The sequence below is a fragment of the Cherax quadricarinatus genome, chromosome 7 (assembly GCF_038502225.1).
Source record: "Cherax quadricarinatus isolate ZL_2023a chromosome 7, ASM3850222v1, whole genome shotgun sequence".
Classification (NCBI taxonomy): Eukaryota; Metazoa; Arthropoda; class Malacostraca; order Decapoda; family Parastacidae; genus Cherax; species Cherax quadricarinatus.
In genome coordinates, this window is record NC_091298.1 from 69,084,143 (window position 1) to 69,155,930 (window position 71,788).

At 42.8% G+C, this 71,788-nt stretch overlaps 2 protein-coding genes across 4 annotated transcripts in view; both read right to left on the reverse strand.

The window, feature by feature from the left end:
• Positions 1-1,091: 1,091 nt before the first annotated feature.
• Positions 1,092-30,065, reverse strand: LOC128686968 (hemocyte protein-glutamine gamma-glutamyltransferase). 2 transcript variants are annotated; one of them, XM_053774285.2, is made up of 17 exons: positions 29,985-30,065; positions 27,615-27,755; positions 22,586-22,792; positions 21,572-21,702; positions 20,839-20,980; positions 20,097-20,161; positions 17,357-17,518; positions 16,820-16,994; positions 15,872-15,986; positions 14,825-14,979; positions 14,302-14,470; positions 13,755-13,901; positions 13,231-13,354; positions 11,918-12,041; positions 2,051-2,211; positions 1,738-1,874; positions 1,092-1,384 (listed from the first exon to the last, which is right to left on the reverse strand). In XM_053774285.2, exons 2-17 carry the CDS (start codon positions 27,751-27,753, stop codon positions 1,234-1,236), a joined length of 2,304 nt encoding a protein of 767 aa, XP_053630260.2. In that variant the 5' UTR covers positions 27,754-27,755; positions 29,985-30,065; the 3' UTR covers positions 1,092-1,233. The 2 variants fall into 2 exon arrangements, with proteins under 2 accessions (XP_053630260.2, XP_053630261.2); XM_053774286.2 differs by having other exon boundaries at positions 27,615-27,763; positions 29,985-30,054.
• Positions 30,066-53,937: 23,872 nt separating this feature from the next.
• Positions 53,938-71,788, reverse strand: part of LOC138852380 (somatostatin receptor type 5-like) — a 121,732-nt gene continuing 103,881 nt past the window's right edge. The window contains exons 3-10 of one of the 2 annotated variants that reach the window (XM_070082693.1): positions 71,326-71,447; positions 70,513-70,636; positions 67,787-67,995; positions 67,058-67,100; positions 65,052-65,215; positions 57,322-57,462; positions 55,365-55,466; positions 53,938-54,099 (exon numbers count right to left, since the gene is read on the reverse strand). In XM_070082693.1, the coding sequence (XP_069938794.1) occupies positions 55,409-55,466; positions 57,322-57,462; positions 65,052-65,215; positions 67,058-67,100; positions 67,787-67,995; positions 70,513-70,636; positions 71,326-71,447 (861 nt within the window). In that variant the 3' untranslated portion in view covers positions 53,938-54,099; positions 55,365-55,408. Of the gene's footprint in view, positions 54,100-55,364; positions 55,467-57,321; positions 57,463-65,051; positions 65,216-67,057; positions 67,137-67,786; positions 67,996-70,512; positions 70,637-71,325; positions 71,448-71,788 lie in introns of both variants that reach the window. The other variant, XM_070082692.1, reaches the window with a different exon arrangement.

Consider the following 71,788-nt stretch of genomic DNA (forward strand, 5'->3'; position numbering starts at 1 on the left):
TTGCAGAATTAAAAATTATTACCTGGAGTTTACCTGTTATTATTTATGAATCGGCCACTTAAATATGTATAACTGTATCTATATAAACTTACATATACACATATGTGTTAAATGAAAAACAGTCATCTTATATATACTTTATTTCTCATTCTCTGGATTGCTCTGACTGTACTTGTGTAATTGTACAGTCACATGTAACAGGTATACATGTTAACATACATATGATGGTAAGCATAGTGTAGAAGATATGTAATGTCACTGTACAATGTTATATATTTGCATATGTGTTCTTTTAATATTATATTTTATCGGTAATGCTACCAATTATTACTAATATAACTGTTGCATGATCACAACACCTGGTCCAGGATACAATGAGTGTTGTATGATCTTAACACCTGGTCCAGGATACAATGAGTGTTGTATGATCACAACACCTGGTCCAGGATACAATGAGTGTTGTATGATCTTAACACCTGATCCAGGATACAATGATTAACGATTAAGTGGTATTTTAGCAGTAACAAACTGTGGCTAACTGGGGATCGAACCTGTAATTCAAAGTCCAAAACTCACGAGGTTCTAACCACTACACCAACAATCCTACAATACAATCCTATGGTAGGACTGTTGTAGTGGTTAAAATGTCGTGAGTCTTGAATTGCTTGCCAGGAAGCTGGCTAAAACAACATGGGTTCGACCCCCGGCTAGCCGCATTTTGTTATTGATATAACTATTACATAAAGGCACATCAAAGGTGCCTTTATACAATAGTTATTGGTGAGGGAATAAAGATATCTATAGATAGTCTTTTTTGTAGAGGTGTGGTGCTCTGATGAGTTAAAAACTAAAGCTATGTTAAAAATACTAAACTAACTGTTCTATTTGATAATACTGTCAAAATAAGACACAGACTGTCCCACAATATTCTGTTGCAGAATGCAATGTCTTAACATAGTAACTGGTTACTAATATGGCTCATTAACTCTCAGTAGGGACCACTTCGACCAGAGACGATTCGGTTAGGTTAAATAGCTCTTTAGAGCTGAAGGTGGCCATGACCCACTAACTCTCAGTAGGGGCCACTTTGACCACTGACGAGCCAGTTAGATTAAATAGTTCTTCAGAATTGAAGGTGGCCATGGCCCACTAACTCTCAGTACGGGCCACTTCGACCAGAGACGAGCCAGTCAGGTTAAACAGCTCTCTGAAGTTGAAGGTGGTCATGGCCCACTAACTCTCAGTAGGGGCCACTTCGACCAGAGATGAGCCAGTCAGGTTAAAAAGCTCTCTGGAGTTGAAGGTGGCCACCAGGGTACAGCTGGCTTCCTTCGTTGGGTACACCTTAAGTTCGTACACCATCTCTCCCTTGGCACTAACATCTCTGGAAAGAAACACTGAGTCGTCAGCTTGACCAACATCACTGATAAAAAAACTTAAGTCACTCTCCATTTAAGGTTACTCTTCCAGGGAGGTGCCTAGTACTAGTGACTGCTTGTCTATAAAAGAAAGTGAAATATTGATACATAATACATACAAAGAGATATACACCGAGAGGTGTATTTCTCTCGGTGTATACATGCTAAAGTTGAATTTAACCCTTATTTTAGGGATTACAGTATTCTTATCTAGTGATGGAGAGGTTACTGTGCAGCCCTAATGACCCTAGTGTAGTCGACAGGCTTTAAACCCAACTAACCAACCAATAATAATATAGATTAGATATAAATTACGTACTTGACAGGAATGGTCTTGGGTCGTGTGAGTCCCGGACCGTCCACCACCAGGACACATTTGGTTAGAGTCACTGGTAGTGGATTGGTGAAGGAAAACCTGGTTTCCAATGGTTTACCAGCAATGCAAGGCGACAGCAGCTGACAACATATAAAATAATGTAGTAATTGTACGGTCAGTGCCAGTCTGACGTATCAGTTAAAACATCTGGGAAATTGCATTAATGAAAGTTATTTTTGACTTTAATGTAGCACCTCAAAAAATAAGAGGAATGAGAAGATAAAAATTTACAAGAACTTGCTTATTGTTCACTCACCTCCACCTTGAGACGAGGCTTTAGCACCTCAAACCTGTCTTCTCCAATCCAAGCAAATGAGGTCTCTTCTACGCTGCATATAGCCACCAGTTTGACCAGGGCATGTTCTACCAGTTTGTGATAGTACTGCTTGTAGGTCACCGGCAGCGACAGAGTCTTGGCTGGGGGTTAGGACATAAGTTACACATGGCGAAGGCGAGAAACAAGCTGTTAGTACTAATGATGATAGTATAAAGCTATATGAGATGGAATTAAGGGACATTGGCAGACACATCTCAAGAAACCTCACTCGTTCTTCTGTCAGGTCACTACTTCTTACACCTCACTTCCTCCCCTGTACTGTCATTCTTGAATCTTGTATGTTAGAAGTGATCCATGTGTCATGATCGACACGTTTTCTAGCAAGTATGCCCTAATGTACCCTCAGGTGTGTTTAAACAGGAAATATATGACGAAGCAAAGAGACAGATGAGGACCTGAAGTAACAATACATGCAGAAAGCAGATACCAGAAGAAGCAGTGTCAGCAGAGGAGACAGTAAGTAAAACGTATTAAAAAATGTCATAGATAACATAGTTAAAGCTAAGGAATGATGGTGTGAGATAACAGAGGTTTTAAATGGGTACATTAAAGATGGGGTGAGGATATTACAGTCAGAAATAGACTGAAGTGTGACGTTAGTACACTTCTTAGCAAGACAGCAAGTGGATGATTGATGAAGTGTTTTTATATTTTGGGAGCACCCTACTTCGGTGGGAGTAATAATAATGAGACAACGGTCCAGGTAATAATAATGATGATAATGATGATGATGATAATAATAATGATATGTAATCTGAGTAAATTTGATTTAGTCAACACTAATGATTATCTATGCTATGCAATATTGGTCACTGCTGTTGTTGTTAAGTTTAATGTTTAAATGACATATATTTCAACAAAATATTTCCTGCTTCCACACACACACGCACACACACACACACACACACACACACACACACACACACACACACACACACACACACACACACACACACACACACACACACACACACACACACAAGAAACGATCAAGAGGTATGTGAGGAGCTCAACACGAGATTTAAGGAAGTATTTACAGTAGAGACAGGAAGGACTCTGGGGGGGCAGACCAGATGGGGACACCAGCAAGGAATACACCAACAAGTGTTGGACGACATACATACAGATGAGGAGGAGGTGAAGAAACTGGTAAGGGACATCGATACCTCAAAGGCAATGGGACCGGACAACATCTCCCCGTGGGTCCTTAGAGAGGGAGCAGATATGTTATGCGTGCCACTTACCACAATCTTCAACACGTCCCTGGAAACTGGGCAACTACCTGAGGTATGGAAGACGGCAAATGTAGTTCCCATTTTTAAAAAAGGAGACAGAAAAGAGGCACTAAACTATAGACCTGTGTCATTGACGTGTATAGTATGCAAAATTATGGAGAAGATTATCAGGAGGAGAGTGGTGGAGCACCTGGAACTGAACAAGAGTATAAATGCCAACCAGCACGGATTCACGGAAGGCAAATCCTGTGTCACAAACCTTCTGGAGTTTTATGATAAAATAACAGAAGTAAGACACGAGAGAGAGGGGTGGGTTGATTGCATCTTCTTGGACTGCAAGAAGGCCTTTGACACAGTTCCTCACAAGAGATTAGTGCAGAAGCTAGAGCATCAGGCGCATATAACAGGAAGGGCACTGCAATGGATCAGAGAATACCTGACAGGGAGGAAACAACGAGTCATGGTACGTAATGATGTATCACAGTGGGCACCTGTGACGAGCGGGGTCCCACAGGGGTCGGTCCTAGGACCAGTGCTATTTTTGGTATATGTGAACGACATGATGGAAGGGTTAGACTCAGAAGTGTCCCTGTTTGCAGATGATGTGAAGTTAATGAGGAGAATTAAATCTGATGAGGACCAGGCAAGACTTCAAAGAGACCTGGACAGACTGGACACCTGGTCCAGCAAATGGCTTCTCGAATTTAATCCTGCCAAATGCAAAGTCATGAAGATAGGGGAAGGGCACAGAAGACCACAGACAGAGTATAGGCTAGGTGGCCAAAGACTGCAAACCTCACTCAAGGAGAAAGATCTTGGGGTGAGTATAACACCGAGCATGTCTCCGGAAGCACACATCAATCAGATAACTGCTGCAGCATATGGGCGCCTGGCAAACCTGAGAACAGCATTCCGATACCTTAGTAAGGAATCGTTCAAGACACTGTACACCGTGTATGTCAGGCCCATACTGGGGTATGCAGCACCTGTTTGGAACCCGCACTTGATAAAGCACGTCAAGAAACTAGAGAAAGTACAAAGGTTTGCGACAAGGTTAGTTCCAGAGCTAAGGGGAATGTCCTATGAAGAAAGATTAAGGGAAATCGGCCTGACGACACTGGAGGACAGGAGGGTCAGGGGAGACATGATAACGACATATAAAATACTGCGTGGAATAGACAAGGTGGACAAAGACAGGATGTTCCAGGGAGGGGACACAGAAACAAGAGGCCACAATTGGAAGTTGAAGACACAAATGAGTCAGAGAGATATTAGGAAGTATTTCTTCAGTCATAGAGTTGTAAGGCAGTGGAATAGCCTAGAAAATGACGTAGTGGAGGCAGGAACCATACACAGTTTTAAGACGAGGTTTGATGAAGCTCATGGAGCGGGGAGAGAGAGGGCCCAGTAGCAACCGGTGAAGAGGCGGGGCCAGGAGCTAAGACTCGACCCCTGCAACCACAAATAGGTGAGTACAAATAGGTGAGCACACACACACACACACACACACACACACACACACACACACACACACACACACACACACGTGAAGCAGTATCGCTAAATAGTGCTCCCAGGATTTAGCGTTCTAGTGGCTGTCCTAAGATATTATTAGCGGTCATCGTACGTGAGTGAATCAGTGAACATACCTACAAGAGTGTAATAGCTATCAAGAGTGCGAATAATGTGATAGGATCAAGAATTTTTCAATTTAAATTTGAATGAAATTTGAGTGAGGGAGGGTAGCACTCAGCTGATCAGGCTACTGGCCCCAGTGTTGACACAAAATATCCAAACAGTTAATTGGGTTAACGGTGTGATCTGAAATATTAACAAATACATATGTTGGTTGATTATAGCAGCAGTGTAGTGATAAGGTCATAAAAGAGTGATTAAGTAAATACTGAAAGTAAGAAAAATTAGTCAATCCCCAGCTGTTGGTGTTGTGAATGTAGCTAACATCATCAGACTTGTTATGACCATAATACTGTACTAAAGAAAAAAGAGGGAATACCAAGTCTTAAAAGAAAAAGAAAATAAAAACTTGAATGCATGATAAAGTTCCTGAAGGAGTTACAAAATTGAAGGAGTTGATAGACGACCAGCAGGAACCTCCATTGTTGTGCAGACGACGTCACTTGCCTATTTGTGGTTAATTTTGGTTAGTGTCTAAAGTCTCAAGTGTCTCGCCCTGCTGGTTGTATGCTATACCATCTCTCTCTCCCTATTTCAGTATCAGGAGATAGATAGTGGTTAGTAAATTATCTAAATATCGCCAGGTAAACTCCAGAAGTTGTGTAGCCTAGTGAACCCCCCCCCCGTTTTTCTGAGGGACAAGCTAGTAAACAAGTACGCACATACAAACACACGTGTGCACCCATAATTATTGTTATAATAAACATTAGTATATAATAATAAGGAATTGAGTGAGAAAAAATAATCCTATAATCTTCAAAAAGTAAAGTAGCGTAGTGTGCGGAGATCTGGGCCGGGAGAGTACCGGTGAACCAACAACAATAACAAATAGTGTTAACGTAACCCCCCCCCTCTTTTTCAAAGAACAAGCTAGTAAACACACACACACACAAACACAAGTGTACGCAATTAATATTATATAGTATATATTAGTGCATATAATAAGGAATTGATTGTGAAAATTTTTTTATAATCTTCAAAAGAGTAGCGTAGCCTAGTGTGCGACGCACACCCACACACTCACACTCACACCCACACACACCCACACACACCCACACACACCCACACACACCCACACACACCCACACACACCCACACACACCCACACACCCACACACACCCACACACACCCACACACACCCACACACCCACACACACCTACACACACCCACCCACACACCCAACCACACACCCAACCACACACCCAACCACACACCCACCCAACCACACACCCACCCACCCACACACCCACCCACCCACACACCCACCCACCCACACCCACCCACCCACACACCCACCCACACACCCACACACCCACCCACACACCCACCCACACACCCACCCACACACCCCCACACACACCCACACCCACACACACCCACACCCACACACCCACCCACACCCACCCACACACCCACCCACACACCCCCACACACACCCACACACACCCACACACACACAAACACACCCACCCACACACCCACACACACCCACACACACCCACACACACCCACCCACCCACACACCCACCCACACCCCCCCCACCCCTCCCCACACACACACAACACACACAACACACACACACACACATATTGCCAGACACACATATACTCCCCCCCTCCCCCACCGACATCTCACTCCTTCACCTGATCCCTCCCCTCCCTCTTTCACCCTCCCCCTCCCCACCTCTCCCTCACCCACTTACCCACTTGCTTCACTCTCCTTCCCACTCCCCCTCCCCACTACTCTCCTATATAGCCACAGTTCCTCCTCTACCTCCCCCCCCCACACTCTGACATATACAGTACTAACCTAACATACAGAATTACATAGGTTTCCCACTCTGAGGCAATCAGGATAAAACAAAAATGGGTTGCCAGAGAGCAACAAGAAAACCCAAGGGACAGGAGGAGGAAACTGCAAAGGAAGATTGGGCAGCAGAGCTCACAAAAAGGGAACAAGAATGGGAAAAGAAACTAGAAGAACTTAGCATGAGAATGGAAGAGAGGATAGACATGGAAAGCAGGAAGTGGGAGGTGAAAGTCAAAACAGCAGAGGCCAGGATACAGAGTTTAGAAGAGGAACTGGAAAATCTGAAACAGCCTAAAGAACTAAAGAACATTATGGGATTGACAACAGAGACCGCTACCTCAGCCACAAATAAGGGGACTGTAGGGAAAGGAGGAGCAAAACTGCATGTAGAAGCTCTATCAGTGGAGACTGTAGTAAATGAAAGAGCTAAGCTATATGTGGAGGCCCTAAAAGACCACAACAGAGCCCAGGGAAAGCTGAGATGGGAAAATGACAGGCCACTGAGCCCATGTACAGTAGCTAGTGAAACTGAAGAAAGGAAAGCTGCAATGGAGGAAATCAAATTGAATGAGGGGATACACAGGGATATGCAGTGGGAGAATGAAAGGGTGAGGTCAGTCTTTGTGTATGGGCTACAGGAAGTTGAAGGGGAAACATATGAAGCAAGAAAACAAGGGGAAAAAAAAGCAATTGAAAGCATCATGAAAGTAATCGGAGAAGACGACATGACCCAGCTGGAAAATTTTCGGAGAATAGGGGGGTTTGTAAAAAAAAAGAAACCGGCCAGTGAAAGTGACCTTCAAGGCAGAATCGACTCGGAACAGGATACTGCAGGAAAAAGCACGATTAAGGGACATGCCGGGATACAGGAAGGTGTATCTCGACCGCGACAGAACACAAGACGAAAGGCGGAAACTGAGAGAGATGGTACAAAGGCGAAAGGAGGAAAGAGAGGGGATGGAGAAGACAGACAGGAGATCCCGGACACAGGAAGATCAAATACAACCTCCCTCACAGCTTCCTATAGAAGCCTCCCAACCAGGTCAACCCCAGTGCAGCCAAACACTCTAAACCACAACACCCATGCCATATCCAATGCCCCCACCCACTACATTACAAACTCCACCCCCACAGCGACCACCCATAGTTCCTTATCAGGTCTCCCACTTCCCCAACCCCAATACACCTCCCAGACCACAGTCTTAGAAAAGAAGTTGAAGGTATGGTATACAAATGCAGATGGAATAACAAATAAGTATGAGGAGTGGCACGAAAGAATCAAGGAGACATCCCCAGACATAATAGCACTCACAGAAACAAAACTCACCAGAATAATAACAGATTCAATCTTTCCATCCGGATATCAAATCTTCAGGAAAGACAGAGGGAGGAGAGGGGGAGGAGGAGTTGCACTGCTCATTAAAAGCCAGTGGGGTTTTGAGAAAATGGAAGGAATGGATGGCACGGGTGAAAGGGACTACTTAGTAGGAACAATCCAGTCTGAGGGACATAAGGTGATAATTGCAGTAATGTACAACCCACCACAGAACTGCAGGAGACCAAGAGAAGAATACGATGAAAGCAACAGAGCCATGGTCGACACACTAGCCGAGGTGGCCAGGAGAGCACACGTGGGGGGAGCAAAGTTACTAGTTATGGGTGATTTCAATCACAAGGAGATTGACTGGGAAAACCTGGAGCCCCATGGGGGTTCCGAAACATGGAGAGCCAAGATGATGGATGTAGTACTGGAAAACCTCATGCATCAACATGTTAGAGACACTACCAGAGAGAGAGGAGAAGATGACCCAGCAAGACTGGACCTTGTATTCACCTTGAGTAGTTCAGACATCGAGGATATCTTGTATGAAAGGCCCCTGGGAGCTAGTGATCATGTGGTTCTGTGCTTCGACTACATAGTTGAGCTCCAAGTGGAGAGAGTAGCAGGAATAGGATGGGAAAAACCAAACTACAAAAGGGGGAACTACTCAGGCATGAGGAACTTCCTTCAAAACATTCAGTGGGAGAGGGAACTGACAGGAAAACCAGTACAAGAAATGATGGACTATGTGGCAACAAAATGCAAGGAGGCAGAGGAGAGGTTTGTTCCCAAGGGAAACAGAAATAATGGGAAGAACAGAACGAGTCCTTGGTTCACCCAAAGGTGTAGGGAGGCAAAAACTAGGTGTACTAGAGAATGGAAAAGGTACAGAAGACAGAGAACTCAGGAAAATAAAGAGATTAGCCGAAGAGCCAGAAATGAATATGCACAGATAAGAAGGGAGGCTCAGCGACAATATGAAAATGACATAGCATCGAAAGTCAAGACTGACCCGAAGCTGTTGTACAGCCACATCAGGAGGAAAACAACAGTCAAGGACCAGGTAATCAGACTGAGGAAGGGTGATGGGGAATTCACAAGCAACGACCGAGAGGTATGTCAGGAGCTCAACACGAGATTTAAAGAAGTATTTACAGTGGAAACCAGTAGGACTCCAGGAAATCAGAACAGGGGGGTACACCAGCAAGTGCTGGATGAGGTACATATAACCAAGGAGGAAGTGAAGAAGCTGCTATGCGAACTTGACACCTCAAAGGCGGTGGGACCAGACAACATCTCTCCATGGGTCCTTAAAGAGGGAGCAGAGATATTGTGTGTGCCATTAACAAAGATCTTCAACACATCATTTGAAACTGGGCAACTCCCTGAGGTATGGAAGATGGCAAATGTAGTCCCAATTTTTAAAAAGGGAGACAGACATGAGGCACTAAACTACAGACCTGTATCACTAACGTGTATAGTATGCAAGGTCATGGAGAAGATCATCAGGAGGAGAGTGGTGGAGCACCTGGAAAGAAACAAGTGTATAATTGACAACCAGCATGGTTTCAGGGAAGGAAAATCCTGTGTCACAAATCTACTAGAGTTTTATGACAAGGTGACAGAAGTAAGACAAGAGAGAGAGGGGTGGATCGACTGCATTTTTTTGGACTGCAAAAAGGCCTTCGACACAGTTCCTCACAAGAGGTTACTGAAAAAGATAGAAGATCAGGCACACATAACAGGAAAGGCACTGCAATGGATCAGAGAATACCTGACAGGGAGGCAACAACGAGTCATGGTACGTGACGAGGTGTCAGAGTGGGCGCTTGTGACAAGCGGGGTTCCACAGGGGTCAGTCCTAGGACCTGTGCTGTTCTTGGTATATGTGAACGACATAACGGAAGGGATAGACTCAGAAGTGTCCTTGTTTGCAGATGATGTGAAGTTAATGAGAAGAATCAAATCGGATGAGGATCAGGCAGGACTACAAAGAGACCTGGACAGGCTGCAAGCCTGGTCCAGCAACTGGCTCCTTGAGTTTAACCCTGCCAAATGCAAAGTCATGAAGATTGGGGAAGGGCAAAGAAGACCGCAGACACAATATAGTTTAGATGGCCAAAGACTGCAAACCTCACTCAAGGAAAAAGATCTGGGGGTGAGTATAACACCGAGCATATCTCCTGAGGCGCACATAAATCAGATAACTGCTGCAGCATACGGGCGCCTGGCAAACCTACGGATAGCGTTCCGATACCTCAGTAAGGAGTCGTTCAAGACCCTGTATACCATTTACGTCAGGCCCATACTGGAGTATGCAGCACCAGTTTGGAATCCACACCTAGTCAAGCACGTCAAGAAATTAGAGAAAGTGCAAAGGTTTGCAACAAGACTAGTCCCAGAGCTACGGGGATTGTCCTACGAAGAAAGGTTGAGGGAAATCGGCCTGACGACACTGGAGGCCAGGAGGGTCAGGGGAGACATGATAACGACATATAAAATACTGCGCGGAATAGACAAGGTGGACAAAGACAGGATGTTCCAGAGATGGGACACAGACACAAGAGGTCACAATTGGAAGTTGAAGACTCAGATGAATCGAAGGGATGTTAGGAAGTATTTCTTCAGTCATAGAGTAGTCAAGTCATGGAATAGTCTAGAAAGTGAAGTAGTGGAGGCGGGAACCATACATAGTTTTAAGGCGAGGTATGATAAAGCTCATGTAGCAGGGAGAGAGAGGACCTAGTAGCAATCAGTGAAGAGGCGGGGCCAGGAGCTATGACTCGACCCCTGCAACCACAAATAGGTGAGTACAAATAGGTGAGTACACAGGACCAGGATAATGTATGATCAGACAATAAACTATACCCTAGTTCACCATTATATTTTTACTTTAAACTTGATGTGTGAGTCTCAGACTTACAATATGTAAGTGAAGACAAAGAATGGACATCTTAACATAAAAATTTGTAGCTTCTAATTTTTGTAGTAGTAATGGTGGAATGATAAGAATGATTTTAGACTGAGAGCAAGTGTGAAGTAATCACAGATTAAGAACATTGGAAGGTATGATGTACGAAGATAAATGTAATAAGGTAATCTTTAAGATAACTGGTACACATAAAACAAGGTATTATCCCTGAATGTTGAGAAAGATTCTATTACGTGTAACTGTTCCATTGACTCAGCACCAGACTTAGAAATAAAGCATAATAGTTACAGATGTTTAAAGGAATGAAGACAAACACAACATTGATATGCAAGGATAGCACATATAAAACCAAGGATTTGTACACAGAATTTGTTAAACATTAAAAGGACATAAAACGCATCAGGAAGGAGCAAAGTACTCACTCGTGATGAATGGTTTGAAAAACCGACAAGTTGAAGATTGAGACACTTATGCAGCATATGGGAATCTTTATTCAGGAAACGTTTCGCCACACAGTGGCTTCATCAGTCCAATACAAAGAGGAAGGCGTAAGGAGAGGAGGAGAATGAGGTAATCAGTCCCTCAACCTGGAGTCGATGTGTTCAGTCCATTCTACAAGATTGATGGACTGAACACATCGACTCCAGGTTGAGGGACTGATTACCTCATTCTCCTCCTCTCCTTACGCCTTCCTCTTTGTATTGGACTGATGAAGCCACTGTGTGGCGAAACGTTTCCTGAATAAAGATTCCCATATGCTGCATAAGTGTCTCAATCTTCAAAGTACTCACTCTCTGAAGGCTTCAGGATGAACTTGCCCTCAGCACGGGCAATGTCATGGGCCTTGGCTCCGGTATAGTACGTACTGACTGCTGTCATGACAATATTCACAGTACGATTTACCTCGCTCTTGTTCTGGAAGATAGTAATATCATATGAAGAGATCTTAGTGTCCTTGTGTTTTGGAAAATATTGTACGATTTACCTCGTACTGTCACATGCTGTAATCTTATTATTCTCGTGTTTTATAAATAAATATTGTAGAAGCGACCTACTGTATTAAACGTGACGTTCATATTACCGTACTCTGACGTTATATCTACCTATAACAAAATATTATATATCACTCGTTGGTCAAAGAAATGGGGCTAACCTTTCCTTCCTGGAGTGTAGCTTCAGGAAGGTAATCAAGTTCGACTTTCTGGAATCTAACCTCATTACCTACCATTTCCCCGGTGCTCTGACTCCTATGGTAAGTGGCAGGTATAAAGATACCTCCTAACTGTTGCACAGGTGTCTTATCAACTTGTCGGTATTGTTTACCATTATCATGTTGATAAGTGCTGTCAGTTGTCACTGAGAACATAGACAGGTGACGAGGAATGACATAGCACGCTCATGTTTCTAAAGCAATTCAGTGCTTCCAATTTAGGTTAAAATACCCAATTTGAAGCAATTATTAAGAGGGGTATAAATCTGAAACCCTTTCGCAAGAATTAAACTTAGATGTGAAATATAATATACTCCATTTTTTATATACTGAAATGCACACCTCAAGCGACATGCTCGATACAGTTCTCACCCCGAGATCTTTCTCTTTGGGTGAGGTTTGTAGCCTTTGTCCCCTGAGCCTGTATTTCGTTTGCGGTCTTCTCTGCCCATCCCGCAATCTTCATAACTTGGAATTTACTGTGGCTCAGTGTTAGACCAGAATTACAGCCTATCCACATACATTTGTCGTCTTCCCTGATCTTCACCTGTTTATATTCTATTCTCCTCGTTAGTTTCACATTGTCTGCATTGTCGTGGAGTGGGAGGGGCTGGGTTTGATTGGTATCAAGGGGTGCGGGAGTTGTTTCTTGAGTAGCTTTGGGTAGATGTCGTTTTGATAAGGACCTGCCTCGTATGGGCCAGTAGGCCTTCTGCAGTGTTCCTACATTCTTATGTTCTTATGGCCTGCGTTACTGTTTGTGAAATGTATTTTGTAGGAAACATTGGGTGTATCCATGTACTGTATATTGAAAGTACGAGTATAGTTGCGTACTGTGTGTTGTATATTGGTGTATGAGATCTCAGGTGTATACACTATGTTACGAGTCCTTACCACTGCCTTGACGGTGATGGAGAAGTCGTTGCCAATGGGGACTCTCTCAACATCGTCGATAGTGAATTCGACGTCTTCCATGGCCTCCGAAGGGAAGCGGAACGCATGACGTGCAGCACGGGACCTGCGAAGTATGGCTAGGTTAGGTAAGATTGGGCAGGATACGATTTTTAGCATTTGTTTTAGAAAATAGTAAGACACATGTGTAACAGTTGAGTATATTGTTGACTGAAACGTTTCGTCTACACGGTAGGCTCTTCGGTCACATGCAGAGGCAGCAGGCGTGGTGCGAAGTAATCAGTCCATCAGTCTTTTCAAGAATGATGGACTGATTACATCGACTCAAGGCTGAGGAACTGATTACCTCAAACTCCTCCTGTTCTTCACCATTCTCATTTGTATGGACTGATGAAGCCACTGTGTGGCCAAACGTTTCCTCATTAAAGGTACCCAAGTGTTGCACATGTGTCTAATTCATCAGTTCTGAACCTAACAAGTGTTGTCAGGGTTGAAGTGCCACTTACCGCCTGGCAGCAGCATGGAGTGTCACCCTTTCTTCGCGACTTCCTTCAGGGGCCTTGTAGTCACTAGTACATTCTTCTTTGTCTTTTTCATAAATTCGACCGTCATCTACTGGACCAATTTTTTTGGTCAGCACTTGTCGACCCACACTAGAAACAAGGATTTTCTTTTTTTGTAAACACACGCTTATAAAATGTAAAATTAGGCATATGAAGTATTTAAAAGAGAATATAATTGAAAGAGGATGCTGACTTGAAGTAATATGGACTATTGCTACTGGGTCAACCCCCTGATCTTATTTTTTCGATTTACTATAGCTCTTCCTCTCCCTCCACTGTTCTATCCCCTCGTGGGTGAGTTGTCTAGTCTAGGGAAGACTTGTCAAAAAACACAGAGTAAAACTATAATGAAGGAAATACACATGAAGTTTAAGTTGAAATAGTTTAACAGTAATGTTTTTATAACTGCAGTTAGGTTATGCATACTGGTATAAACTGAAGTGAGTCTTTTAACACTGTTGTAATGTAACTACAGTTAAGTTATCCATACTGAGATTTATCTGAGGTGAGTTTCTTGAATCCATCCTCAGCCTCCTTGTCCACCTTCCAGCGGACAACGTCAGCGTTCACCTCAGCCAGGACAAAGGGAACATCATACTTGAGCTCCATCTGGCCTCGGCGTACAGCTTCCAGGGAAGCAGGCCCACACTGGAACACTCCTGCCCAAAAATAATGTAAGTCGTGTAATAGCAGTTTCAATTATACTAAGGCAATAATTTACCTCTACTGATCAAAAATGATCTTAAGGTACTTGTTCGTTATCGGTCTCGTGGTTATATTTAACCTTAAATGGAATTTACCACCTGCTTTTGGCTGCACTATCAAGCAACCCGACTCTACAGAGAAGCTCTTTCCGACCGCGCCACTGGAATCCATTACTTTCCCTGGATTGTCTTTTAGTTCAGTGAAAATAAATCTTTTTTTTTGAGGCTACTGTAAAAATTTAAAAGAGTAGTCTGTTCAAAGTGTCTATTTAACTAACTAAAAGTTAGTTGTAATAGTTTTTCACCCACCATCACTGGTCTCCTGCGGGGTGGCATCAATAGCCTGCCATCCACCATAGCCTGGAGGCAGGTCAGGTCGAGTCATCCACACATCATTCCACACATGGAAGTTCCAGATCGAGTCATTAACCCCAGCAGCATTGATGTCATAAGCCACGTCCTTGCTGGAAGGTTATGGGAAGATAAATTTGACACACCCACTGAATGTACTGAGTACTTCTGTCTGCCTTCCTCCCTATCCCCTAACTGCTACCTGTCTGCCTTTCTCCTTCACTGCTACGTTACTGCCTCCCTGCCCCAGCAGAACCTTAGGTGACTTTCTAATACCAACACTACTGTATATCGCCAGTAAATTTCGGCTGTGTTGCCTGCTTATTCTATAGTCTCGGTAGGCTTGTAAGTTAGTTCTACTCACTGCACCATGCACGAGAGCCTAGATAAAGCAAGTAACAGCCAGTTTATCGTCGATACAAGACAAGCTACAAAACTGATTTTTATGAAAAAAATTTGAAAACAATATGAATATTTCCTTTGGTTTATGTAAATTGGATTCATTTATAATTAATAAAATTGGAGAAGAATTTAATGATACATTAAACAAGTAATAAATCTTAATTCTTGGATGGAGTATTAGGTGTGTTTTACAGCCGGGTGTTGTCACGTGTGAGTGAGGTGTAGCTGTGTTGTGGGATGTGATGGTGAGGTGCAGTCTTGGCCCTTTATATGCCTTCCTTTGATGTATTGTTTTTATAGTTCCTTTATAATGTGAGAAGTCACGAAAGCGCTTGTTATTTCACTATTCTTTCACAGTGGTTGTTTTGTAATGTATATATATATATATATATATATATATATATATATATATATATATATATATATATATATATATATATATATATATAGATAGATAGATATAGATAGATATAGAAAAAAATACGTCAGTTTTTTTCCTGCACACTGCCACAGAACACATAGTTAAGTGTCTTTTTACGAAGAATAAAAACATTAAATCATAATATTAAGGAAGGATGTACTCTACTATAGAGTACAACTTACTCTAACTCTTTGCCATCATCGCCAAAGTATTCGTCGATGGTGAGAGAGACGTTAGTGTCATGGGCTGAATTGAGGTTGGTCACTACACGTGAGGGCAGACCCAGGGCACGACACACTGCAAAATAATGCCAGACAAATTAATAAATGGCTTAGAAAACCGACAAGCAGATAAATGATATCCAAATGCTGCACGTATCTCAATTATCAATACAAGAGACGAATACAAATCACGTTACTGTGGTTCAAGCTCTTTAAAATTAAAACTTTGACAACTCTGACAGAACGACCGCATAATATTAAAGTTCCCCCTGGATCATCATCTGCTGATAACTATAATGGTTTGGGACTGACTAAAGCGTCTCCCAATTTGCCGGCAAGTCGTGGAAAACACTGAAAATGGGGCTAAAGATAATGATTTACAAATAAACAGAAAGATGGACGATAGGCTCCAACTGTGGTCCTGAAAGTGACTGTCCAAGCCTCCCGTCCATCTCTGTTTATTCACTGACAGCCGTTTATTACTATTTAATCTGGGTTCATAATGACATCAGTCTGGTGGGAGGTAAGGCCTAATGGGTGTCACACGGTAAATGTATTACTATGCTTGGATTTATTGGGTCATCCTAGCTTCATAATCTTCCCAGAGGATAGCCCCTTCAACTACAGAACACGTTAACTGTTGTGACATATTTCATACCACGTACGTAAATAGTTTAATAAGCTTATTGTTCTTGATAGTTTGCAGCTCCATACCTGTGTTAACAACACCAAGGAAGACCTACCTGTGTTAACAACACCAACGAAGACATGTGTTAACAACACCAAGGAAGACCTACCTGTGTTAACAACACCAAGGAAGGCTTACCTGTGTTAACAACACCAACGAAGACCTGCCTGTGTTAACAACACCAACGAAGACATGTGTAAACAACAACAACTAAGACCTACCTGTGTTAACAACACCAGCAAATACCCAGCACTGGCCGTACTTCACGGGGCGGTGGAAGCGAACATACTCCTCTAAGATCTTGATGGATCCAGTCCATCCACTTGGTGATGTTCCGTCATCATACTTTCCATCCCATCTACCCACTACTACACCAGCGTCGTCATTACTGTTAACCTGGAGACAATGGAGAAACGTAGTACTGCTGCACATTTCCTTTGAATCGTAAAGAATTACACCTCTAGAAATGCTGAGATGTAATGGTTCTAATAAGAATTTATTGTTGATATTGAGGACTAAGTAGCAATTGCTGAACTGTGAGGATTATTACAATTTTGAATGTATTGCTGATATTGAAGAAAACGGTAAAATAACATTAGTACTGAAGGGAATTTTTAAGTTTATCAAAATTCTACTTCAAGACCCAGCCTTAGAGTTATCTAAAAACCCACAGCTTCCAAGATCACTCTATGTACTCAGGATCTTAGTAATACCTCTGGATAAGTACTCACACCCCTCAAAGGTCACTATGTACTCACGATCTTAGTAATAGCTCTGGAGACACGGATGGGGTCACCCCTGGACTCAGGTCTCAGACCTGATCTCTCCAGCATGATAATACAAGCAGGGAGCACCACGTCGTCAAACTGACCGAATACCCAGTGTCTGCCCCTGGCAGTAGGGTAGCTACCCTGCCAGATCTGCCGAAGGCGAGAAATACACTATTAACAATTGACCAAGAATACTTATGGTATGAATCTTGGTAATGAATACCCTGTAAGTGCTGTGTAAAAAAAATAATACACGAAGGTAAACGTTTCGCTCCTGGGACCTTGATCATGGTCCCTGGGACCTTGATCACGGTCCCAGGAGCGAATCGTTTTTTCTTATCCTGGCGTCTGCTCACGTTTCCTTTGAAACCAGCGATTCTTATAGCCTAACTTACCAATAAAATAAAAGAAAAGACCTGTGGTGTTAACACCAGCAAAAGACCTACTTGTGTTAACAACACCAGCAAAAGACATGTGTTAACAATACCAGAAAAAAAGACTTAACATGTGTTAACATCAGAAAAAGGCCTACCTGTGTTAACACCAGCAAAAGATTTGCTATCTTAACTCGCGAAATCGTAATGACACGATTGCAAATAAACCATACCACGGGTGGGATAGAACCCGCGACTCTCTGATCGCGGGTTCCTTCCCCGCCCGTGGTATGGTTTATTTGCTATCTTAACAACATCAACACAGACCTGTGTTAACAACACAGGTAGATCTAATAAAACTAGCAATATTTAACATTATGTATATCTTACCTACTTACGATCACTAATAACTTAACAATATTGCCAGTAAGTTTCCCATACAACTATCACAGATAAGTTACTCTTGCCAAGCAGGCAAGTTATTATTGTTAATAAGTTATTAATGACAGTAGGGGAGTAATGGGTATTCTCACCCTTATCAATAATACCGATAACGTCCCTACTTACCATCACTAACCTAACTTGCTTACATAAATAATAACTACCAGTTAACCTGGAGTTTACCTGGAGAGAGTTCCGGGGGTCAACGCCCCCGCGGCCCGGTCTGCGACCAGGCCTCCTGGTGGATCAGAGCCTGATCAACCAGGCTGTTACTGCTGGCTGCACGCAAATCAACGTACGAGCCACAGCCCGGCTGGTCAGGAACCGACTTTAGGTGCTTGTCCAGTGCCAGCTTGAAGACTGCCAGGGGTCTGTTGGTAATCCCCTTTATGTATGCTGGGAGGCAGTTGAACAGTCTCGGGCCCCTGACACTTATTGTATGGTCTCTTAACATGCTAGTGACATCCCTGGTTTTCATTGGGGGGATGTTGTATCGTCTGCCAAGTCTTTTGCTTTCGTAGTGAGTGATTTTCGTGTGCAAGTTCGGTACTAGTCCCTCTAGGATTTCCAGGTGTATATAATCATGTATCTCTCCCGCCTGCATTCCAGGGAATACAGGTTTAGGAACCTCAAGCGCTCCCAGTAATTGAGGTGTTTTATCTCCGTTATGCGCGCCGTGAAGGTTCTCTGTACATTTTCTAGGTCAGCAATTTCACCTGCCTTGAAAGGTGCTGTTAGTGTGCAGCAATATTCCAGCCTAGATAGAACAAGTGACCTGAAGAGTGTCATCATGGGCTTGGCTTCCCTAGTTTTGAAGGTTCTCATTATCCATCCTGTCATTTTTCTAGCAGATGCGATTGATACAATGTTATGGTCCTTGAAGGTGAGATCCTCCGACATGATCACTCCCAGGTCTTTGACTTTGGTGTTACGCTCTATTTTGTGGCCAGAATTTGTTTTGTACTCTAATGAAGATTTAATTTCCTCGTGTTTACCATATCTGAGTAATTGAAATTTCTCATCGTTGAACTTCATATTGTTTTCTGCAGCCCACTGAAAGATTTGGTTGATGTCCGCCTGGAGCCTTGCAGTGTCTGCAATGGAAGACACTGTCATGCAGATTCGGGTGTCATCTGCAAAGGAAGACACGGTGCTGTGGCTGACATCCTTGTCTATGTCGGATATGAGGATGAGGAACAAGATGGGAGCGAGTACTGTGCCTTGTGGAACAGAGCTTTTCACCGTGGCTGCCTCGGACTTTACTCTGTTGACGACTACTCTCTGTGTTCTGTTAGTGAGGAAATTATAGATCCATCGACCGACTTTTCCTGTTATTCCTTTAGCACGCATTTTGTGCGCTATTACGCCATGGTCACACTTGTCGAAGGCTTTTGCAAAGTCTGTATATATTACATCTGCATTCTTTTTGTCTTCTAGTGCATTTAGGACCTTGTCGTAGTGATCCAATAGTTGAGACAGACAGGAGCGACCTGTTCTAAACCCATGTTGCCCTGGGTTCAGAACAGGTCGCTAACAGTTTATGAACATTTATGATAGCAGTTAACCTTGCTAAAGACAGACACTTATAATCTGTTAGCTTATGTCTGAAGCTCAAATCTCGTAACTGATACTACTACTTTCACTTATAATGGCAGTGGAGAGGGACTGTCTATGTTTCGACCTCTAAACTGAGGTCCTCTTCAGTAGATGAGGTCGCAATATGCAAGTCCTCCCCAGATCTTCAAGTGGGTTTCTCCAGTCCCTCTGGTTAATGTTCATTACACTGCCGACATTTCACCACTAGGTCAAAGTTAGTTATTAACATAAGCATGGAGACATTTCGCCCACAAGAGCCTTATTTTCAACCCTACTGAGCGAAACAGTTTACGTCAGTAATAATAATAGAGTATTACCTTGCCCACATCAGCCAAGACATATTCTTCTCGTTTGTCTTCTTCTTCCATAAAAGTGGCGTCATCTGTAATAATAATAATAATAATAATAATAATAATAATAATAATAATAATAATAATAACTACAATAATAACAAAAATAATAATTTATTTTTAAAAAGTACATAATTGTTAAAAGATTGAAAAACATTTAATAATAATTACATATGTAATGTAGAATAAATTAAAACAAAATAACAAGAAACTTTATGGGAAAAATTAATAGCTAGCTTATTAATGCTGAAATTTAATTGTGATAGCAAGTCTTAATGAAAAAATAATCAGTGAATATTAACGAAGTCTTGGAGGACTCGAACCGTGGTCCTTGTACACAGCAGACCCAGCACCGCAACCACTAAGCCGAGAAGGGTATTACAGAATCATTTTTACCACTAGAACCAGTGGTCATAACGCTGGATTTACACTGTTAACATATACCATGGCTCACACGTCTTTATTACCACTTAATGAGACAGTAAGTGGGTGCCCCATGTTTTTATTACGACGTAATAAGAGATAATGTTGAGCTTTATAGAGATTGTCACTCAGTCTTGTAGCTAAAGTTTCTAATAACTGGGCAAAAAGTGCTAATTTTGTCAGATTTATATGCTAAATCAAGTGGTTACCACTTAGTTTAGCTAAGTGACTACCACTTTGTTTATCCCAGCCATTTAAAAACCTAAACTAAGTGACTGCCACTTACGTTTGCTCCAAGGGTTGAAGAGGATATAGAGAAGTGTGTCGAGACGTAACAAGTGGCGACCACTTGCTGTGTCAGTCCCCCGAGGTCTGATTTCCACTGTGGTGTTCCAGACTCCCACTGGTGCGTCAGATGGTACCTGAACCTGCAATTTTAATAATGATGATGATAATAATAATAATGGTAATAATAATAATAATGATAGTGATAATGATAATAACAATAAAGCTAATAAATATGATAATAATAATGATAATAATAATCTAGTTAGTTAGTTAAATATTAGCCGGTATTCTCCCGGCCCGGGCCTTTTCCAAGTGGTGGCCCGGCCTTGGCTCCCTCTTTAGGGAGTGTCTGAGACCTAAGTCTCCCATGGGAGGAGGCACAAGTACCTCCTCATCTTTGGGACCAACTGTCCCCAGGCCTAGCCACAAGCTAGGCCTCTCTGGTCTGCCATCCCCGCCCCAAGGGGGCAAATGGGAATGACAGTCTTATGAGCTAATGGCTCGGGCTCAGGCACCTACCCTACCCTAGAAGGGTTAGGCATGGTGTCGATCATAATAATCTAAATAAAGCCTAACCAAAGATGTACAGAGTTGAAGAATAACCTGAGGACTCCTGGTTGATATGAAACCAGAAATACTATTCGCTTTAATGAGAACAAGCGTAATATCGTTTAATAAGGAAAATATGGTAGTTATGGTTCCTTATGTCTATAATAACTATGGTTTCTTACCTCTACGGTGGCCTTGTTTCCCGTCTGGTTTTCCAGACGGATGTCCCATTGTTCGTGGTTCTTGTCAAAAAGTTTTTTCCCCGAGACGAGAAGCATTGCCTGGGTGCCAGCATGTATGTTGGGAGAAGCACCTGTGTGTATGGTACAGTTTGATAAGTTTATTATGTACCCCATACCCATCCTGTGGGCGGTAGTCAAAGGATTACAGAGGTACATAATGGGTCCAGGGACTGAACCCCCAAAGTTTTGATAGATGAACAAGGTACAATGGGCAAGATTGTCTCTCAGTACCAAGAAGCGAGAGAGACTACTTTCTCTCAGTACCAAGAAGTGATCATATGAGAGAGATGTTTCTCTTAGCACCAGGAGACGAAGGGACGACTTCATCAGGTTCTACCAATACTTCCACAACGTTATTAATAAACCACAATTAAAGCACAATGTAGTATCTTGATAATGTTGTGACTACCCCCCTGCCATGGGTATGTTGTGACTACCACCCATGCCATGGGTATGTTGTGACTACCACCCATGCCATGGGTATATTGTGACTACCACCCATGCCATGGGTATGTTGTGACTACCACCCATGCCATGGGTATGTTGTGACTACCACCCATGCCATGGGTATGTTGTGACTACCACCCATGCCATGGGTATGTTGTGACTACCACCCATGCCATGGGTATGTTGTGACTACCACCCATGCCATGGGTATGTTGTGTATATTAAGTTATTTAACCAGCTTCTGTTAGTTTAATAAGTTTATTGTCAAGAACAATGTCGTTAGGAACACTGTCGTCAGGAACACTGTCGTCAGGAATATTGCTGTCAGGAACATTGTCGTCAGGAACACTGTCGTCAGGAACACTGTCGTCAGGAACACTGTCGTCAGGAACACTGCCGTCAGGAATATTGCTGTCAGGAACATTGTCGTCAGGAACACTGTCGTCAGGAACACTGTCGTCAGGAACACTGTCGTCAGGAAAAAGTTCATTGCAATTAAAGACTTACCAAAAGAGAAGTAGAAAGTAAGTTGATGTTGCTTCTTAAGGTCGATATCTTTGGTGAACTCGACGATGAGAGAGAAAGCTCCCGACCTACGGATAATGGGGGTTCCTTCCCTGATGTCCACCAACTTGTACTTTTCACAGTGGTGGTTGGCAGCGTTGAGCTTAGGTTGGAAGTCCACTGACACCACCTTTAGTGGTGTGCTCACGTCTGTAGGGTGAACGAGAGTGGATTAGGTTAGGTCAGGTTTGTCAGGAAACAGGAGAAGTGTTTCCTGACGCGCGGTCTTAATGTGATCCACAGTTGGAGATTTTGGTCATCTGACCGAGGCCTTCTGCTGGCTTACCGGTCCACCCCTTTTAAAAATTAAGATTAAATAACGAGAGTGGAGGAGGGATTAGTATATAACCCTAGGAACCTGATTCGATGCTGGGGAGGGTTAAAACACACACACACACACACACACACACACACAAACCGAGACAGAACACAGGACGAAAGGAAGACAATGAAAGAGAGAGTTCAAAAACGAAAGGAGAAATGGGAGGAAATGAAAAAGGAGAGCAGAATAACCCAGGATCAAATGGAAGGACAAGCGCACCCCCCAGAAACACCTGCAGAAGGACTCCAGCCACGACACCCCCAAGGCAACTGAACAATCCAAACCAACCATCACACACCGATCCCTCTGTTTCCACCCCCCGCACCACAGTTACAGTATTAGAACAGAAGTTGAAGGTTTGGTACACAAATGCAGATGGATTAACGAATAAACATGAGGAATGGCAAGAAAGAATCAATGAGAAGTCCCCAGGCATCATAGCAGTTACAGAAACAAAACTCATGGAGACAATAACAGATGCAATCTTCCCACCAGGATACCAGATCATGAGGAAAGATAGAAGGGGCAAGGGGGGAGGTGGGGTTGCTCTGCTCGTAAAAAACAGATGGAAATTCGAGAAAATGGAAGGAATAGATGAGACGGGAGAAAGAGACTACATAGCAGGTACACTTCAGTCTGGGGAACACAAAGTGGTCATTGCAGTGATGTATAATCCACCACAGAACTGCAGGAGGCCAAGAGAGGAATATGAAGAGAGCAACAGAGCAATGGTGGACACACTTGCTGAGGTGGCAAGAAGAGCTCACTCCAGCAGAGCAAAGTTGCTGGTTATAGGGGATTTCAACCACAGGGAGATTGACTGGGAAAACCTGGAGCCACATGGGGGTCCCGAAACATGGAGAGCCAGGATGTTGGACGTGGTGCTGGAAAACCTCATGCACCAACATGTTAAGGACATTACCAGAGTGAGAGGGGAGGATGAACCAGCAAGATTGGACCTTGTGTTCACCCTGGGCAGCTCAGACATTGAGGACATCAAGTATGAGAGTCACCTAGGAGCTAGCGACCACGTGGTTCTGTGCTTTGAATACATAGTAGAGCTGCAAGTGGAGAGAATAACAGGAGTTGAATGGGAAAAGCCTGACTATAAAAGAGGGGACTACATAGGGTTGAAGAACTTCCTGCGGGAGGTCCAGTGGGACAGAGAACTGGCAGGAAAGCCAGTAAATGAAATGATGGAATATGTAGCAACAAAATGCAAGGAGGCAGTGGAAAGGTTCATTCCCAAGGGCAACAGTAACAACGGGAAGACCAGAACAAGCCCCTGGTTTACCCGACGGTGTAAGGAGGCAAAAACAAAGTGCAATAGAGAATGGAAAAAGTACAGAAGGCAGAGAACACACGAAAATAGGGAGATCAGTCGCAGAGCCAGGAATGAGTACGCACAGGTAAGGAGGGAGGCCCAGCGACAGTATGAAAATGACATAGCATCGAGAATCAAGACTGACCCGAAACTGTTGTATAGCCACATCAGGAGGAAGACAACAGTCAAAGACCAGGTGATCAGATTAAGGACAGAAGGTGGAGAACTCACAAGAAATGATCAGGAGGTATGTGAGGAGCTGAACAGGAGTTTTAAGGAAGTTTTTACAGTAGAGACAGGAAGGGCTGTGGGAAGACAGCACAGAAGGGAACATCAAGAGGGAATATACCAACAAGTGTTGGATGACATACGAACAACTGAGGAGGAGGTGAAGAAGCTCTTAAGTGACCTTGACACCTCAAAGGCGATGGGACCGGACAACATCTCCCCATGGGTCCTTAGAGAAGGAGCAGAGATGCTGTGTGTGCCTCTAACCACAATCTTCAACACATCCCTTGAAACTGGGCAACTACCTGAGAAATGGAAGACAGCTAATGTAGTCCCCATATTTAAGAAAGGAAACAGAAACGAGGCACTAAACTACAGACCTGTGTCTCTGACATGTATTGTGTGCAAAGTCATGGAGAAGATTATCAGGAGGAGAGTGGTCAAACACCTGGAAAGGAACAAGATTATAAATGAAAACCAGCATGGGTTCATGGAAGGCAAATCTTGTATCACAAACCTCCTGGAGTTTTATGACAAGGTAACAGAAGTAAGACACGAGAGAGAGGGTTGGGTAGATTGCGTTTTCCTAGACTGCAGGAAGGCCTTTGACACAGTTCCCCACAAGAGATTAGTGCAGAAGCTGGAGGATCAGGCACACGTAAAAGGAAGAGCACTGCAATGGATAAGGGAATAGCTGACAGGGAGGCAGCAACGATTCATGGTACGTGAAGAGGTATCACAGTGGGCGCCTGTTACGAGCGGGGTCCCACAGGGGTCAGTTCTAGGACCAGTGCTATTTTTGATATATGTGAACGACATGATGGAAGGAATAGACTCTGAAGTGTCCCTGTTCGCAGATGACGTGAAGTTGATGAGAAGAATTAAATCGGACGAGGACGAGGCAGGACTGCAAAGAGACCTGGAGAGGCTGGACATGTGGTCCAGTAACTGGCTTCTCGAATTCAATCCAGCCAAATGCAAAGTCATGAAGATTGGGGAGGGGCAAAGAAGACCGCAGACAGAGTATAGGCTAGGTGGACAAAGACTACAGACCTCACTCAGGGAGAAAGACCTTGGGGTGACCATAACACCGAGCACATCACCGGAGGCACACATCAACCAAATAACCGCTGCAGCATACGGGCGCCTGGCAAACCTGAGAATAGCGTTCCGATACCTTAATAAGGAATCGTTCAAGACACTGTACACTGTGTATGTTAGGCCCATACTGGAGTATGCAGCACCAGTCTGGAACCCACACCTGGTCAAGCACGTCAAGAAGTTAGAGAAAGTACAAAGGTTTGCAACAAGGCTAGTCCCAGAGCTCAAGGGAATGTCGTACGAGGAAAGGTTAAGGGAAATCGGACTGACGACACTGGAGGACAGAAGGGTCAGGGGAGACATGATAACGACATACAAGATACTGCGGGGAATAGACAAGGTGGACAGAGATAGGATGTTCCAGAGAGGGGACACAGGGACAAGGGGTCACAACTGGAAGCTGAAGACTCAGACGAGTCACAGGGACGTTAGGAAGTATTTCTTCAGTCATAGAGTTGTCAGCAAGTGGAATAGCCTAGCAAGTGAAGTAGTGGAGGCAGGAACCATACATAGTTTTAAGAAGAGGTATGACAAAGCTCAGGAAGCAGAGAGAGAGAGGATCCAGTAGCGATCAGTGAAGAGGCGGGGCCAGGAGCTGAGTCTCGACCCCTGCAACCACAATTAGGTGAGTACAATTAGGTGAGTACACACACACACAAAGTGCAAAGGTTTGCGACAAGGTTAGTTCCAGAGCTAAGGGGAATGTCCTATGAAGAAAGGTTAAGGGAAATCGGCCTGACGACACTAGAGGACAGGAGGGTCAGGGGAGACATGATAACGACATATAAAATACTGCGCGGAATAGACAAGGTGGACAAAGACAGGATGTTCCAGGGAGGGGACACAGAAACAAGAGGTCACAATTGGAAGCTGAAGACACAGATGAGTCAGAGAGATATTAGGAAGTATTTCTTCAGTCATAGAGTTGTCAGGAAGTGGAATAGCCTAGAAAGTGATGTAGTGGAGGCAGGAACCATACATAGTTTTAAGACGAGGTTTGATAAAGCTCATGGAACAGGGAGAGAGAGGACCCAGTAGCAACCGGTGAAGAGGCGGGGCCAGGAGCTAAGACTAGACCCCTGCAACCACAAATAGGTGAGTACAAATAGGTGAGTACACACACACACACACACACATTACATAAACGTGTAAAATACATTCACAAGTGAAATTCCCTTAGAACACAGGTGTGTGGCATGCGTTTCCTGTCTTGATTAAGATTCCGGATGCTGCAAGAGTGCCAGGCCTTTTGTGGTCCTCCCTCCCTTCACTGGCGAGCCCTGACCTATGGATCGACCCCTAGCATGCACAGCTAGGCTCGCACAATCTGAATCACGGCATTCCCTTAGTTACGTTTACTACCTTGCTTACAACTGAAGGAGCCGGGTTCGATCCAGGTCGTGATGTATTGGAAGGGGGGGGGTTCAAGTCTCCTAGAGTTGCTGGTACTGTTCATCTAGCAGTAAGTAGGTACCTGACTGTCATCTCGACTGTGAGTCATCGTGACTGTCATCATGACTGTCTTCTTGACTGTCATCGTGACTGTCAGTCATCGTGACTATGAGTCATCGTGACTATCAGTCATCGTGACTGTCAGAATTATCTTTTCTGGAGTAGATATTAAGCCAAGATAACCCCAGTGGCTTGGTTATCCCTGGATTCCTTCCATTAGATATAACTGTCTAATTCCTAAGTATTCGACGACCCAGTCATCTATTTAACAGTTTTCAAACGGTTATCTAAGAAGCAGTCAGCTGACAGCCATCTGAGAATGAATAAGCTGACAGTCATCTAAGAACCAGTCAGCTGACAGTCATTTAAGAACCAGTCAGCTGACAGTCATCCAAGAATCAATAAGCTGACAATCATCTAAGAACCAGTCAGCTGACAGTCATCCAAGAATCAATAAGCTGATAGTCATCTAAGAACCAGTCGGCTGACAGTCATTCAAGAAACAGTCGAAACCACGTACAGATAACGCACAAGGTTTCACTTACCTACTGACAGGTTGACAGCGTGAGCAATCTCAATTTCTGACTCCAGGTGGCGCTCGTCTCTGCGGTTCTCTTCGTGGTCTCTGCGAAACCTGTCAGCCAGGTTGTCGAAGAAGTTCTCAACACGCACGAAGAACGCCATGTCTGGAAACCTCAACAGGTTTTTAAAGTCGAAACCTTGGTACACATTTACATTTGAAGCCTCAACATATTTACAGGTGGAACCTCAACATATTTACAGGTGGAACCTCAACATATTTACAGGTGGAACCTCAACATATTTACAGGTGGAACCTCAACATATTTACAGGTGGAACCTCAACATATTTACAGGTGGAACCTCAACATATTCACAGGTGAAACTTCAATGCATGTGGAAAATACTGTACATTTTCCGGAAATACGGTAATTTATAGGTAAATAGATGCCCTATATTGTATTTTTAAAAGAAGCATGTTATCGAAAATGGGAAGCCTGCGGCTGGGCAGGGGAGACTCGCCATTGCTGTTTGAACTTGTCAACTGTTAGTGAATATTGGGAAGAATTTTTCGTGCTCTAGAGGTTAAAATTGGGCTGACACCTCTCAAATAGGAGACGAAATTGTTGGATGTGCATTCCTGCATAACTTGAGTATCAGTCGACAGGACAGGACAACTCCAGGAACCTCAGATAAGCTGTCTAATTTATGTTTAAATTCTGGCCAGTAAATTTTTCATAAATGTAGGCAAAAAAAAAAGGGGGGGGGGGTCCTGTACATGACACATTAATCTCCAGTCAAACTGGTGAGTGATATTAAGATATTTTCCTTCTGTTATGTATATGTGTGTATATATAATCCTTTTTTAGTTTTAATATACAGTCCACAAATTTATATATTTACCAGAATTCCTGGTGATGTATCTTTCATTTATAATTAATAGATCCAGAGCAACTTGTGGATATGACAGTGGTAGGTATCGAAGGGGGACATTTTTTGCGACCTAGGTGTCCCAAATTCCTACTTGTCTAACTCATAAATAATAATTATCTTTGTTCATTTACTGTTATGTACATAATGATACATTCAGATAAATGTAATTTTCCACAATGCATATTTAAACCAGAGTTACAGAAGTCTTAACCAAAGCCTAAACTAGATTCATACACATCTCTGGGTGTGTGTATATATGAGCATATACACATCTCTGGGTGTATATAAATCCAGGGATACATTCATGCGAATGTATGTACAAGGGGACATACACATCTGAAAGTACAAGACCAGAGACATACACACTTGTATATACACAAAGGCATACATCTGAGGATGTATATACCTGGGATATACATCAAACACTGTTTTTAATGAACATGTGCAAAAAACTAGCTTTAATCTTTCTAGAAATAAGATATGTTAACGATAAGGTAATTACACTGAAATGTTTATATCTATGTATATTAATACGCATCTAATTTTATGTTTAACTTCAGGCAGAATAGGTGATATACAATCTTAAAACCTCCTCTCTTTGTTGGATGATTAATGGAACTTATCGCTTATAAACTACACGAGGGGCTATTAAGACCGCATATAAATTCTTCGCTATCAGTCAAAAATCCTTTAATCTCCTCCCCAGAGATTTATTATTATTATTAAAGATTCGCCGGTATTCTCCCGGCCCGGACCTTTTCCAAGTGGTGGCCCGGCCTTGGCTCCCTCTTTAGGAAGTGTCTGAGACCTAGGTCTCCCATGGGAGGAGGTAAAAGTACCTCCTCATCTTTGGGACCAACTGTCCCCTCTGGTCTGCCATCCCCGCCCCAGAGGAGCTAACGGGAATGACAGTGTTTTGAGCTGTAAGCTCTGGCTCAGGCACCTACCCTACCCTAGAAGGGTTAGGCATGGTATCGATGAGATTTTCACAATTATTATTATTATTAAAGATTAGCCGGTATTCTCCCGGCCCGGGCCTTTTCCAAGTGGTGGCCCGGCCTTGGCTCCCTCTTTAGGGAGTGTCTGAGACCTAAGTCTCCCATGGGAGGAGGCACAAATACCTCCTCATCTTTGGGACCAACTGTCCCCAGGCCTAGCCACAAGCTAGGCCTCTCTGGTCTGCCATCCCCGCCCCAAGGGGGCTAATGGGAATGACAGTCTTATGAGCTAAAGGCTCGGGCTCAGGCACCTACCCTACCCTAGAAGGGTTAGGCATGGTGTCGATGAATTTTCACAATAAATTCTGTAAATACATACTAAACATAAGATATCACACAATGTATATATCCTGTATGTATGTAATCGATGGTCTTTAAACCAGTCAAACTCTGATATAATTTAAAGGGCCAATTTGCTAAATTCCAATTTTTTTTCTTATATACATATTAAATGTTAATACTTACTAGTGTGTGGGTAACACAGTCAATGTGATGCTGCAACACAAACTGTGTTATACCTGCTGACGGATGCTCATATATACCTCCCCAGGTGCACACTGGCAACAGCTCCTTTTATGGCAATTTTACCAATCATGGCATCTTAAAATAAACTAAAAATTTCCATATTACTTAAAGAAAACTCGTTTTATTTACCACGTATTGAAGAGCTTACAAGTGACTATAATACACTTATCATCAGACATTAAACACGTATACTGAATCAATAATAATATATATCTGCATACAAATGTTATCCTTCATTAATTTTCTATATTTTTTATTGATATACAAAAGTTACCCCTCATCTTTCTATATTTTTATTGATATACAAAAGTTACCCCTCATCTTTCTATATTTTTTATTGATATACAAAAGTTACCCCTCATCTTTCTATATTTTTTATTGATATACAAAAGTTACCCCTCATCTTTCTATATTTTTTATTGATATACAAAAGTTACCCCTCATCTTTCTATATTTTTATTAATATACAAAAGTTACCCCTCATCTTTCTATATTTTTATTGATATACAAAAGTTACCCCTCATCTTTCTATATTTTTTATTGATATACAAAAGTTACCCCTCATCTTTCTATATTTTTATTGATATACAAAAGTTACCCCTCATCTTTCTATATTTTTTATTGATATACAAAAGTTACCCCTCATCTTTCTATATTTTTTATTAATATACAAAAGTTACCCTTCATCTTTCTATATTTTTATTCATATATGAGAGTTACCCTTCATTCATTGTCACATTAAAAAAAACAATTGCGCTATTATTTGACTTTCTGATAACACTTAAATTATTATGATCAGATTTAATCTTAATTGGCTATTTGTAATTTTTGTTTTGCTCGAATAAGATTTCTCTGAGACTTTATTATGGGATTTATTTTTAATTTTTACTTCTTGATAAATTTAATGTCAGACTGATGGGATTTCCAAGTTAATGTATTGTGACCTGGATTATTATATTATCATTATTATTATTTCTGTTATTATTATTGCTATTATTATTATTATAATTAATATTATTATTATTATTACTGTTATTATTACTATTTCTTCTTATTATTTTGAGAGGGAAGCGCTAAAAATGTACGGCGAGAGGACAGGTGGTGTCGCAGGTGAGAGAGAAACAGGTGCAACCATAAGCAAGTGACCAAATTAAGCAGTGTGTGCGCTACACCCATCCGGTCCCCAGCCCGACCTGTGTCACCTCTATGGGACGGGTCTCTTGAGGCTGGCTAGGCGGGAGGTGCGGTGCTTTTGATCCAAGGGACCAAAATCCCATATTTCTTCCTCTCCTATTAGTTCAGATCCAAGCTGTATGGCCCTCCTCCTCCCCATACGGTTTTAACGCTCTCCCCTATGTGTAACGAGAGTTTATCTCGCGATATCCGGTTCGCTGTTATCACATCCGGTCGTTTGGTAACACGTGTGGGATAGCACAGGTGAGGGATGCTCCGGCCTAATTGGGTCATTAATACCTGGCGTACTTACGAGTGAAGCTTACATTAAGATAATTATTTTCACGAGGGAGGTTACCTGGAGGTTACCTGGAGGTTATTCCGGGGATCAACGCCCCCGCGGCCCGGTCCATGACCAGGCCTCCCGATGGATCAGGGCCTGATCAACTAGGCTGTTACTGCTGGCCGCACGCAGTCCAACGTACGAGCCACAGCCCGGCTGATCCGGCACTGACTTTAGGTATCTGTCCAGCTCTCTCTTGAAGGCAGCCAGGGGTTTATTGGCAATTCCCCTAATGCTTGATGGGAGGCTGTTGAACAGTTTTGGGCCCCGGACACTTATGGTGTTTTCTCTTAGTGTACCAATGGCGCCCCTACTTTTTATTGGCGGCATTTTGCATCGCCTGCCCAGTCTTTTACTTTCGTAGGGAGTGATTTCTGTGTGCAGATTTGGGACCATTCCTTCCAAGATTTTCCAAGTGTAGATTATGATATATCTCTCCCTCCTGCGTTCCAACGAGTACAAGTCAAGTGCTTCCAAGCGTTCCCAGTAGTTAAGGTGCTTGACAGAACTTATACGTGCAGTAAAGGTTCTCTGTACACTGTAGATCTGCGATTTCACCTGCTTTGAATGGAGAGGTAGTAAGGATGATGCTGTTCTTGGAACTTACTTAGACAAGCTGTGTGGGATGGTAAGCAAGACACACATGTGCAACACTTGTGTCTTCATTCCGAAATTTTTCGCCTAGACAGCAGGCTTTCTCTTCTTATCTACTTCATATCTAGAAGTATAAATTATAGGAGTCCTCAGGTTGTTCTTCAACTCTATATATCCTTGGTTAGGCCTCATTTAGACTATGCTGCTCAGTTCTGGTCACCGTATTACAGAATGGATATAAATGCTCTGGAAAACGTACAGAGGAGGATGACAAATTTGATCCCATGTATCAGAAATCTTCCCTATGAGGATAGACTGAGGCCCTGAATCTGCACTCTCTAGAAAGGCGTAGAATTAGGGGGGATATGATCGAGGTGTATAAATGGAAAACAGGAATAAATAAAGAGGATGTAAATAGCGTGCTGAAAATTTCCAGCCAAGACAGGACTCACAGCAATGGTTTTAAGTTGGAAAAATTCAGATTCAGGAAGGATATAGGAAAGTACTGGTTTGGTAATAGAGTTGTGGATGAGTGGAACAAACTCCCGAGTACAGTTATTCAGGCTAAAACGTTGTGTAGTTTTAAAAATAGGTTAGATAAATACATGAGTGGGTGTGGGTGAGTGTGAGTTGGACCTGACTAGCTTGTGCTGCTGGGTCTGGTGCAGTGCTCCTTCCTTGAGTGGAAGTGACCAGACTGGGTGGGTCATTGGGCTAATCCAGGGGTGGTCATTGGGCTAATCGGGGGGGGGGGATCATTGGGCTAATCCGGGGGGGGGACATGGACCTGCTCCGCATGGGTCAGTAAACCTGTTGCAGTGTTCCTTCTTTCTTATGTTCTTAATGCAGGAGAAATGTGTAGGATGCCTCACTAAGATATTCTTGTAGGATACTGCCTTGTTTGATGGGGATACATTTGGTATCTTATGAGGATACTGCCTTGTTTGATGGGGATACATTGGTATTTTATGAGGATACTGCCTTGTTTGATGGGGATACATTGGTATTTTATGAGGATACTGATTTGTTTGATGGGGATACATTGGTATCTTATGAGGATACTGCCTTGTTTGATGGGGATACATTGGTATTTTATGAAGATACTGCTTTGTTTGATGGGGATACATTGGTATTTTATGAGGATACTGCCTTGTTTGATGGGGATACATTGGCATTTTACGAGGATACTGCTTTGTTTGATGGGGATACATTGGTATCTTATGAGGATACTGCCTTGTTTGATGGGGATACATTGGTATTTTATGAGGATACTGCTTTGTTTGATGGGGATACATTGGTATCTTATGAGGATACTGCCTTGTTTGATGGGGATACATTTGATATCTTATGAGGATACTGCCTTGTTTGACGGGGATACATTTGGTATTTTATGAGGATACTGCCTTGTTTGATGGGGATACATTAGTGTCTTAAGAGGATACTGCCTTGTTTAATGGGGAAACATTGGTATCTTATAAGAATACTGCCTTGTTTAATGGGGATACATTTGGTATCTTACGAGGATACTGCCTTGTTTGATGGGGATACATTGGTTCTTACGAATATACTGCCTTGTTTGATGGGGATACATTGGTATCTTACGAGGATATTGCCTTGTTTGATGGGGGATACATTGGTATCTTACGAATATACTGCCTTGTTTGATGGGGATACATTGGTTCTTACATATATACTGCCTTGTTTGAATGGATACATTGTTATCTTACGAGGATATTACCTTGTTTGATGGGGATACATTGGTATCTTACGAATATACTGCCTTGTTTGATGGAGATACATTGATATCTTACGAATATACTGCCTTGTTTGATGGGGATACATTGGTATCTTACGAATATACTGCCTTGTTTGATGGAGATACATTGGTATCTTACGAATATACTGCCTTGTTTGATGGAGATACATTGATATCTTACGAATATACTGCCTTGTTTGATGGGGATACATTGGTATCTTACGAATATACTGCCTTGTTTGATGGAGATACATTGATATCTTACGAATATACTGCCTTGTTTGATGGGGATACATTGGTATCTTACGAAGATATTGCCTTGTTTGATGGAGATACATTGGTATCTTACGAATATACTGCCTTGTTTGATGGGGATACATTGATATCTTACGAGGATATTGCCTTGTTTGATGGAGATACATTGATATCTTACGAATATACTGCCTTGTTTGATGCGGATACATTAGTGTCTTACGAGGATATTGCCTTGTTTGATGGGGATACATTGGTATCTTACGAATATACTGCCTTGTTTGATGCGGATACATTAGTGTCTTACGAGGATATTGCCTTGTTTGATGGGGATACATTGGTATCTTACGAATATACTGCCTTGTTTGATGGGGATACATCGGTATATTACGAGGATACTTGTTTAATGGGGATACAATGCTATCTTACTAGAATTCTGTGCCAGGAAATTGGAACTACCCTTCATTTCCGTGGATCAGGAGCCCTTCACCGCCCCTTCCCTACCACTGAAGAAATGCACACAAAAGACGCCATGTATTTCAAGTTTGAAGGTTAAATATTTTATTGGAAATATCGGCAACCAGGAAAATTTTTACTCTGGGACAATTGTCAGCGTCCTGACAACATCGTCAGCGTCCTGATAATACTGTCAGTGTACTGATAATAACGTCAGTGTCCTGGTAACACTGTCAGTGTCCTGATAACGTCAGTGTCCTGATAACACTGTCAGTGTCCTGATAACGTCAGTGTCCTGATAACACTGTCAGTGTCCTGATAACACTGTCAGTGTCCTGATAACGTCAGTGTCCTGATAACACTGTCAGTGTCCTGATAACGTCAGTGTCCTGATAACACTGTCAGTGTCCTGATAACACTGTCAGTGAGCTGACAACACTGTCAGCGTCCTGACAACACTATCATCATCCTAACAACAGTGTCAGTGTTCTGACAATACTGTCAGTGTCCTAATAAGACTGTCAGCGTCCTGACAACATTGTCAGTTTCCCCAAAAGACTATCAGTGTACTGACAACACAGTTTGTTTCCTGATAACACTATGAGTGTCCTGACAACACTGTCAGTGTCCTGACAACACTGTCAATTTCCTGACAACACTATCAGCTTCGTGACAACACTGTCAGTGTCCTGACAACACTATCAGCTTCCTGACAAAACTGTCAGTGTCCTGACAACACTGTCAGCGTCCTGTAGTATCAGCAAATAATTATATAAGCAATACCGAGATACAGTTATCAGGGCTAATAAATGACTTTAATTCAATACTCTTCTGTTACCCAAGAAAACTAATAAGATTTATAATCATCCAAATTTCTCAAAAAAATCTGAAACGCCTCTGAGATCTATATTAAAAAAAATCAATAGAATTTGACAGTAAGCTGTGTAGGGTCGAGTCTGTTCAATATAATTCAATGTAAGGATAATAATAATCTACATTGGTGCTTTTATTTATATACTGAACACATAATTTCGACATATAAATAATTTATAGCATCACATATATACATCTATGATACGTTTATATATTTTTACGACCGCAAATATTACGTGGAAAAATCATCTGACTGAGACCCGCCTGAGGAAACACTTGTCCTGTTTCCTGACAAACATTGTAACCTAACATTGTATATTATGTACAGTGACAAGGTCAGTTATCCAGGGTACATTAAGGTGAGTTATATAGAGCAGTTATACAAGGTCAGTTATCCAGGGTACATTGTTAAGGTGAGTTATATGGAGCAGTTATACAAGGTCAGTTATCCAGGGTACATTGTTAAGGTGAACTATATGGAGCAGTTATACAAGGTCAGTTATCCAGGGTACATTGTTAAGGTGAGTTCATGGAGCAGTTATACAGGGTCAGTTATCCAGGGTACATTGTTAAGGTGAGCTATATAGAGCAGTTATACAAGGTCAGTTATCCAGGGTACATTGTTAAGGTGAACTATATGGAGCAGTTATACAAGGTCAGTTATCCAGGGTACATTGTTAAGGTGAACTATATGGAGCAGTTATACAAGGTCAGTTATCCAGGGTACATTGTTAAGGTGAGTTCATGGAGCAGTTATACAGGGTCAGTTATCCAGGGTACATTGTTAAGGTGAGCTATATAGAGCAGTTATACAAGGTCAGTTATCCAGGGTACATTGTTAAGGTGAACTATATGGAGCAGTTATACAAGGTCAGTTATCCAGGGTACATTGTTAAGGTGAACTATATGGAGCAGTTATACAAGGTCAGTTATCCAGGGTACATTGTTAAGGTGAACTATATGGAGCAGTTATACAAGGTCAGTTATCCAGGGTACATTGTTAAGGTGAACTATATGGAGCAGTTATACAAGGTCAGTTATCCAGGGTACATTGTTAAGATGAATTATATAAGGAACAGGTACATTAACGAGGTCAATTATACAGGACACATACTTGTACTTACCCACACCTAAGTACAAGTACACGGAAACTACATATAACATCACTTAAACCAGTGTATATATATATATATATATATATATATATATATATATATATATATATATATATATATATATATATATATATATATATATATCCAGTGGATTTATTAGCTATTAAAATCTGCTACTGGAAGGTCATTAAGGCTGTATGTGACATGTTCACTACAGTTTAAATATACTTAAATCCCTAACTTAGATATATACATAAAGATATACACATTCTGGTGTATATATACCCTCAACTACTGCATTTTTATACTGGGATATCTATAGAATACAACGTATTTTCTGTTTACGTAATATAGCGAATTTACGTTCTATCTCTTACGTAAATTATTTTAAATTATATGTATTTATATACGTTGATAACTAAAAAAAAAATGTCTCATCGATCGTATTTAGAAAAATAATAAAAAAAATTGACAAGAAAATATAAAATTTATTTACCTTATTCTTCAAAAATTCTATATTGATAGACTTGTGTATACGTTAACAGATAAGAGTATCTCTAATTTACATTCTAAACCACTCCAAAGTATCTTTATCAACAGGAAAGCTTATGAACGGTACACTCAGTTAGAGGGTATCTTTATTATATCTGTTTAAACAGCCAAGAGTATCTGTAATAAAATATTAATCTAGAGGAAGTATCTTTTCCAACAGAAATAGTGAAGTGTATCTTTTTTCAACAGTAAAGAGTATCTCCATCAACAGTAATAGTGAGAGAGCATCTTTATTAACGGTAATACAGGGAGAGAGTATCTTTATCAACAGTAATACAGTGAGAGTATCTTTATCAACAGAAATACAGTGAGATATTATCTTTATCATTATAGATACAGATAGAGACTATCTATATCAACAGTAATACAGCGAAAAGTATATCAATAGTAATATAATGAGGGAGTATCTTTATCAACAGTAATAAGTGAGACAGTATCTTCATCAACAGAATTAAATAGAGTATCTTTATCAACAGTAATACAATTAGATTATCTTTATCAACAGTAATGCAATGAGAAAGTATCTTTAACAAGTGACACAATGAGAGAGTATCTTTAACAACAGTAACACATAAGAGAGTATCTTTATCAACAGAAAATAGATAGTATCTTTATCAACAGTAATACAATGAGAGAGTATCTTCATCAACAGAAATACAGAGTATCTTCATCAACAGAAATACAGAGTATCTTCAACAGAAATACAGTATCTTTATCGACAGTAATACAATGACAGTATCTTTATCAACAGAAATACAGTGAGAGAGTATCTTTATCACAGAAATACAGTGAATAGTATATCAGTAGTAATGTAACGAGAGAGTATCTTTATCAACAGAAATACAGTGAGAGAGTATCTTTATCAACAGTAATATAATGAAAGAGTATCTTTATCCACAGAAACACATAGAGAGTATCTTTATCAACAGGAATACACTGAGAGAATATCTTTATCAGGAGAATTACAGTTAGAGAGTATCTTTATCAACAGTAATGCAATGAGAGAGTATCTTTATCAGGAGAATTACTTTTAGAGAGTATCTTTATTAACAGTAAAGCAATGAGAGAGTATCTTTGTCAGCAGAAATAGTTAGAGAGTATCTTTATCAACAGGAATACAATGAGAGAGTATCTTTGTCAGCAGAAATATAGTTAGAGAGTATCTTTATCAACAGGAATACAATGAGAGAGTATCTTTATCAGCAGAAATATAGTTAGAGAGTATCTTTATCAACAGGAATACAATGAGAGAGTATCTTTATCAGCAGAAATATAGTTAGAGAGTATCTTTATCAGCAGAAATATAGTTAGAGAGTATCTTTATCAACAGAAATAGTTAGAGAGTATCTTTATCAACAGAAATAGTTAGAGAGTATCTTTATCAGCAGAAATATAGTTAGAGAGTATCTTTATCAACAGGAATACAATGAGAGAGTATCTTTATCAGCAGAAATGTAGTTAGAGAGTATCTTTATCAACAGGAATACAATGAGAGAGTATCTTTATCAGCAGAAATATAGTTAGAGAGTATCTTTATCAACAGAAATATAGTTAGAGAGTATCTTTATCAACAGAAATATAGTTAGAGAGTATCTTTATCAACAGAAATATAGTTAGAGAGTATCTTTATCAACAGAAATATAGTTAGAGAGTATCTTTATCAACAGAAATATAGTTAGAGAGTATCTTTATCAACAGAAATATAGTTAGAGAGTATCTTTATCAGCAGAAATATAGTTTGAGAGTATCTTTATCAACAGAAATATAGTTAGAGAGTATCTTTATCAACAGAAATATAGTTAGAGAGTATCTTTATCAACAGAAATATAGTTAGAGAGTATCTTTATCAGCAGAAATATAGTTAGAGAGTATCTTTATCAACAGAAATATAGTTAGAGAGTATCTTTATCAACAGAAATATAGTTAGAAAGTATCTTTATCAACAGAAATATAGTTAGAGAGTATCTTTATCAACAGAAATATAGTTAGTATCTTTATCAACAGAAATATAGTTAGAGAGTATCTTTATCAACAGAAATATAGTTAGTATCTTTATCAACAGAAATATAGTTAGAGAGTATCTTTATCAACAGAAATATAGTTAGAGAGTATCTTTATCAACAGAAATATAGTTAGAGAGTATCTTTATTAACAGAAATATAGTTAGAGAGTATCTTTATCAACAGAAATATAGTTAGAGAGTATCTTTATTAACAGAAATATAGTTAGAGAGTATCTTTATCAACAGAAATATAGTTAGAAAGTATCTTTATCAACAGAAATATAGTTAGAGAGTATCTTTATCAACAGAAATATAGTTAGAGAGTATCTTTATCAGCAGAAATATAGTTAGAGAGTATCTTTATAAACAGAAATATAGTTAGAGAGTATCTTTATCAACAGAAATATAGTTAGAGAGTATCTTTATCAACAGAAATATAGTTAGAGAGTATCTTTATCAACAGAAATATAGTTAGAGAGTATCTTTATCAGCAGAAATATAGTTAGAGAGTATCTTTATCAACAGGAATACAATGAGAGAGTATCTTTATCAGCAGAAATATAGTTAGAGAGTATCTTTATCAACAGAAATATAGTTAGAGAGTATCTTTATCAACAGAAATATAGTTAGAGAGTATCTTTATTAACAGAAATATAGTTAGAGAGTATCTTTATCAACAGAAATATAGTTAGAGAGTATCTTTATCAACAGAAATATAGTTAGAGAGTATCTTTATCAACAGAAATATAGTTAGAGAGTATCTTTATCAACAGAAATGCATGGAAAATTATATTTACAGCGATCAAGATTATTTTATCAACAATTTGAACATTAATTAGAGGAATTATCATCTAAATAATACACAGATAATTACTGGAAAGAATCTTTCTGGTAATTTATAATCATTAAGGTTTAATTATTCTTATTATTAAACCAAAAATTATAATTTTTTTAAACAGCGTTGGAAGACTCGTTTAAAAAAAGGGGGAAGATGATGATGGGTTAGCGCTCTTGATTCGAGGAATTGGAGCTAGTTTTTTCCCCTCATTCGTTGGGATCTGAGAATCTGCCCCCCCCCCGTGGCCCCTGAGGGTTTAGCGGGAGATGTAGCCGTAGTGTTGTCAGCCTCTTGTAGTGTTGTCAGCCTCTTGTAGTGTTGTCAGTTTCTTGTAGTGTTGTCAGCCTCTTGTAGTGTTGTCAGCCTCTTGTAGTGTTGTCAGCCTCTTGTAGTGTTGTCAGGCTCTTGTAGTGTTGTCAGCCTCTTGTAGTGTTGTCAGCCTCTTGTAGTGTTGTCAGCCTCTTGTAGTGTTGTCTGCCTCTTGTAGTGTTGTCAGCCTCTTGTAGTGTTGTCAGCCTCTTGTAGTGTTGTCAGCCACTTGTAGTGTTGTCAGCCTCTTGTAGTGTTGTCAGCCTCTTGTAGTGTTGTCAGGCTCTTGTAGTGTTGTCAGGCTCTTGTAGTGTTGTCAGGCTCTTGTAGTGTTGTCAGGCTCTTGTAGTGTTGTCAGGCTCTTGTAGTGTTGTCTGCCTCTTGTAGTGTTGTCAGCCACTTGTAGTGTTGTCAGCCACTTGTAGTGTTGTCAGCCTCTTGTAGTGTTGTCAGGCTCTTGTAGTGTTGTCAGGCTCTTGTAGTGTTGTCAGGCTCTTGTAGTGTTGTCTGCCTCTTGTAGTGTTGTCAGCCACTTGTAGTGTTGTCAGCCACTTGTAGTGTTGTCAGCCTCTTGTAGTGTTGTCAGCCTCTTGTAGTGTTGTCAGGCTCTTGTAGTGTTGTCAGGCTCTTGTAGTGTTGTCAGCCTCTTGTAGTGTTGTCAGCCTCTTGTAGTGTTGTCAGGCTCTTGTAGTGTTGTCAGGCTCTTGTAGTGTTGTCAGCCTCTTGTAGTGTTGTCAGCCTCTTGTAGTGTTGTCAGCCTCTTGCAGTGTTTTGTCAGGCTCTTGTAGTGTTGTCAGGCTCTTGTAGTGTTGTCAGGCTCTTGTAGTGTTGTCAGCCTCTTGTAGTGTTGTCAGGCTCTTGTAGTGTTGTCAGCCTCTTGTAGTGTTGTCAGCCTCTTGTAGTGTTGTCAGCCTCTTGTAGTGTTGTCAGCCTCTTGTAGTGTTGTCAGCCTCTTGTAGTGTTATCTGCCTCTTGTAGTGTTGTCAGCCTCTTGCAGTGTTGTCAGGCTCTTGTAGTGTTGTCAGCCACTTGTAGTGTTGTCAGGCTCTTGTAGTGTTGTCAGGCTCTTGTAGTGTTGTCAGGCTCTTGTAGTGTTATCTGCCTCTTGTAGTGTTATCAGCCTCTTGCAGTGTTGTCAGGCTCTTGTAGTGTTGTCAGCCACTTGTAGTGTTGTCAGGCTCTTGTAGTGTTGTCAGCCTCTTGTAGTGTTGTCAGGCTCTTGTAGTGTTGTCAGGCTCTTGTAGTGTTGTCAGCCTCTTGTAGTGTTGTCAGCCTCTTGTAGTGTTGTCAGCCTCTTGCAGTGTTGTCAGCCTCTTGTAGTGTTTTGTCAGGCTCTTGTAGTGTTGTCAGGCTCTTGTAGTGTTGTCAGGCTCTTGTAGTGTTGTCAGCCTCTTGTAGTGTTGTCAGGCTCTTGTAGTGTTGTCAGCCTCTTGTAGTGTTGTCAGCCTCTTGTAGTGTTGTCAGCCTCTTGTAGTGTTATCTGCCTCTTGTAGTGTTGTCAGCCTCTTGCAGTGTTGTCAGCCTCTTGCAGTGTTGTCAGGCTCTTGTAGTGTTGTCAGCCACTTGTAGTGTTGTCAGGCTCTTGTAGTGTTGTCAGGCTCTTGTAGTGTTGTCAGGCTCTTGTAGTGTTATCTGCCTCTTGTAGTGTTGTCAGCCTCTTGCAGTGTTGTCAGGTTCTTGTAGTGTTGTCAGCCACTTGTAGTGTTGTCAGGCTCTTGTAGTGTTTTCAGCCTCTTGTAGTGTTGTCAGGCTCTTGTAGTGTTGTCAGCCTCTTGTAGTGTTGTCAGCCTCTTGTAGTGTTGTCAGGCTCTCGTAGTGTTGTCAGCCTCTTGTAGTGTTGTCAGCCTCTTGTAGTGTTGTCAGGCTCTTGCAGTGTTGTCAGACTCTTGCAGTGTTGTCAGCCTCTTGTAGTGTTGTCAGCCTCTTGTAGTGTTGTCAGCCTCTTGTAGTGTTGTCAGCCTCTTGTAGTGTTGTCAGGCTATTGTAGTGTTGTCAGCCTCTTGTAGTGTTGTCAGCCTCTTGTAGTGTTGTCAGCCTCTTGTAGTGTTGTCAGGCTCTTGTAGTGTTGTCAGGCTCTTGTAGTGTTGTCAGGCTCTTGTAGTGTTATCAGCCTCTTGTAGTGTTGTCAGCCTCTTGTAGTGTTGTTAGGCTCTTGTAGTGTTGTCAGCCACTTGTAGTGTTGTCAGTTTCTTATAGGGTTGTCAGGCTCTTGTAGTGTTGTCAGGCTCTTGTAGTGTTGTCAGGCTCTTGTAGTGTTGTCAGCCTCTTGTAGTGTTGTCAGCCTCTTGTAGTGTTGTCAGGCTCTTGTAGTGTTATCAGCCTCTTGTAGTGCTGTCAGTTTCTTATAGGGTTGTCAGGCTCTCGTAGTGTTGTCAGCCTCTTATAGTGTTGTCAGCCTCTTGTAGTGTTGTCAGCCTCTTGTAGTGTTGTCAGCCTCTTGTAGTGTTGTCAGTTTCTTATAGGGTTGTCAGGCTCTTGTAGTGTTGTCAGGCTCTTGTAGTGTTGTCAGGCTCTTGTAGTGTTGTCAGGCTCTTGTAGTGTTGTCAGCCTCTTATAGTGTTGTCAGCCACTTGTAGTGTTGTCAGCCTCTTGTAGTGTTGTCAGCCTCTTGTAGCGTTGTCAGTTTCTTATAGGGTTGTCAGGCTCTTGTAGTGTTGTCAGTTTCTTGTAGTGTTGTCAGTTTCTTATAGTGTTGTCAGTTTCTTGTAGTGTTGTCAGCCTCTTGTAGTGTTGTCAGTTTCTTGTAGTGTTGTCAGCCTCTTGTAGTGTTGTAAGTTTCTTGTAGTGTTGTCAGGCTCTTATAGTATTGTCAGTTTCTTGTAGTGTTGTCAGCCTCTTGTAGTGTTGTCAGTTTCTTGTAGTGTTGTCAGCCTCTTGTAGTGTTGTCAGTTTCTTGTAGTGTTGTCAGGCTCTTATAGTGTTGTCAGGCTCTGGTAGTGTTGTCAGTTTCTTGTAGTGTTTTCAGGCTCTTATAGTGTTGTCAGCCTCTTGTAGTGTTGTCAGTTTCTTGTAGTGTTGTCAGGCTCTTATAGTGTTGTCAGCCTCTTGTAGTGTTGTCAGGCTCTTGTAGTGTTGTCAGCCTCTTGTAGTGTTGTCAGGCTCTTGTAGTGTTGTCAGGCTCTTGTAGTGTTGTCAGGCTCTTGTAGTGTTGTCAGCCTCTTGTAGTGTTGCCAGCCTCTTGTAGTGTTGTCAGCCTCTTGTAGTGTTGTCAGGCTCTTATAGTGTTGTCAGCCTCTTGTAGTGTTGTCAGCCTCTTGTAGTGTTGTCAGCCTCTTGTAGTGTTGTCAGCCTCTTATAGTGTTGTCAGCCTCTTGTAGTGTTGTCAGGCTCTTGTAGTGTTGTCAGCCTCTTGTAGTGTTGTCAGCCTCTTGTAGTGTTGTCAGCTTCTTATAGTGTTGTTAGGCTCTTGTAGTGTTGTCAGGCTCTTACAGTGTTGTCATCTTGTAGTGTTGTCAGCCTCTTATAGTGTTGTCAGGCTCTTGTAGTGTTGTCAGCCTCTTGTAGTGTTGTCAGGCTCTTATAGTGTTGTCATCTTCTTGTAGTGTTGTCAGCCTCTTGTAGTGTTGTCAGGCTCTTGTAGTGTTGTCAGCCTCTTGTAGTGTTGTCAGCCTCTTGTAGTGTTGTCAGCCTCTTGTAGTGTTGTCAGCCTCTTACAGTGTTGTCAGGCTCTTGTAGTGTTGTCAGCCTCTTGTAGTGTTGTCAGGCTCTTGTAGTGTTGTAAGCCTCTTATAGTGTTGTCAGCCTCTTGTAGTGTTGTCAGCCTCTTGTAGTGTTGTCATCTTGTAGTGTTGTAAGGCTCTTGTAGTGTTGTCATTTTCTTGTAGTGTTGTCAGCCTCTTGTAGTGTTGTCAGCCTCGTGTAGTGTTGTCAGCCTCTAGTAGTGTTGTCAGCCTCTTGTAGTGTTGTCAGCCTCTTGTAGTGTTGTCAGCCTCTTGTAGTATTTTCAAACTCTTGTAGTGCTGTCATCCTCTTGTAATGTTGTCAGCCTCTTGTAGTGTTGTCAGCCTGTTGTAGTGTTGTCAGCCTGTTGTAGTGTTGTCAGCCTGTTGTAGTGTTGTCAGCCTCTTGTAGTGTTGTCAGCCTCTTGTAGTATTGTCAGCCTCTTGTAGTGTTGTCAGTTTCTTGTAGTGTTGTCAGTTTCTTATAGTGTTGTCAGTTTCTTGTAGTGTTGTCAGCCTCTTGTAGTGTTGTCAGTTTCTTGTAGTGTTGTCAGCCTCTTGTAGTGTTGTCAGTTTCTTGTAGTGTTGTCAGGCTCTTATAGTGTTGTCAGTTTCTTGTAGTGTTGTCAGCCTCTTGTAGTGTTGTCAGTTTCTTGTAGTGTTGTCAGCCTCTTGTAGTGTTGTCAGTTTCTTGTAGTGTTGTCAGGCTCTTATAGTGTTGTCAGGCTCTTGTAGTGTTGTCAGTTTCTTGTAGTGTTGTCAGGCTCTTATAGTGTTGTCAGCCTCTTGTAGTGTTGTCAGTTTCTTGTAGTGTTGTCAGGCTCTTATAGTGTTGTCAGCCTCTTGTAGTGTTGTCAGGCTCTTGTAGTGTTGTCAGCCTCTTGTAGTGTTGTCAGGCTTTTGTAGTGTTGTCAGGCTCTTGTAGTGTTGTCAGGCTCTTGTAGTGTTGTCAGGCTCTTGTAGTGTTGTCAGCCTCTTGTAGTGTTGCCAGCCTCTTGTAGTGTTGTCAGCCTCTTGTAGTGTTGTCAGCCTCTTGTAGTGTTGTCAGGCTCTTGTAGTGTTGTCAGGCTCTTGTAGTGTTGTCAGGCTCTTGTAGTGTTGTCAGCCTGTTGTAGTGTTGTCAGCCTCTTGTAGTGTTGTCAGCCTCTTGTAGTGTTGTCAGCCTCTTGTAGTGTTGTCAGCCTCTGTAGTGTTGTCAGCCTTTTGTAGTGTTGTCAGCCACTTGTAGTGTTGTCAGCTTCTTGTAGTGCTGTCAGCCTCTTGTAGTGTTGTCAGCCTCTTGTAGTGTTGTCAGCCTCTTGTAGTGTTCTCAGCCTCTTGTAGTGTTGTCAGCCTCTTATATTGCTGTCAGCCTGTTGTAGTGTTGTCATCTTCTTGTACTGCTGTCAGCCTGTTGCAGTGTTGTCAGGATCTTGTAGTGTTGTCAGGCTCTTGTAGTGTTGTCAGGCTCTTGTAGTGTTGTCAGCCTCTTGTAGTGTTGTCAGCCTCTTGTAGTGTTGTCAGGCTCTTGTAGTGTTTTCAGCCTCTTGTAGTGTTGTCAGGCTCTTGTAGTGTTGTCATCTTCCTGTAGTGTTGTCAGCCTCTTGTAGTGTTGTCAGCCTCTTGTAGTGTTGTCAGGCTCTTGTAGTGTTGTCATCTTCCTGTAGTGTTGTCAGGCTCTTGTAGTGTTGTCAGCCTCTTGTAGTGTTGTCAGGCTCTTGTAGTGTTGTCATCTTCCTGTAGTGTTGTCAGCCTCTTGTAGTGTTGTCAGCCTCTTGTAGTGTTGTCAGGCTCTTGTAGTGTTGTCATCTTCCTGTAGTGTTGTCAGGCTCTTGTAGTGTTGTCAGGCTCTTGTAGTGTTGTCAGGCTCTTGTAGTGTTGTCAGCCTCTTGTAGTGTTGTCATCTTCCTGTAGTGTTGTCAGGCTCTTGTAGTGTTGTCAGGCTCTTGTAGTGTTGTCAGGCTCTTGTAGTGTTGTCAGCCTCTTGTAGTGTTGTCAGCCTCTTGTAGTGTTGTCAGGCTCTTGTAGTGTTGTCAGGCTCTTGTAGTGTTGTCAGGCTCTTGTAGTGTTGTCAGGCTCTTGTAGTGTTGTCAGCCTCTTGTAGTGTTGTCAGGCTCTTGTAGTGTTGTCAGCCTCTTGTAGTGTTGTCAGGCTCTTGTAGTGTTGTCAGCCTCTTGTAGTGTTGTCAGGCTCTTGTAGTGTTGTCATCTTCCTGTAGTGTTGTCAGGCTCTTGTAGTGTTGTCATCTTCCTGTAGTGTTGTCAGGCTCTTGTAGTGTTGTCAGCCTCTTGTAGTGTTGTCAGGCTCTTGTAGTGTTGTCAGCCTCTTGTAGTGTTGTCAGGCTCTTGTAGTGTTGTCATCTTCCTGTAGTGTTGTCAGGCTCTTGTAGTGTTGTCATCTTCCTGTAGTGTTGTCAGGCTCTTGTAGTGTTGTCAGGCTCTTGTAGTGTTGTCAGGCTCTTGTAGTGTTGTCATCTTCCTGTAGTGTTGTCAGGCTCTTGTAGTGTTGTCAGGCTCTTGTAGTGTTGTCAGGCTCTTGTAGTGTTGTCAGCCTCTTGTAGTGTTGTCATCTTCCTGTAGTGTTGTCAGGCTCTTGTAGTGTTGTCAGGCTCTTGTAGTGTTGTCAGGCTCTTGTAGTGTTGTCAGGCTCTTGTAGTGTTGTCAGCCTCTTGTAGTGTTGTCATCTTCCTGTAGTGTTGTCAGGCTCTTGTAGTGTTGTCAGGCTCTTGTAGTGTTGTCATCTTCCTGTAGTGTTGTCAGGCTCTTGTAGTGTTGTCAGGCTCTTGTAGTGTTGTCATCTTCCTGTAGTGTTGTCAGGCTCTTGTAGTGTTGTCAGGCTCTTGTAGTGTTGTCAGCCTCTTGTAGTGTTGTCATCTTCCTGTAGTGTTGTCAGGCTCTTGTAGTGTTGTCAGGCTCTTGTAGTGTTGTCAGGCTCTTGTAGTGTTGTCAGGCTCTTGTAGTGTTGTCAGGCTCTTGTAGTGTTGTCAGCCTCTTGTAGTGTTGTCATCTTCCTGTAGTGTTGTCAGGCTCTTGTAGTGTTGTCAGGCTCTTGTAGTGTTGTCAGGCTCTTGTAGTGTTGTCATCTTCCTGTAGTGTTGTCAGGTTCTTGTAGTGTTGTCAGGCTCTTGTAGTGTTGTCAGCCTCTTGTAGTGTTGTCATCTTCCTGTAGTGTTGTCAGGCTCTTGTAGTGTTGTCAGGCTCTTGTAGTGTTGTCATCTTCCTGTAGTGTTGTCAGGCTCTTGTAGTGTTGTCAGGCTCTTGTAGTGTTGTCAGGCTCTTGTAGTGTTGTCAGCCTCTTGTAGTGTTGTCATCTTCCTGTAGTGTTGTCAGGCTCTTGTAGTGTTGTCAGGCTCTTGTAGTGTTGTCAGGCTCTTGTAGTGTTGTCATCTTCCTGTAGTGTTGTCAGGCTCTTGTAGTGTTGTCAGGCTCTTGTAGTGTTGTCAGCCTCTTGTAGTGTTGTCATCTTCCTGTAGTGTTGTCAGGCTCTTGTAGTGTTGTCAGGCTCTTGTAGTGTTGTCAGGCTCTTGTAGTGTTGTCAGCCTCTTGTAGTGTTGTCATCTTCCTGTAGTGTTGTCAGGCTCTTGTAGTGTTGTCAGGCTCTTGTAGTGTTGTCAGGCTCTTGTAGTGTTGTCAGCCTCTTGTAGTGTTGTCATCTTCCTGTAGTGTTGTCAGGCTCTTGTAGTGTTGTCAGGCTCTTGTAGTGTTGTCAGGCTCTTGTAGTGTTGTCAGCCTCTTGTAGTGTTGTCATCTTCCTGTAGTGTTGTCAGGCTCTTGTAGTGTTGTCAGGCTCTTGTAGTGTTGTCAGGCTCTTGTAGTGTTGTCAGCCTCTTGTAGTGTTGTCATCTTCCTGTAGTGTTGTCAGGCTCTTGTAGTGTTGTCAGGCTCTTGTAGTGTTGTCAGGCTCTTGTAGTGTTGTCAGGCTCTTGTAGTGTTGTCAGGCTCTTGTAGTGTTGTCAGGCTCTTGTAGTGTTGTCATCTTCCTGTAGTGTTGTCAGGCTCTTGTAGTGTTGTCAGGCTCTTGTAGTGTTGTCAGGCTCTTGTAGTGTTGTCATCTTCCTGTAGTGTTGTCAGGCTCTTGTAGTGTTGTCATCTTCCTGTAGTGTTGTCAGCCTCTTGTAGTGTTGTCAGGCTCTTGTAGTGTTGTCAGGCTCTTGTAGTGTTGTCAGGCTCTTGTAGTGTTGTCAGGCTCTTGTAGTGTTGTCAGGCTCTTGTAGTGTTGTCAGGCTCTTGTAGTGTTGTCATCTTCCTGTAGTGTTGTCAGGCTCTTGTAGTGTTGTCAGGCTCTTGTAGTGTTGTCAGCCTCTTGTAGTGTTGTCAGGCTCTTGTAGTGTTGTCATCTTCCTGTAGTGTTGTCAGGCTCTTGTAGTGTTGTCAGGCTCTTGTAGTGTTGTCAGGCTCTTGTAGTGTTGTCAGGCTCTTGTAGTGTTGTCAGGCTCTTGTAGTGTTGTCAGGCTCTTGTAGTGTTGTCAGCCTCTTGTAGTGTTGTCAGCCTCTTGTAGTGTTGTCAGGCTCTTGTAGTGTTGTCAGGCTCTTGTAGTGTTGTCAGGCTCTTGTAGTGTTGTCAGGCTCTTGTAGTGTTGTCAGGCTCTTGTAGTGTTGTCAGGCTCTTGTAGTGTTGTCAGGCTCTTGTAGTGTTGTCAGGCTCTTGTAGTGTTGTCAGGCTCTTGTAGTGTTGTCAGGCTCTTGTAGTGTTGTCAGCCTCTTGTAGTGTTGTCAGGTTCTTGTAGTGTTGTCAGGCTCTTGTAGTGTTGTCAGGCTCTTGTAGTGTTGTCAGCCTCTTGTAGTGTTGTCAGGCTCTTGTAGTGTTGTCAGGCTCTTGTAGTGTTGTCAGGCTCTTGTAGTGTTGTCAGCCTCTTGTAGTGTTGTCAGGCTCTTGTAGTGTTTTCAGCCTCTTGTAGTGTTGTCAGGCTCTTGTAGTGTTGTCATCTTCCTGTAGTGTTGTCAGGTTCTTGTAGTGTTGTCAGCCTCTTGTAGTGTTGTCAGGCTCTTGTAGTGTTGTCATCTTCCTGTAGTGTTGTCAGGCTCTTGTAGTGTTGTCAGGCTCTTGTAGTGTTGTCAGGCTCTTGTAGTGTTGTCAGGCTCTTGTAGTGTTGTCAGGCTCTTGTAGTGTTGTCAGGCTCTTGTAGTGTTGTCAGGCTCTTGTAGTGTTGTCAGCCTCTTGTAGTGTTGTCAGCCTCTTGTAGTGTTGTCAGCCTCTTGTAGTGTTGTCAGGCTCTTGTAGTGTTGTCAGGCTCTTGTAGTGTTGTCAGGCTCTTGTAGTGTTGTCAGGCTCTTGTAGTGTTGTCAGGCTCTTGTAGTGTTGTCATCTTCTTGTAGTGTTGTCAGCCTCTTGTAGTGTTGTCAGGCTCTTGTAGTGTTGTCAGCCTCTTGTAGTGTTGTCAGGCTCTTGTAGTGTTGTCAGGCTCTTGTAGTGTTGTCATCTTCTTGTAGTGTTGTCAGCCTCTTGTAGTGTTGTCAGGCTCTTGTAGTGTTGTCAGCCTCTTGTAGTGTTGTCAGGCTCTTGTAGTGTTGTCAGCCTCTTGTAGTGTTGTCAGCCTCTTGTAGTGTTGTCAGGCTCTTGTAGTGTTGTCAGGCTCTTGTAGTGTTGTCAGGCTCTTGTAGTGTTGTCAGCCTCTTGTAGTGTTGTCAGGCTCTTGTAGTGTTGTCAGCCTCTTGTAGTGTTGTCAGCCTCTTGTAGTGTTGTCAGCCTCTTGTAGTGTTGTCAGGCTCTTGTAGTGTTGTCAGCCTCTTGTAGTGTTGTCAGCCTCTTGTAGTGTTGTCAGGCTCTTGTAGTGTTGTCAGGCTCTTGTAGTGTTGTCAGCCTCTTGTAGTGTTGTCAGCCTCTTGTAGTGTTGTCAGGCTCTTGTAGTGTTGTCAGGCTCTTGTAGTGTTGTCAGCCTCTTGTAGTGTTGTCAGCCTCTTGTAGTGTTGTCAGGCTCTTGTAGTGTTGTCAGCCTCTTGTAGTGTTGTCAGGCTCTTGTAGTGTTGTCAGCCTCTTGTAGTGTTGTCAGCCTCTTGTAGTGTTGTCAGGCTCTTGTAGTGTTGTCAGCCTCTTGTAGTGTTGTCAGGCTCTTGTAGTGTTGTCAGCCTCTTGTAGTGTTGTCAGGCTCTTGTAGTGTTGTCAGCCTCTTGTAGTGATGTCAGCCTCTTGTAGTGATGTCAGCCTCTTGTAGTGTTGTCAGCTTCTTGTAGTGTCGACCTCTCCAGAGTGTGGTACTGCCAGCTTCTTGTAGTGTCGACCTCTCCAGAGTGTGGTACTGCCAGCTTCTTGTAGTGTCGACCTCTCCAGAGAGTGGTACTGTCAGCTTCTTGTAGTGTCGACCTCTCCAGAGAGTGGTACTGTCAGCTTCTTGTAGTGTCGACCTCTCCAGAGAGTGGTACTGTCAGCTTCTTGTAGTGTCGACCTCTCCAGATTGTGGTACTGTCAGCTTCTTGTAGTGTCGACCTCTCCAGAGTGTGGTACTGTCTGCTCCTTGTAGTGTCGACCTCTCCAGAGAGTGGTACTGTCAGCTTCTTGTAGTGTTGACCTCTCCAGAGTGTGGTACTGTCTGCTCCTTGTAGTGTCGACCTCTCCAGAGAGTGGTACTGTCAGCTTCTTGTAGTGTTGACCTCTCCAGAGTGTGGTACTGTCAGCTTCTTGTAGTGTCGACCTCTCCAGAGAGTGGTACTGTCAGCTTCTTGTAGTGTCGACCTCTCCAGAGAGTGGTACTGTCAGCTTCTTGTAGTGTCGACCTCTCCAGAGTGTGGTACTGTCAGCTTCTTGTAGTGTCGACCTCTCCAGAGTGTGGTACTGTCTGCTCCTTGTAGTGTCGACCTCTCCAGAGAGTGGTACTGTCAGCTTCTTGTAGTGTTGACCTCTCCAGAGTGTGGTACTGTCTGCTCCTTGTAGTGTCGACCTCTCCAGAGAGTGGTACTGTCAGCTTCTTGTAGTGTTGACCTCTCCAGAGTGTGGTACTGTCAGCTTCTTGTAGTGTCGACCTCTCCAGAGAGTGGTACTGTCAGCTTCTTGTAGTGTCGACCTCTCCAGAGAGTGGTACTGTCAGCTTCTTGTAGTGTCGACCTCTCCAGAGTGTGGTACTGTCAGCTTCTTGTAGTGTCGACCTCTCCAGAGAGTGGTACTGTCAGCTTCTTGTAGTGTCGACCTCTCCAGAGTGTGGTACTGTCAGCTTCTTGTAATGTCGACCTCTCCAGAGAGTGGTACTGTCAGCTTCTTGTAGTGTCGACCTCTCCAGAGAGTGGTACTGTCAGCTTCTTGTAGTGTCGACCTCTCCAGAGAGTGGTACTGTCAGCTTCTTGTAGTGTCGACCTCTCCAGAGTGTGGTACTGTCTGCTCCTTGTAGTGTCGACCTCTCCAGAGAGTGGTACTGTCAGCTTCTTGTAGTGTTGACCTCTCCAGAGTGTGGTACTGTCTGCTCCTTGTAGTGTCGACCTCTCCAGAGAGTGGTACTGTCAGCTTCTTGTAGTGTCGACCTCTCCAGAGTGTGGTACTGCCAGCTTCTTGTAGTGTCGACCTCTCCAGAGTGTGGTACTGTCAGCTTCTTGTAGTGTCGACCTCTCCAGAGTGTGGTACTGCCAGCTTCTTGTAGTGTCGACCTCTCCAGAGAGTGGTACTGTCAGCTTCTTGTAGTGTCGACCTCTCCAGAGTGTGGTACTGTCTGCTCCTTGTAGTGTCGACCTCTCCAGAGAGTGGTACTGTCAGCTTCTTGTAGTGTTGACCTCTCCAGAGTGTGGTACTGTCTGCTCCTTGTAGTGTCGACCTCTCCAGAGAGTGGTACTGTCAGCTTCTTGTAGTGTCGACCTCTCCAGAGTGTGGTACTGCCAGCTTCTTGTAGTGTCGACCTCTCCAGAGTGTGGTACTGTCAGCTTCTTGTAGTGTCGACCTCTCCAGAGAGTGGTACTGTCAGCTTCTTGTAGTGTCGACCTCTCCAGAGAGTGGTACTGTCAGCTTCTTGTAGTGTCGACCTCTCCAGAGAGTGGTACTGTCAGCTTCTTGTAGTGTCGACCTCTCCAGAGTGTGGTACTGTCTGCTCCTTGTAGTGTCGACCTCTCCAGAGAGTGGTACTGTCAGCTTCTTGTAGTGTTGACCTCTCCAGAGTGTGGTACTGTCTGCTCCTTGTAGTGTCGACCTCTCCAGAGAGTGGTACTGTCAGCTTCTTGTAGTGTCGACCTCTCCAGAGTGTGGTACTGCCAGCTTCTTGTAGTGTCGACCTCTCCAGAGTGTGGTACTGTCAGCTTCTTGTAGTGTCGACCTCTCCAGAGAGTGGTACTGTCAGCTTCTTGTAGTGTCGACCTCTCCAGAGAGTGGTACTGTCAGCTTCTTGTAGTGTCGACCTCTCCAGAGAGTGGTACTGTCAGCTTCTTGTAGTGTCGACCTCTCCAGAGTGTGGTACTGTCAGCTTGTTGTAGTGTCGACCTCTCCAGAGAGTGGTACTGTCAGCTTCTTGTAATGTCGACCTCTCCAGAGAGTGGTACTGTCAGCTTCTTGTAGTGTCGACCTCTCCAGAGAGTGGTACTGTCAGCTTCTTGTAGTGTCGACCTCTCCAGAGAGTGGTACTGTCAGCTTCTTGTAGTGTCGACCTCTCCAGAGTGTGGTACTGTCAGCTTCTTGTAGTGTCGACCTCTCCAGAGAGTGGTACTGTCAGCTTCTTGTAGTGTCGACCTCTCCAGAGAGTGGTACTGTCAGCTTCTTGTAGTGTCGACCTCTCCAGAGAGTGGTACTGTCAGCTTCTTGTAGTGTCGACCTCTCCAGAGAGTGGTACTGTCAGCTTCTTGTAGTGTCGACCTCTCCAGAGAGTGGTACTGTCAGCTTCTTGTAGTGTCGACCTCTCCAGAGAGTGGTACTGTCAGCTTCTTGTAGTGTCGACCTCTCCAGAGAGTGGTACTGTCAGCTTCTTGTAGTGTCGACCTCTCCAGAGAGTGGTACTGTCAGCCTCTTGTAGTGTCGACCTCTCCAGAGTGTGGTACTGTCAGCTTCTTGTAGTGTCGACCTCTCCAGAGTGTGGTACTGTCAGCTTCTTGTAGTGTCGACCTCTCCAGAGTGTGGTACTGTCAGCTTCTTGTAGTGTCGACCTCTCCAGAGTGTGGTACTGTCAGCTTCTTGTAGTGTCGACCTCTCCAGAGTGTGGTACTGTCAGCTTCTTGTAGTGTCGACCTCTCCAGAGTGTGGTACTGTCAGCTTCTTGTAGTGTCGACCTCTCCAGAGAGTGGTACTGTCAGCTTCTTGTAGTGTCGACCTCTCCAGAGAGTGGTACTGTCAGCTTCTTGTAGTGTCGACCTCTCCAGAGTGTGGTACTGTCAGCTTCTTGTAGTGTCGACCTCTCCAGAGAGTGGTACTGTCAGCTTCTTGTAGTGTCGACCTCTCCAGAGAGTGGTACTGTCAGCTTCTTGTAGTGTCGACCTCTCCAGAGAGTGGTACTGTCAGCTTCTTGTAGTGTCGACCTCTCCAGAGAGTGGTACTGTCAGCTTCTTGTAGTGTCGACCTCTCCAGAGAGTGGTACTGTCAGCTTCTTGTAGTGTCGACCTCTCCAGAGAGTGGTACTGTCAGCTTCTTGTAGTGTCGACCTCTCCAGAGAGTGGTACTGTCAGCCTCTTGTAGTGTCGACCTCTCCAGAGTGTGGTACTGTCAGCTTCTTGTAGTGTCGACCTCTCCAGATTGTGGTACTGTCAGCTTCTTGTAGTGTCGACCTCTCCAGAGAGTGGTACTGTCAGCTTCTTGTAGTCTCGACCTCTCCAGAGTGTGGTACTGTCAGCTTCTTGTAGTGTCGACCTCTCCAGAGTGTGGTACTGTCAGCTTCTTGTAGTGTCGACCTCTCCAGAGAGTGGTACTGTCAGCTTCTTGTAGTGTCGACCTCTCCAGAGTGTGGTACTGTCAGCTTCTTGTAGTGTCGACCTCTCCAGAGTGTGGTACTGTCAGCTTCTTGTAGTGTCGACCTCTCCAGAGAGTGGTACTGTCAGCTTCTTGTAGTGTCGAACTCTCCAGAGTGTGGTACTGTCAGCTTCTTGTAGTGTCGAACTCTCCAGAGTGTGGTACTGTCAGCTTCTTGTAGTGTCGACCTCTCCAGAGTGTGGTACTGTCAGCTTCTTGTAGTGTCGACCTCTCCAGAGAGTGGTACTGTCAGCTTCTTGTAGTGTCGAACTCTCCAGAGTGTGGTACTGTCAGCTTCTTGTAGTGTCGACCTGAAAGCATGACTGTAATTAATTTATGCATTAAGAATAATTTACGTAAAACTAATTATTTTTGCCTCTGCCAGTTTTCTCACACTTAAATTACATATTTTCTACCGCATAGAAAAATATAAATTTGGATTTGATATAAGATCGAAAAAAATGAGCTGCAGGGCGGTTTTATAACCCTAATATTTACTGAAGTGGTGGAGGGGTAAGCCAGTGGAAGGTCTCAGTCAGGTAACCAAAAGCTCTAGCTGTGGGACATCACTTGTCCTGTTTCCTGACAAACATTACCTAACCTGTAAATATGTTACCTTGAAGTAAGAGCCACTGAGAGATACTTTGAACACATTAAATTAAGAGTTTTTTGACAAATTACCTTAAACTAAGAGTTAGACACATTACCTTAAAGTAAGAGCTACTGAGAGTTACTTGAAACACATCACCTTTAAGTAAGAGTTACTGAGAGTTACTTGAGACACATTACCTTAAAGTAAGAGCTACTGAGAGTTACTTGAGACACATTACCTTTAAGTAAGAGCTACTGAGAGTTACTTGAGACACATTACCTTTAAGTAAGAGCTACTGGAGAGTTACTTGAGACACATTACCTTTAAGTAAGAGCTACTGAGAGTTACTTGAGACACATTACCTTAAAGTAAGAGCTACTGAGAGTTACTTGAGACACATCACCTTTAAGTAAGAGCTACTGAGAGTTAGTTGAGACACATCACCTTTAAGTAAGAACTACTGAGAGTTAGTTGAGACACATCACCTTTAAGTAAGAACTACTGAGAGTTAGTTGAGACACATTACTTAAAGTAAGAGTTACCTGACACATTACCTTAATGTAAGAATAATTGACACATTACCTTAAAGTAAGAATAATTGACACATTACTTAAAGAAAGAGTTACTTGACACATTACCTTTAAAGTAAGAGCTACTGAGAGTTGAGACACATTACTTAAAGAGTCACTTGAGACACATTACCTTTAAAATAAGAGTTCCTTGAGATACATTACTTAAAGTAAGAGTTACCTGACACATTACCTTTAAAGTAAGAGCTACTGAGAGTTACTTGAGACACATCACCTTTAAGTAAGAACTACTGAGAGTTAGTTGAGACACATTACTTAAAGTAAGAGTTACCTGACACATTACCTTTAAAGTAAGAGCTACTGAGAGTTACTTTAGACACATCACCTTTAAGTAAGAACTACTGAGAGTTAGTTGAGACACATTACTTAAAGTAAGAGTTACCTGACACATTACCTTTAAAGAGCTACTGAGACAGACACAGTACAACTCTCAAGTGTTCAGACGTTAGTGGCTCGGTTGGTACAGCGAACACTAAGACGGAAGCTCTCCTTGTACCTGGTGAAGGTAGAGTAAGTCAGTGTGTTCTCCTTGTACCTGGTGAAGGTAGAGTAAGTCAGTGTGTTCTCCTTGTACCTGGTGAAGGTAGAGTAAGTCAGTGTGTTCTCCTTGTACCTGGTGAAGGTAGAGTAAGTCAGTGTGTTCTCCTTGTACCTGGTGAAGGTAGAATAAGTCAGTGTGTTCTCCTTGTACCTGGTGAAGGTAGAGTAAGTCAGTGTGTTCTTCTTGTACCTGGTGAAGGTAGAGTAAGTCAGTGTGTTCTTCTTGTACCTGGTGAAGGTAGAGTAAGTCAGTGTGTTCTCCTTGTACCTGGTGAAGGTAGAGTGAGTCAGTGTGTTCTCCTTGTACCTGGTGAAGGTAGAGTGAGTCAGTGTGTTCTTCTTGTACCTGGTGAAGGTAGAGTAAGTCAGTGTGTTCTTCTTGTACCTGGTGAAGGTAGAGTAAGTCAGTGTGTTCTCCTTGTACCTGGTGAAGGTAGAGTAAGTCAGTGTGTTCTCCTTGTACCTGGTGAAGGTAGAGTAAGTCAGTGTGTTCTCCTTGTACCTGGTGAAGGTAGAGTAAGTCAGTGTGTTCTCCTTGTACCTGGTGAAGGTAGAGTAAGTCAGTGTGTTCTCCTTGTACCTGGTGAAGGTAGAATAAGTCAGTGTGTTCTCCTTGTACCTGGTGAAGGTAGAGTGTCAGTGTGTACTTACCTAATTGTGGTTGCAGGGGTCGAGACTCAGCTCCTGGCCCCGCCTCTTCACTGAGTGCTACTACGTCCTCTCTCTCCCTGCTCCATGAGTTTTGTCATACCTCGTCTTAAAGCTACGTATGGTTTCTGCCTCCACTATATCACTTGCTAGGCTATTCCACTTCCTGACTACTCTATGACTGAAGAAATACTTCCTAACATCCCTTCGTGTGTGTATATATTTGTGGTTGAAAGGGGTCGAGTATTAGCTCCTGGTCCCCTCGCATTCCAACTTGCCAGATTCACTCGTAGCGTCATGGGCCCTATCGTACCTGGTCTTAAAACTGTGTATGAAGTCTGATGTTAATTTAAGTGTATTTAGAAAGTCCAACTAACTACAAAAGTATTAAAACTATTGAAATAACTGGACCAATTTCAGCATTAATAATAAGAGGTAAATTTAACAGATTAATTAAAAAATGAATGTTATTAAAATTCCATATAAGACATAATTATAATTTTAATAAAAAATATTAATAAATAAATTTATTACCTGAGCATAATTATTTTAGAATATCCCAATTAAGTACACATCATTATTATTAAAGAATAACTAATTTGTTCATATATTTAAGGATAACTAATCTATTTGTATATTTAAGGATAACTAATCTATTTGTATATTTAAGGATAACTAATCTATTTGTATATTTAAGGATTAATATTATATTATATTTTTATATTTGGAACCTCAAAAATCGAAATGTTCCCAACTCAACCAATTATGTAAGTGTATTTTTGTAAGTGCTTTTATAAGTGTATTTTTGAGGGTCTTAAATGGTCTAATCTAATTTACATTATTCCTGATGGGAATAAATTCGTTCGGTAGTGGCACTCGAACAGCCTTCTGGACCGAAGAAAGTTCGATATTTGAGGTTCCACTGTACTCTGTATTAAGGAACCTTCCCACACCTCCTACACCTTCCTACACCTTCCTACACCTTCCTACACCTTCCTACACCTTCCTACACCTTCCTACACCTTCCTACATCTTCCCACACCTTCCTAAACCATCCCAAACCTTCCTACACTTCTTACATCTTCCTACACCTTTGCATACCTTCCTACACTTCCCTACACCTTCCTACACTTTCTTACGCTTTCCCACACCTTCCCACTCACCCTACAGATGTGGTGCGGGTGTGGGAGAGAGACATTTGCCTGATAGGTGGTCGTAGCGGTCGTAGACACGGACACAACGCCAGGAAGAAACTCTCACGGAAGTTCTTGGAGAGGAACCCGTAGATGATGGGGTTGATGCAGCTGTGGGAGAGAGGGAGTGAGTGGGATTGATGCAGCTGCAGGGGAGGGGGAGTGGGGTTGATGCAGCTGTGGGAGAGAGGGAGTGAGTGGGGTTGATGCAGCTGTGGGAGAGAGGGAGTGTGTAGCATTGATGCAGCTGTGGGAGAGAGGGAGTGAGTGGGGTTGATGCAGCTGTGGGAGAGAGGGAGTGTGTAGCATTGATGCAGCTGTGGGAGAGAGGGAGTGAGTGGGGTTAATGCAGCTGTGGGAGAGAGGGAGTGAGTGGGGTTAAAACCCTTTACCGGGCAGGACCGAGTATAGTCGGTCCTCATAACGTGGTTTTTTGCACACGTCCTCCGACTCCCCCAGCGCATCTAGGTTCCCATTCTCTATTTCTGACCAATCACAGACCTTCTCTGAGTCGCCCCGGCTGAGCGGTGATGGCGGCTGCTCGCTTCCCATTGGTCGAGAGAGCAGAATGTAAACACTTCTACCTTGCCAGCGCCAAAACTCGTGTTTCTCGGTTGAGTGCTCCTTATATACTGAAGCATTTCACCCTATACAATGTCGGTAAGTACTGATTTGTGTGTCTAGTGCGTAAATGAGTAGTTTAGCCATATTTTGATATATATATGAAGGCGTTGTGAAGCATACTACGAGTGCACCATGCAAATGAAAAAAGTGCAACAAAATATGACCAAGTACAGTCGTTCCTGCCCTTTTAGGTGCAGTTTTCAAGTTTCGGTATATAAATATTTCCATAAAATTTGGTAGTGTATATATGAGTTCAGTAATGATCTGGGTGTGTACAGAACGTTTTTATTGTCCTTCCAGATCAATAAGAAATTGTTCTACGGTGAGTCCTCCAAGGATAAGTCGAAATTTGTCTGTGTTTGGGATGACAGTGACTCAGATCAAGATCCAGATGACCTGGAAGTGGTGGAAACTGATGATGAATACTTGCCACAAGATGGAGAGGTGCCAACAGATGAGGAGGAAGCTATGCCACCATCCAAAAAGAAGAAATTGAACAAGAAGAAGATACTTGCTTACATGCAAGTATTGCAGCAACAAGAATAATCATGTCACATCCTCATTTTCCTAAGCCACATGCAAAGTAAACTGTCCATCAAGATGGATAGAAATTGTTTTTGTAAAGTTTTATTGCAGAAATTAGTGATGTAAAAGGCTTGTTCTTTCTCAGGGAACTCAGGAATATTTCATTTGTAAGTTGTATCCCATTGCAATGTGTCATTGTTGATAAGTGGTTCCTATTTCTATTCTTTTACTGCTTACAAATTGTTCAGAAACAAGTTCCATTTATGCTTTCTATATTGTCTACTTGTATAATAAATTTTAAAAATATTTGTTTTTCTTTTTTTACAACAATTGCAACCTTGCAACATTCTAAATTGTTATACCCCAAACGGGCAGGACCGAATATACTCTGTCTTCGAATATCTGCAATTGCCCGAGATGTTACTTTCACAACTCCGTTTGGATGGTCTCAGTGACCTTACATCGAGTGGCTCTATCTCCTCATACGAAATTACTTTCAAAATCTGCATTTTAGTCTGCCTTGCCCTCTGAAGGGTTTTAATGCAGCTATGGGAGAGAGGGAGTTTGTGAGATTGATGCAGCTGTGGGAGAGAGGGAGTGAGTGGGGTTGATGCAGCTGTGGGAGAGAGGGAGTGAGTGGGGTTAATGCAGCTGTGGGAGAGAGGGAATGGGGTTAATGCAGCTGTGGGAGAAAGGGAGTGAGTGGGGTTAATGCAGCTGTGGGAGAGAGGGAGTGAGGGGTTAATGCAGCTGTGGGAGAGAGGGAGTGAGTGGGGTTAATGCAGCTGTGGGAGAGAGGGAGTGGGGTTAATGCAGCTGTGGGAGAAAGGGAGTGAGTGGGGTTACTGCAGCTGTGGGAGAGAGGGAGTGAGTGGGGTTAATGCAGCTGTGGGAGAGAGGGAGTGAGTGGGGTTAATGCAGCTGTGGGAGAGAGGAGTGAGTGAGGTTAATGCAGCTGTGGGAGAGAGGGAGTGAGTGGGGTTAATGCAGCTGTGGGAGAGGGAGTGAGTGGGGTTAATGCAGCTGTGGGAGAGAGGGAGTGAGTGGGGTTAATGCAGCTGTGGGAGAGAGGGAGTGAGTGGGGTTAATGCAGCTGTGGGAGAGATGGAGTGAGTGGGATTAATGCAGCTGTGGGAGAGAGGGAGTGAGTGGGGTTAATGCAGCTGTGGGAGAGAGGGAGTGAGTGGGGTTAATGCAGCTGTGGGAGAGAGGGAGTGAGTGGGGTTAATGCAGCTGTGGGAGAGAGGGAGTGAGTGGGGTTAATGCAGCTGTGGGAGAGAGGAGTGAGGGGTTAATGCAGCTGTGGGAGAGAGGGAGTGAGTGGGGTTAATGCAGCTGTGGGAAAGAGGGAGTGAGTGGGGTTAATGCAGCTGTGGGAGAGATGGAGTGAGTGGGATTAATGCAGCTGTGGGAGAGAGGGAGTGAGTGGGTTAATGCAGCTGTGGGAGAGAGGGAGTGGGGTTAATGCAGCTGTGGGAGAGGGAGTGAGTGGGGTTAATGCAGCTGTGGGAGAGAGGGAGTGAGTGGGGTTAATGCAGCTGTGGGAGAGAGGGAGTAAGTGGGGTTAATGCAGCTGTGGGAGAGAGGAGTGAGTGAGGTTAATGCAGCTGTGGGAGAGAGAGTGGGGTTAATGCAGCTGTGGGAGAGAGGGAGTGAGTGGGGCTAATGCAGCTGTGGGAGAGAGGGAGTGAGTGGGGTTAATGCAGCTGTGGGAGACAGGGAGTGAGTGGGGCTAATGCAGCTGTGGGAGGGAGTGAGTGGGGTTAATGCAGCTGTGGGAGAGAGGGAGTGAGTGGGGCTAATGCAGCTGTGGGAGAGAGGGAGTGAGTGGGGCTAATGCAGCTGTGGGAGAGAGGGAGTGAGTGGGGCTAATGCAGCTGTGGGAGAGAGGGAGTGAGTGGGGCTAATGCAGCTGTGGGAGACAGGGAGTGAGTGGGGCTAATGCAGCTGTGGGAGAGAGGGAGTGAGTGGGGCTAATGCAGCTGTGGGAGACAGGGAGTGAGTGGGGCTAATGCAGCTGTGGGAGAGAGGGAGTGAGTGGGGCTAATGCAGCTGTGGGAGAGAGGGAGTGAGTGGGGCTAATGCAGCTGTGGGAGAGAGGGAGTGAGTGGGGTTGCAGCTGTGAAAGTCAAACTTTAACTCTTGACAAACAATAAGAAACCCTCAGAAAACTGACTCGAAATTTTGAGGCACTTTAGAGGTACAATTTTGAGGCACTTTAGAGGTACAATTTTGAGGCACTTTAGAGGTACAATTTTGAGGCACTTTAGAGGTACAATTTTGAGGCACTTTAGAGGTACAATTTTGAGGCACTTTAGAGGTACAATTTTGAGGCACTTTAGAGGTACAATTTTGAGGCACTTTAGAGGTACAATTTTGAGGCACTTTAGAGGTACAATTTTGAGGCACTTTAGAGGTACAATTTTGAGGCACTTTAGAGGTACAATTTTGAGGCACTTTAGAGGTACAATTTTGAGGCACTTTAGAGGTACAATTTTGAGGCACTTTAGAGGTACAATTTTGAGGCACTTTAGAGGTACAATTTTGAGGCACTTTAGAAGTACAATTTTGAGGCACTTTAGAGGTACAATTTTGAGGCACTTTAGAGGTACAATTTTGAGGCACTTTAGAGGTACAATTTTGAGGCACTTTAGAAGTACAATTTTGAGGCACTTTAGAGGTACAATTTTGAGGCACTTTAGAGGTACAATTTTGAGGCACTTTAGAGGTACAATTTTGAGGCACTTTAGAGGTACAATTCCAAATGATCTCAAAGTTATTTATAAAAAATAGACAGAGAGTCGATCCTTGGTCCTTGGTAATGTCAGGGACCACGGTTCTTGGTCCTTGGTAATGTCAGGGACCACGGTTCTTGGTCCTTGGTAATATCAGGGACCACGGTTCTTGGTCCTTGGTAATATCAGGGACCACGGTTCTTGGTCCTTGGTAATATCAGGGACCACGGTTCTTGGTCCTTGGTAATATCAGGGACCACGGTTCTTGGTCCTTGGTAATATCAGGGACCACGGTTCTTGGTCCTTGGTAATATCAGGGACCACGGTTCTTGGTCCTTGGTAATATCAGGGACCACGGTTCTTGGTCCTTGGTAATATCAGGGACCACGGTTCTTGGTCCTTGGTAATATCAGGGACCACAGTTCTTGGTCCTTGGTAATATCAGGGACCACGGTTCTTGGTCCTTGGTAATATCAGGGACCACGGTTCTTGGTCCTTGGTAATATCAGGGACCACGGTTCTTGGTCCTTGGTAATATCAGGGACCACGGTTCTTGGTCCTTGGTAATATCAGGGACCACGGTTCTTGGTCCTTGGTAATATCAGGGACCACGGTTCTTGGTCCTTGGTAATATCAGGGACCACGGTTCTTGGTCCTTGGTAATATCAGGGACCACGGTTCTTGGTCCTTGGTAATATCAGGGACCACGGTTCTTGGTCCTTGGTAATATCACGGACCACGGTTCTTGGTCCTTGGTAATATCAGGGACCACGGTTCTTGGTCCTTGGTAATATCACGGACCACGGTTCTTGGTCCTTGGTAATATCAGGGACCACGGTTCTTGGTCCTTGGTAATATCAGGGACCACGGTTCTTGGTCCTTGGTAATATCAGGGACCACGGTTCTTGGTCCTTGGTAATATCAGGGACCACGGTTCTTGGTCCTTGGTAATATCAGGGACCACGGTTCTTGGTCCTTGGTAATATCAGGGACCACGGTTCTTGGTCCTTGGTAATATCAGGGACCACGGTTCTTGGTCCTTGGTAATATCAGGGACCACGGTTCTTGGTCCTTGGTAATATCAGGGACCACGGTTCTTGGTCCTTGGAAATATCAGGGACCACGGTTCTTGGTCCTTGGTAATATCAGGGACCACGGTTCTTGGTCCTTGGTAATATCAGGGACCACGGTTCTTGGTCCTTGGTAATATCACGGACCACGGTTCTTGGTCCTTGGTAATATCACGGACCACGGTTCTTGGTCCTTGGTAATACCACGGACCACGGTTCTTGGTCCTTGGTAACATCAGGGACCACGGTTCTTGGTCCTTGGTAATATCAGGGACCACGGTTCTTGGTCCTTGGTAATATCAGGGACCACGGTTCTTGGTCCTTGGTAATATCAGGGACCACGGTTATTGGTCCTTGGTAATATCACGGACCACGGTTCTTGGTCCTTGGTAATATCAGGGACCACGGTTCTTGGTCCTTGGTAATATCAGGGACCACGGTTCTTGGTCCTTGGTAATATCAGGAACCACGGTTCTTGGTCCTTGGTAATATCAGGGACCACGGTTCTTGGTCCTTGGTAATATCAGGGACCACGGTTCTTGGTCCTTGGTAATATCAGGGACCACGGTTCTTGGTCCTTGGTAATATCAGGGACCACGGTTCTTGGTCCTTGGTAATATCAGGGACCACGGTTCTTGGTCCTTGGTAATATCAGGGACCACGGTTCTTGGTCCTTGGTAATATCAGGGACCACGGTTCTTGGTCCTTGGTAATATCAGGGACCACGGTTCTTGGTCCTTGGTAATATCAGGGACCACGGTTCTTGGTCCTTGGTAATATCAGGGACCACGGTTCTTGGTCCTTGGTAATATCAGGGACCACGGTTCTTGGTCCTTGGTAATATCAGGGACCACGGTTCTTGGTCCTTGGTAATATCAGGGACCACGGTTCTTGGTCCTTGGTAATATCAGGGACCACGGTTCTTGGTCCTTGGTAATATCAGGGACCAGGGTTCTTGGTCCTTGGTAATATCACGGACCACGGTTCTTGATCCTTGGTAATATCAGGGACCACGGTTCTTGGTCCTTGGTAATATCAGGGACCACGGTTCTTGGTCCTTGGTAATATCAGGGACCACGGTTCTTGGTCCTTGGTAATATCAGGGACCACGGTTCTTGGTCCTTGGTAATATCAGGGACCACGGTTCTTGGTCCTTGGTAATATCAGGGACCACGGTTCTTGGTCCTTGGTAATATCAGGGACCACGGTTCTTGGTCCTTGGTAATATCAGGGACCACGGTTCTTGGTCCTTGGTAATATCAGGGACCACGGTTCTTGGTCCTTGGTAATAGGGACCACGGTTCTTGGTCCTTGGTAATATCAAGGACCACGGTTCGAATAATGGTTCTCTGTTTCTTCACTGGCAGTGGCTCATTACGATTCTGATTTATAAGGGATTTACGACAAGGGATTTGGTTAAATGGATTTACGTCAAGGGAGTTTGTTAAAGGGATTTAAGAACATAGGAATGGAGGAACACTGACTAGGTTAAAGGATTTACGTCAAGGAACTTTGTTAAAGGGATTTACGTCAAGGAACTTTGTTAAAGGGATTTACGTCAAGGATCTTTGTTAAAGGGATTTACGTCAAGGAACTTTGTTAAAGGGATTTACGTCAAGGAACTTTGTTAAAAGGATTTACGTCTAGGAACTTTGTTAAAGGGATTTACGCCAAGGAACTTTGTTAAAGGGATTTACATCAAGGAACTTTGTTAAAGGGATTTACGTCAAGGAACTTTGTTAAAGGGATTTACGCCAAGGAACTTTGTTAAAGGGATTTACGTCAAGGAACTTTGTTAAAGGGATTTACGTCAAGGAACTTTGTTAAAGGGATTTACGCCAAGGAACTTTGTTAAAGGGATTTACGTCAAGGAACTTTGTTAAAGGGATTTACGTCAAGGAACTTTGTTAAAGGGATTTACGTCAAGGAACTTTGTTAAAGAGATTTACGTCAAGGAACTTTGTTAAAGGGATTTACGTCAAGGAACTTTGTTAAAGGGATTTACGTCAAGGAACTTTGTTAAAGGGATTTACGTCAAGGAACTTTGTTAAAGGGATTTACGTCAAGGAACTTTGTTAAAGGGATTTACGTCAAGGAACTTTGTTAAAGGGATTTACGTCAAGGAACTTTGTTAAAGGAATTTACGCCAAGGAACTTTGTTAAAGGGATTTACGTCAAGGAACTTTGTTAAAGGGATTTACGTCAAGGAACTTTATTAAAGGGATTTACGTCAAGGAACTTTGTTAAAGGGATTTACGTCAAGGAACTTTGTTAAAGGGATTTACGTCAAGGAACTTTGTTAAAGGGATTTACGCCAAGGAACTTTTTTAAAGGGATTTACGTCAAGGAACTTTGTTAAAGGGATTTACGTCAAGGAACTTTGTTAAAGGGATTTACGTCAAGCAACTTTGTTAAAGGGATTTACGTCATGGAACTTAAAGGGATTTACGTCAAGAAACTTTGTTAAAGGGATTTACGTCAAGGAACTTTGTGAAAGGGATTTACGTCAAGGAACTTTGTTAAAGGGATTTACGTCAAGGAACTTTGTTAAAGGGATTTACGTCAAGCAACTTTGTTAAAGGGATTCACGTTAAAAGATTTAAAGGAATTACGATAAATGGACCTAGTGAAAAGAATTAAAATCGAGACAGAGGTACAGGTTGTTACACTTTGTTTATATATTGCATTACTTGTTGCTATATTGCCTTGCAATGTTGAGATACATCAAGGAAGACGTAGGACTGACCTGTTAAAGTAAGCAAGAAGATGAACAGCGTTGTAGAGATGTTTAAAGAAGGAACGGTGATCGTAAGGGGGCAGCACCCCCCAGGCCCACAGTACGTTAGTGATGAGTAATGGTGACCAACACACTATGAACAGCACCACCACCACCACCAACATCGTCACGATCTGTGAGGTGATGTACTCAGGGTCAGTGTAAACACCACCGACACACTCACCACTACGATCTCTAGTGGTGATCGACACAGGTTACGTCAGCTTCGTCAGGAAACACAACAAGTGTTTCCTGACGCGGGTCTTAGATGATGACCCGCCTTTGGAGCTTTGGTCATCTGACCGAGGCCTAGCTTCTCCCTACGAGCCCCGTGAGGGCTGGGAATGTGGCTAGGCCTGGGGACACTTGGTCCCAAAGATGAGGAGGTACTTGTCCTTCCTCCCATGGGAGACTTAAGTCTCGAGACACTCCCCAGATAGGGAGCCAAGGCCGGGTCACCACTACTTGGAAAAGACCCGGGCCGGGAGAATACCGGTGAATAAAAAAAAAAAAAAAAAAAAAAGAAGTTCGATATCAGATCACTGGCTATAATTGACCATAATTTTTTAAAGGGGTGGACCGGTAAGCCAGCGGAAGGTCTCGATCAGATGACCAAAAGCTCCAGCTGTGGGTCATCATGTGACTGAGACCCACATCAGCAGTCCTGTTACCTGACCTGATTAAGTCAGTGTTGTTAGACCCCTAAAATTAACATTATAAACAGCACTTCCATCATATATATTTATTTCCACAATTGCATTTTAATTTTCAAAATAATTATTGGAACTTACAAAGAGTAAAGTTGATAGTGTTCTAAAAATATATTTCAGTACTCGGCTGATGAAAAAATAATTATCGTAATTCTAAATATTGAAAATAATTGTGAGAAAGTTAAAATGAACAAAATATATTATTTAGAGGAAGAGATAAATAGGATTTGTTTTAATCTTTCCAAGCGCTTTCGTAATTTCTCACATTATCAAGGAACTGTATGTAATGTGTGTATACTGAGAGGAACAGTTTCATGTACGTGTAGAGGATTATATATATATATATATATATATATATATATATATATATATATATATATATATATATATATATATATATATATATATATATATATATATATATATATGTTATATATAATTTTATGAATAGTGAAAATGTAATAGACACTTGTAATAATCATCAGATTTTTTGGGAGATTCGAACTGAGGTGTATATGAAAATTAAGAGTCCATACTACTGCACTAGCACCACACTGCTGTCATAGGTTATAATAAGGGACAAGAGCTTGATTCTGCCAGGGGTGGCACCACATGACAGTCCACCACACTGGACTGTCATTCTCAAAGACAACCTCTTTGAATCTCTCAAAAACCTGTGGGTCGCAGTTTACATACAACAATGGGCCCAGAACTGATCCCTGTGGAACGCCACTTTTTACAGACCCCCACTCAGATTTTACCCCATTTATGCGCACTCTTTTTCTGTTGGTGAGTCATGAGTCCATGACAGCACTTTTCCCCTCAATGCCATGAGATGCTACTTTACAATCTTAATAAAATCCAAATAAACAATATCGAATTATTTATCATGAGGTCACTTGAATCCCAATATTCGCATATTTGGGATTAAATTATAGTCTTTTCTGGTTGAGAAGAGGTGACTCTGATGGGTTAGTATTATACCCCTTCAAGAATATCTTATCATTTCACATACACTTTTTAAATTACACCAAAATGGTTGGGTCACTTACCTTTTATATCCTACCTCTCTCCCCCCTCCCACCCTTTTCCAATATTTCTATCCTTACCAATCCTTCTTCCTTACCCATCTTACCAAAGCTCTGGTCATAAGAAGAAGGTGACACGCCGCCTTCTTTTAGTGCATTCAAGTGTTTTTGTACGTATTACGGTGTATTACAATGAACAATAATGAATTAGAGACATGGTAAGAGTGTATTGACTGACCTGCCTCACGTCCCGGTCATCTCCCCTGCTTCTGCTCGTTACTCTGATGGAATTAAGAGGATGAGTCTCCAGAGCCGGACTGTAATGATCATTAGTGTCTTGTCAATGATGGGCACTGATGGTGCAACACACCAACTTACGAAACACAGCACTAACTTACGAATGACAGCACAAACTTACGAATCACAACATGCTCTTACCAATCACAACACAAACTTACGAATCACAACACAAACTTACCAATCACAACTCAAACTTACCAATCACAACTCAAACTTACCAATCACAACACAAACTTACCAATCACAACACAAACTTACGAATCACAACACAAATTTACCAATCACAACAAAAACTTACCAATCACAGCAAAAATTTACGAATCACAACATACTCTTACCAATAACAACACAAACTTACCAATCCCAACTCAAACTTACGAATCACAACACAAACTTACTAATCACAACACAAACTTACCAATCACAACATACTCTTACCAATCGCAACAAACTTAACGAATCACAACACATTTGTTTCACAACACACACACACACACACACACACACACACACACACACACACACACACACACACATATATATATATATATATATATATATATATATATATACATTCACTATTTAAGGTATTGAACAGATGTTTATGGAGCCTTTTACTGACCCCTTAACTTCAACAACCGGTTTCACACCAGAGAATTATTCTTACACGTGTCCTGAGCCGACCAGAGTGCTTCGTTCTATCATGACTTTGGTGAGTTTGTAACCGATGGCGGAATATGCGAAGCCCATGATCAGTGTGGGCACCAGCAGCACCACCACCAGCATGTAGGTCTCGTAGGCGCGCCACAGACCCACATTCTCCCAGTCTCTGTGGCACCAGTACGACTCGACGCGTACACCTACGCGACTGTGTACCTGAGGAGGACCTGTGGTTAGACCTGGAGGTTAGTACCTGTGTGCCTTGAGGTTAGTACCGGTAGGTTAGTACCTATGTACCTGGGGAGGACCTGTGGTTAGACCTGGAGGTTAGTACCTGTGTGCTTTGAGGTTAGTACCTGTAGGTTAGTACCTATGTACCTGGGGTTAAACCTGGAGGTTAGTACCTGTGTACCTGGAGGTTAGTATCTGTGTACCTGGAGGTTAGTACCTGTGTACCTGGAGGTTAGTATCTGTGTACCTGGAGGTTAGTACCTGTGTACCTGGAGGTTAGTACCTGTGTACCCAGAGGTTAGTATCTGTGTACCTGGAGGTTAGTACCTGTGTACCTGGAGGCTAGTACCTGTGTACCTGGAGGTTAGTACCTGTGTACCCAGAGGTTAGTATCTGTGTTCCTGGAGGTTAGTACCTGTGTACCTGGAGATTAGTACCTGTGTACCTGGAGGTTAGTACCTGTGTACCTGGAGGTTAGTACCTGTGTACCCAGAGGTTAGTATCTGTGTTCCTGGAGGTTAGTACCTGTGTACCTGGAGATTAGTACCTGTGTACCTGGAGGTTAGTACCTGTGTACCTGGAGGTTAGTACCTGTGTACCTGGAGGTTAGTACCTGTGTACCTGGAAGTTAGTACTTGTGTACCTGGAAGTTAGTACCTGTGTACCTGGAGGTTAGTATCTGTATACCTGGAGGTTAGTAATCTGTATAACTGGAGGTTAGTAATCTGTATACCTGGAGGTTAGTAATCTGTATACCTGGAGGTTAGTAATCTGTATACCTGGAGGGTAGTATCTGCATACCTGGAGATTAGTATCTGTATACCTGGAAGTTGGTACTTGTGTACCAGGCAAGACCTGGAGGTTAGTACTTGTGGGTTAGTACCTGTGTACCTGGGGAGGCAATGGGGTTAGTACGTGTGATGATGTGGGGTATTTGCACGGCAAGCATGTGTTTAGGAACACTAGCGGACACACACACACACACACACACACACACACACACACACACACACACACACACACATACATAGTTTTAAGGCGAGGTATGATAAAGCTCATGTAGCAGGGAGAGAGAGGACCTAGTAGCAATCAGTGAAGAGGCGGGGCCAGGAGCTATGACTCGACCCCTGCAACCACAAATAGGTGAGTACACACACACACACACACACACACACACACACACACACAAGAACTCTGTATACCATTTACGTCAGGCCCATACTGGAGTATGCAGCACCAGTTTAATCCACATCTAGTCAAGCACGTCAAGAAACTAGAGAAAGTGCAAAGGTTTGCAAAAAGACTAGTCCCAGAGCTACGGGGATTGTCCTACGAAGAAAGGTTGAGGGAAATCGGCCTGACGACACTGGAGGACAGGAGGGTCAGGGGAGACATGATAATGACATATAAAATACTGCGCGGAATAGACAAGGTGGACAAAGACGGGATGTTCCAGAGATGGGACACAGACACAAGAAATCACAATTGGAAGTTGAAGACTCAGATGAATCAAAGTGATGTTATTAAGTATTTCTTCAGTCATAGAGTAGTCAAGCCGTGGAATAGCCTAGAAAGTGAAGTAGTGGAGGCGGGAATCATACATAGTTTTAAGGCGAGGTATGATAAAGCTCATGGAGCAGGGAGAGAGAGGACCTAGTAGCAATCAGTGAAGAGGCGGGGCCAGGAGCTATGACTCGACCCCTGCAACCACAATTAGGTGACTAAGTTCATTCTTGGGTAACAACATTATTTGTCTCCCTCCAGAAAGTGGACAGGACAACTGGAAGACTTCATTAGCGACGGTGTAGAGAGAATACAGTATTACCCTCATTAACCTGGTCCCTGGATACACTTACTCGCCTGTACACTGTCTCAGGGGAATACTGTATTACCTCCCCCCCCCTGTAACAACCACTTCCCTTGATTCTACCACCATTATTCAACCACCATTCTCCTGACAACCAGAAAGCCATGCATTTTACACACGTTTTAAGAAAATGAATTCTTTCCAATATCTTCGTTTTAGGCGAATTGAAAAAAATTCTCGTTTTTGGTAATATTTGGAAATAAGATAAAATAAAATTGATTTTATGTTTTTTTGTCTTGTTAATTTTTCGATTAGTATTCCATTTTAAGATTAATTTTAATGAATAATGTCTTTTCTGTTCTCCTCAGCTCACATAATTACTGAATAATTTATTTTAGGGAATAAATATAGTGTTAATAATAATAATAATAATAATAATAATAATAATAATAATAATAATAATAATAATAATAATAATAATAATAATAATAATAATAATAACAATAATAATAATAATGATTGTAGCAAAGTTACGGCTTTTACAAGAGTTACCCTTTGACAGGAGGGTCAGAGGAGTAACTAAGGTAAAAGGCCAGACTTTCTATTCCAGGTTCATTCCCCAGCTCACATTCCATTAGGCACGTCCTTCTTTCTTTCTCCCTCCCACACACTCATTCTCTCTCTCACTCACTCACCTGGACGAAGAGTATGGGTGTGGATAGAAGGATAGACAGGAGCCACACTATGGCTGTCATTCTCTGTGCTTGGTGTACCGTCAGGATGTATTTCGCTCGGAACGGGAAGAGAATAGCGTAGTATCTGCAAGAAGGAGAGAACGGTGTGAGTGAGAGAGAGAGAGAGAGAGAGAGAGAGAGAGAGAAAGACAGAACATCAATTCACTCTCAGTGAAACATGGCAGACAAAATCCTTAGATAGTCTCAAAATATGACAGCGTAAACCATTATTGTTATATTTCACCCAGGGAGACCCAAGCTATGACTTAGCCTTACGTTGTACTCCGGTGTTTGGAAAGTAAAAATGAGGCACAATACCGTGACTGGAATAATATACTAAATAACCCGTACATAATAATAATACTAAATAACCCGTACATAATAATAATACTAAATAACCCGTAAACCGACGTACGAACCATAGCCCGGATGGTCAGGTACTGACTTGTAGGTGCCTGTCCAGCGCCTTCTTGAAGAGTCAGGGGTCTGTGAGGACGTTTCGGTCCGACTTGGACTAGTTAATGGTCCAAGCAGGAGCGAAACGTGGTTATAAACCTCTTTCTCCTGTGTGCGGGGTATTTAGTGTATAATCCTGTTTGCTCCAGGAAGAGGAAGATAGTTCCAATTCCTCGAATCAAGAGTCCTCCACCAGCTTTAAGGGATCACTAATAACAATCCAGAGACAAATCTCAGACTACAATTTTTTGAAGTAGTATAATGGTGATCAGATCACTTTACTCACTGTCGCAAGAGGTGAACTATGGCGGTGCTCACCTTTCCATGCTCATGGCTGTGAGCGTGAGCACTGAGCATATGGCCGACACATTCTGCAAGTAGTGGATGGCTTTACACAGGAACCATCCGAAAGTCCAGGAGTAGGCGAACACTTTAGCTGTCTGGAACACCAGTGATGTGGTATTAGTGTACATGCGACAGTATATACGTCAACACTGGCCCCCCATACATGCTCCAGCACATGCACCAACACTTGCCAGTGAAGAGGCTGGGCCAGGAGCTATGAATCGACCTCTGCAACCACAATTAGATGATTACATACATGATCCAACACAGGCTCCTATATATATATATATATATATATATATATATATATATATATATATATATATATATATATATATATATATATATATATATATATATATATGTCGTGCCGAATATGTAAAACTGGTCAATTAGCAAGAACTCATTTAAAATTAAGTCCTTTCTAAAAATTTCT

Bases quoted from the DNA above. Each gene is read 5' to 3' on its own strand.
- LOC128686968 (XM_053774285.2), bottom strand. From the start codon at position 27,753: ATGGCGTTCTTCGTGCGTGTTGAGAACTTCTTCGACAACCTGGCTGAC. The intron at 21,703-22,585 runs GTAAGTCTTTAA...CCATACACACAG, and splicing joins TACTTTCTACTTCTCTTTTG to GTGCTTCTCCCAACATACAT. The intron at 1,385-1,737 runs GTACGTAATTTA...GTTTCTTTCCAG, and splicing joins CCCAAGACCATTCCTGTCAA to AGATGTTAGTGCCAAGGGAG.